Below are 60,948 nucleotides of genomic sequence, written 5' to 3'. Positions count from 1 at the left end.
GGTTCGGATAAGTGTTGAGACAACTTACTGACAATAAAACTTAGATCAGGTCTAGTACATGTCATTACATATATCAAGCTGCCTACCACTTCACGATACCTCTTTTGATCAACAGCTTCACCTTCAATGTCAAATTTTTGTTTATACGCACATGGAGTCGATCTTGCCTTGCAGTCAGACATGTCAAACCTTTGCAATATTTTCATGATGTACCTTTTCTGGTTCATCTTTATTTCACCATCTGTCTGTGTGAAATCAATTCCTAGAAAGTTCTTAAGTTTGCCAAGATCTTTCATCTTAAATTTGGCTCCCAAAATGTATTTTACATTTTGGATTGTTTGACTGTTGCTTCCTGCAATGATAAGATCAACCCATTATCAAAATAATCCTTTCACCTTTAGATGTTAGTTTACTGTAAACACAGTGGTCAGCCGGATTTCGAATAAAACCATTTTCACTTAGAAAAGCATGCAGCATTTTATTCCAATTCCGTTCTGACTGTTTCAGACCATACAGTGATTTGTTAAGTTTACAGACCAGTTTCTCCGGCTTCTCTGACTTAACCTCAAATCCTTCAGGTTGTTCCATATAAAACTCACAATATATAGGAGCATGTAAATAATGTTGTTTTAACATCCATTTGATGCAACTCTAAATCATGTTGTACTGCGATTTGCATTAAACTACGTACGGATGTCATATTTGCAGTTGGAGAAAAGGTTTCCTTATAATCAATCCCAGACACTTGACTATAGCCTTTTGCTACATACCTGGCTTTGCATGTTTTTACTGGGTTCTCTTTCACTGTGTAAACCAGGGGTGGGCAACTTTGATGATGAAGAGGGCCACTATATTTCCACACTCACTCCAGAGGGCCACATTGCATAATAGTGTCGGGCCATTCTATGTCACACAAAAGCAGCAAAAACAGCCGAGTTTTGAGCTTGTAGATCTGCTATTTTTGCTACTTTTGAATTGGAATCCTGTTTTTTTTGGGGCTATTTTTAGATTGGAATCCTGAAAAGTTACATTTTTATATAATTTCAAATGCATTTAGTTATACTTATGTTAACTTTATGAACTTAAATACAAATACATTGGATATAAAAAAGACGAAAGGAGAAAAGGGTCATGTTTGCATGTTTGGAATTGTAACAGCTGAAATTAATGTTATATCAGTATTCCGATATTAACCTGCGGGCCGCATTAAGTGAAGGTGGGGGCCGCATGTGGCCCCCGGGCCGCCAGTTGCCCATGTATGGTGTAAACCCATCTGCCCCCACTGCATGTTTACCTTCTGGCAGTGTGGTCAGGGTAAAAGATGTACTCTGGCAACTTTGGCCTTCACCTGTCTGAATGTTATCACAAATCTCAGTCTCATTTTCTTGTGACTCTTTTGGGATTACATTTGCCTTTTAAATTTTTGGTAGGTGTTTTAAAGCTCTCCTCATACTGAAATCTTCATTTCCTGCTCTGTTTGAGTCTGACTCTCAATGACACTCTTGGTGATGAATTTGACCAACCTATTTTTGAGTACTTTTCCTGTGTCAGGATATAACACCAAATAAGCAGGGCTGTTCTTATCATAGCCTACAAAAATACCCTTTTCACATCTTGAAACATCTTTCTGTCAGTGCTCCATCTGCCTGGAATGAGCTCCAGAGGTCCTTGAAAATCAAATCACTTCCATAGGTAGTTTCAGGGAAATGATTTCCAACATTTTTGTTCAGGATTGTAACTGCTTTATTTAATTGTTTGATTATGATATATCTGTTCTAGTTCTTTGACTATTTTAGTTTTTGAGTTATTTCTGTATTCTGATTCATGTATTTTATTGCTGTATGTGAATGTCTATTCCTGTTGATTACTGTGTTCTGTATCTCGGCTACATTGAAAATGAGGGCCTGCCCCTCAACTGTACTCCGAGCTGAAATAAAGGTTATGATGATGATGATGATGAATCCAACTTTTTCTAGTCTTGCATGTAAGCATAGCATGGTGACCCAAATGCCATTTCAAACAATGTTCTCCAATTTCTCTCAGCTGTCCCATTCTGATGGGGTGAATAAGGAGCTGAGGTCTCATGTCTGATGGCATTTTTACTTAGCAATGACTGAAATTGTAGTATACTCAGTACCATGATCAGATCTAATGCATTTGATTTTTCCATAAGGTGAAACGTCAGCAATGTACTTCTCTGTAGCCTTGACTGTGTCACGCTTAGATTTGAAAGAATAAACAAAAACTGCTCCTGAATAGTCATCAGTAAATGCTAATGTGTATCTCAACCCATCTATATATCTATTAACCTGACACCGTCAAATGGAAGAAGCTTGCGACACACATTTGTTTCACAGCCTACTTCCCATCTGAGACTCCGGTCGCAGAATCGATGACAGACAGTTTTTCTTTTTTTCAAGCTACTAGGCAGGTGATTGGATGATCCCGCCCCTAGCAGCCACTGATTGGTTCGAACACGCAGTGTTCGGGCATGCTTACTCCCTGCGCAATCCCAGACCTCCCTGAAATCAAATGCAAATGAGATTTCCGGAGGGAGGGGGTTTACCAGGCTATATATCTATAGGTCCAGCCAAATCTGTGTACAAGCTGTAGTCCAGCCTCAGCCCTTTCATCTGGCTCTCTGCTCCTGCTCTGAGCAAATTTACCTTTTGTGCACACTTCACATGTCAAATTAGTTGTATCAGTTTTGCCTTTAATTGCCATACCCTGTTTTTACCTATTTTTACCCTGATTACCCTCATTTTGCAATTTCAAAACATCTTCGTAGTAACAGCGACCTAGAATTTCGTGCCATGTTTTGATATCATAACACCCATGACATTCATCAACATTTCCATCATTAACTGTGTTTAAATAAAATAGTCTATCGTACACCTTAATGTCAAATGTCGTACCGTTCTTGTGAATAAGCTTGTTCTGTCCTTCTTTGAATACGACTGTGGCTCCCTTGATCGTCGCTGCCTTGACTGAGAAAATGTCTTGGGGAAAGGATGGGACGTACAGCGCCGTCGACCCGTATTGTCTTTCAGCCAAACTTTTGCAGCACCTCTCTTCAGCGCTATGCCAGAGGCCCCCACCCCATCAGCCAACTCCAGGACATGTTTTCATGGCTCGAAACTCTCGTCAAAGTCTTTGAATTTGTTCATATCAGTCACTATGTGCGATTTAGCACCGGTGTCGACCATAAGCCCTCTCTGCTTCAGTCCGCCGCCCGGGTCGCTGTCCACCTGGCATACCTTGAAGGCGAATGTGTGGTGGTGGTCCTCTTCATCCATGGCCTGTTTCACGTTGTCTCGTCGTCCTCTCCGTCTGCAGTTTGCATCTCTGTGCGTGGAACTTCTGCAAAAACTGCACCACTGTCTCTGTTGTTCCCTGTGACCAGCAGCCTTGCACTCGCGGGCCTTGTGGCCCTTCTGGCCGCAGGTATAACAGGTCAGCAGCTTCAGATCAAAGTCTTTGCCTCTTACTTTCATCACGCTGTCGTCAACTGAGCTTCCAACTTCTCAGTGCTATCGTAGCTGCTCAGCTTGGTCTTGAACTCGGCGAAGGTGATCTTCTCATCACTTTGTGTAGTGTGGATGGAAAACGGCTTAAATGACTCTGGCTAGGGTTGCCAACTCCCAGGCCCCGGCGAGGTACAGAGGAAACTTTTACAGATTTTTTTTTTGGGGGGTTAAACAACCCAAAACCCCCGAAATGCATAGGAAAATATGCATTTTGGCACAGTTAGACCTATAACACAATATAAATACAACAGGTATTACACCTGCATTAGGCCACTACATCACACTTACTGTAACATGGTAGTAACAAGTCCTATTCACACCATAATCACAAGGAAATGGAATGCTTCAACCAAACACCAGATATCTATAAGCCCATGGCATGTACTGAGAAGACAAAACCTGAATTTGATCATTTTTGTATTGGAAGTAGGCTATACATGAGAAACAGATCATCATTCAATAATGTATCTTGTCACAATGTGCAAAATAACAGCTGCAGTTTCTTCTTCAAATACATCAAATGTATTTTAACAGTTTTTAAACAATACAAAAACATTAAATGTAATAAACATCTTAATCTTTGAAATAACAAAAACATCTTAACCAAAAATCAATAAAGTGCTGCTGTGAGAGCAATATCTTTGTAAACAAAAAAAACTTAGTGCAAGAATTATCACAAATAATCACAACTGTAAACAAAATATAATGCTACAGAACTCAGACATTTTCTGATTTTTTTTGTTTTAATTAATCTGCTGCTGTGAGCTCTTCCAAAACTAAAATGCTAGCCTGGCTACAGATCCACTCACCGAGTGGACTGCCTCTGAACAAAATAAATAAATAAAATAAATCCAAAGGCACATAATATGCTTCCCTGGCAAGTTGCACCACCTGTTGGCAAACCCTAAAACTGTCTATTCTTCAAATAATATTTTAAATACATCAACTGTATTTTAACAGTTTTAAAACAATACAAAAATATAAAACATACATTTCTGTCTATATTCTTTCTCTATTATTTTCTCTAGTCTTCCTGTAACTGCTGATAACTGACTAATCATGTGATGTGACACTTAAGTTGTGTATTCTGATTCCTGCCTCCAGACTAAATTCTTCCACACATCCAAAATATAGTAATGTTAAGAGATCATAGCTTATGTTTCACCTTCCTGATAATAATACAATACATATAAACGTATTATATACTAAAGCATAATCACGAAATATATTGCATGTGTACGCGCGTAGTGCTTTCCATAGACTTTAATTCACTATAACAATAATAAAGTAATACAACTAAATAATGACCATAGCTATCCCATTAATTGTAACACTTACTGTCATAATTCATAAACAACTACATGCAAAGTATTTTTTACCTCAGTTAACTGATATTTAATAAGTAAAATAATTGAAATAGTGGCACATTCATTGGGCATGTAATAGAACACAGCAAAATGACATTAAATCATAATAAAACAAACTATAACATTATGATCAAACAGTTCAACCTCATACAATTGATATGGTTTACATGGTCATTATTTGTATAAAGTAATAATGCCAAAATAATTTACATGCCTCTAGGTAAAAAAATATGTTTTTTTTTAAATATCGTTATCAATAACTGATTGTAGTAAGGTTTTAAAAGAAGAAAACAAAAGAGCTGGGGAATGACTCCAAAAGACGAGTCCTAATGGAAACTTCTGTTGACAGTAGCAGTATACATATACATGATATTTGTGCCTCTCTATCCAACTCCCTGACAACATACAGCTATTTCATTTGATCCTCCCAGTGAGGTAAATATATTGGAACGTTTTTTTTTTTCTTTTCCCCCCCATTTGTTGTGAATGCACTTTTGTCTTTTCAGAGCACTTAACTGACTGAAACTCTTCTCAAACTGTTAATGTGACACTGTGTGGACACGCTGCTGGTGTCTCTTCAGGTAATCTGATCGACTGAAACTCTTTGTTACAATGTTTAGAGTGGAAAGGTGTTTCTCCAGTGTGGATGTGCTGGTGTACCTTAAGTTGACGCGACCCAACAAAACTCTTGTCAGACTGTTTACAGTGGAAAGGTTTTTTCCCCAGTGTGAACACGCTGGTGCCTCTTCAGGTTCCCTGAGTCATTGAAACTCTTGTCACAGTGTGCACAATGGAAAGGTTTTTCTCCAGTGTGGCTACGCAGGTGTCTATTCAGGTGACCTGAACGGCTGAAACTCTTGTCACAATGTTTACACAGGAAAGGTTTATCTCCAGTGTGAACACGCTGGTGTTTCTTTAGGTCACCTGAATAACTGAAACTCTTGTTACAATGCTTACAGTGGAAAGGTTTTTCTCCAGTGTGAACACGCTGGTGTGCATTCAGGTCACCTGACTGACTGAAACTCTTAACACACTGTGTACAGTGGAAATGTTTTTCTCCAGTGTGGACACGCTGGTGTGTCTTCAGGTTAGATGACTGTTTAAAACTCTTGTTACAATGTTTACAATGGAAAGGTTTTTCTCCAGTGTGGACACGCTGGTGTGTCTTCAGGCTAGATGAAAAGCTGAAACTCTTGTCACAGTGTGCACAATGGAAAGGTTTTTCTCCAGTGTGGCTACGCAGGTGTCTATTCAGGTGATTTGACTGAAAGAAACTCTTGTCACAATGTTTACACAGGAAAAGTTTCTCTCCAGTGTGGACACGCTGGTGTGTCTTCAGGTGACTTGAACGGCTGAAACTCTTGTTACAATGCTTACAGTGGAAAGGTTTTTCTCCAGTGTGAACACGCTGGTGTGCATTCAGGTCACCTGACTGACTGAAACTCTTAACACACTGTGTACAGTGGAAATGTTTTTCTCCAGTGTGGACACGCTGGTGTCGCTTCAGGCTAGATGAAAAGCTGAAACTCTTGTTACACAGTTTACACTGGAAAGGGGTTTCTCCAGTTTGGACACCTCCACTTGTCTCCCCCCAATCATCACTGTCTTCAGTGACTTCAGTGTCAGAATCAAGTTCAACTTCAACTTCAGAGCAGTGTGAAGAGATGTGTTCATCATCAACTTCACTTTTCCCTGCTAGTAATGTCAACATTGATCCATCAGGCTCCTCTGGTATTTGAAGTATCTCCTCCTGTTCCTCTTTAATGTGTGGAGGCTTTGGTTCCTCCTGGAGCAGACTGGGGATCCTCTTCTGCTCAGGAGAATCCTCCTCTTTACACACAACCATGTGCAGGATGGCTAGGAGCAGGAAAATAACATGATAGCGAACACTGGATTCCTAAAATGTAAATCTATTGTTCTATCTTCCATGTACATGCTATAACCTACTAAGACTGACAAAACAGTTACTAAATAAGTAAAGGTTGTTACAGGTGGTTCTGGAAACTCTAAAGCAGACTCTAAAGTGTTAGCAAGATTATAGCAAAATACATATTTTAAAAAGTAACCTGAATCAATATATTTAGTTATATTACACAACAAATGAATTACGGTGATGAAACAAATATTTATCATTAAAACGTGTTTTTTGTGTTCTTTAGCCTAAATGTTTTACTGTACCTCCATGCAGTTTATTATGTTTTACTGATAAAGTATTAAACCAATCAATCAATCAAGATGTGAGCTCTGATTTGGGAGTAAGTGAGGCTGTAGGCCAAGCTATATACAACTGGATGTGTCTGTATGTACAGTATGTATGTATGTCACCTCCAAAGTAGACCAATCATAGCTCATGCCACTAAGTGCATGACGTTATGAACCAGAAGCACCTCCAAACACAAAAGCTTGACATGTCTGGTGAAAGTTAATGGGTCGTAGTTTAAAATGTATGTACACTTATTTTCATGATCAGACCCTGTACAGTATGTCTAGAAATTAATCTGTGAATCTGTCTGTGTGTCTGGTGCTAATTTCACAAACCACTGTACCGACCAGCGCCACATTTCTTGTGCATGCTGCCAATAGGTCAAGCAAGCAAGCTTTTTTCCACATCTGATAGAATGCGCTGCAAGTCATGGTCATTATATTATTCAGTTTTATTACTAAAGTGCAGACTGTAAGCTTTCAAGTGACGTGCCATGCACTGAAATCTGGAAATAGTTGAAGAAGATATACTTATTTTAATGTTGTTAACCACTTAAAGGATGACTTCACCCATTTTCAACCTGTCTTCATATAATTGAACGTCACTAATGCTCATGATAATATGGCAACATTTTTGTCTACCGAGTCTGTGTCTCAGAGGAGGGCTGTGGACAGTTCAGAAACCTGTCTACCAGTGACATCATTGATGGGGAATCCAACCGAACGTGTGTTCCTTGCCACTGTCGCAAAATTGCTTGCTCAGGGTGGGATGTCGGGTCTCTACTCTACATGTAAAGTGTCTTGAGATAACTTGTTGTGATTTGACACTTTAATAAAATTGAATTGAATTGAATTACATCATGGCTCGGGGTAGTAATTAAGATTGGAAAAATTCTCAACAATTATAAATATATAATTGTTTTGGCATCTATTGCCACGACCACTATTCTCTGGAAGTTTGAAAAAAAAAAAGCTTAGTTAAAGGGCAAGACCACTTTGGTAGAGGTTTGGGTTGTATAGTTACCAAAGTGGTCTTGCCCTTTAACTAATGCTAATGTTGAGCAGGGTCAACTCTGTACTTGGTCCTTTCTCTTTTCCCTCTACACCAAAGCTCTTGTTGAGTGTGTAGATCAGCATTTTTTCAAATCCCCCCCGCCAGCAAAGGGATGCTAGGGTTGAAGTGGTTACACCTCAAAGCAAGAAGCTTCTAAAAAGCTTGTCAAAGATCTGTTATCTCAGACAGTGCAGACTAACAGACCCATTTCTAGACCTCTCACCCCCTACAGAGGCACACCATAAAATCAGTTTTCATAGTTTTCACCTACTACAAAACTTTTACCAGGCATGTCAGGCTTTCATGTGCTTCTGTTTCATGAAGTCAAGCACTTAGCGGCTCGAGCTGTGTGACAGACAAACCCTGTTCTAGATGCTTTGGTCTACGGCCACTCTGTAGAAAAATGATCGATTTGGTGCAGTTTTTCTTATGTATTGCACTTGTGAAAAAGAGGACGTGCATTTGGATATTGTAATGAGAATACAACATGTTAAAAAGGAATATTGAGTGATATTTAAGGATGGCTATGAATATCCGGATATTATCATTGTCATTATATTTTTTGCCAAGATTATCGTATAGTAACAATACGTACTGAGGTGTGGGTGGTCTTCAGGTTCCTCCTGTTTTATAGAAATGTCCCTGGCTGAGTCTGGAGAGTTCATCTTCACCTGCAGTCTGGACTCCACACAATGGTCTGAAATGAAGCAATTGAATAAGGACTTTAAGAACAGGAGACCTAGTGGTGTCAAGAGTAACAATAATATTTTCAGATGCTAAAGACAAAATGGCCTAAACCCAACTCTCCAACATATGAATCTTGGGTGCAAAGATTATAGGATTCATATTAGGAAACTCATTCTGTGCCAAGTAAATAAATGAATAATGGCCAGTAGTGCGATTTCTCGTTTGTCTTACCTTTTTAAGCAGTCACAGAATATTTATCTCCAGTATGATCGATCCCCCAATCGTTGCTAAACACGGAGGTTTTCAATGTGCTTCAGCAAAAAAAAATCATATGAACCGTCCATTCTCTAGTTATTGGCCGTTTAACATAGCATGTCTGGCCAAACATTCAGAGGAAAACAAGGGAGGCAAGATACAGACGTTTTACCAAATCGAATAACAAGGAAGCGAATGGTGACTAAGATTTTGCGATCACGTGATCTCCTGTTTCTTTGTGTGTCTGAGAGTGAAATGGTGGGGTGAGGTTGGGGAACAGCGCTGATAGAGTTATTTGATCTCTTATCTTAATTATCATAATGTGTCTAGGGTCCATTAACCTGGTTAAAATGTCCTATTAATTATGGTCTCATACGGGCCTGTACTTTGTCATGGTAAAAGTACTCTGTACTCTCAGTCCCTCTGTCTGCAAGCCAAGGTCAAACTCATGCTGCAAGCTTTCTCTGCTATCTATTGTTTTGGGAGCACGGTATCTGGATGTTCTCTTTTCTACAGCTGTCTTACACCCATGTCACCAAGCCATCTCTGACCAGTGACAGGTCAGAGCAAGATGTCAAACGTGTTGACCCAGACATGGGGACGCTGTTGTCCAGAGATAAACTGTCACACCATATCATCATCTACCATCATCTACCATCATCAGACGACGACGTAACCATCGCTCTCATCCAATCCGAGAAGTCCACCTTCGCCCGGAACCTCATCTATGTCACATCCTATGATGTCATATGTTTATGTTACTGGACAATGTTAAAAGCTAGTGCTTTCTCTGTTACACTACAGAGAGATGCCGACCGATGATGCGGAACCATACCTGTGATAATGTAACCTTCTATATCTCTCTGATCTGAATACAAAGATGTTTCTTTGCACCCTTGGCTGCCTGGTCTGAGTTTGGTTTTTCCTTATTTGCCTCGTTATACAAGTATGTGGTACTTTGTGTGGGTCATAAGGTGAAAACAACTCCATTAAGCGCCATCTAGCGTAAACACTGAAAACACCGTTTGCCCAAAATACATCCCCAAGTTACAACTAATGTTCACAAGTAGGGATGGGATCACATAACCAGCCTATATTTGACCTCTGTGAGGGCAGTGATCAAAGTAGGACTGCTCAATTAATCAATGTTTTTTTTTAATTTTTACTTTGGCTTCTTACAATTATGAAAAAAGCACCCATTATTTTATGGACCCGAAAAACCTAAAATGCTGTTCTAACACAGTATAGGCGAGATGTCAGCTATACTCCATATGAAATATGAAATCTAGCCTAGCTGTAGCAGCCTACAATAAGAAACATTCACCTGGATGAATAAAGAATCCATGATCACACATGCCACGGTGCACTTTGATTCCACAGAGGTTTGATGTGCTTTGTGCGTGCACTCTCTGGTCTCACTTTAACTGACGGGGGAACAACTTTGTTCCCATAGCCTATTGAGCTGCAGTAATCTGATCCCTGGTCAGTCAGTCTATCATAGCAGCACTTGATTCTTGCAACCCGAGCCCCACGGGCTTCTGCTTCTTTCACACCCACAGGCGGAATACAGAGAACAACGATTTATTGTGTATTAGCTTGTCTGGCACCTAGTTGAGAGAGCAACGTAGCACACGTAGCCAGTAACAGAACGGTCATTGCAGCGAGAGGCAAGCATGCAGCCAATACACAACGACGATTGTGCAACACAATGGGAACAGTGGGGTGCTAGACCAGCGCCAGTCGGGGAAAAATTATAAAAAATAGACCAGCGGGCGGCGAGATCGACAAGTCGAACGCTAAATAGTCGGGGGACATCCGGTGCCTATGGTACGTGCAACACAAGACAGCACGACCAATTTGTTTCATCATGTGAATATTATCATGATATATTTTGTCATGATTATTGCATAGTAAAAAATTGATATTGCGACAGCTCTAGAATAGAACAGAAACAATGAAAGAAAGAGAGAACATAAAACGTACTGAGGTGCGGGTGGTCTTCAGGTTCCTGTTTAATACCCCTGGATGAGTCTGGAGAGTTCATCTTGACCTGCAGTCTGGACTCCACACACTGGTCTGAAATGAAGGAATTGAATAAGGACGTTAGGGTTCCATGGCTCTACTTCCCCTAAAACATGATCATTGGGTATTATTATTAGTCCCGGAACAGTATTATTGAGTATATAGTCAATCCTGGGAAGAGCTGTCTCTGGTACTCGTCCAGGCTGCGTAAACACTGGAGAGTCAGCCTCTATGTATGATTTTATTTCTTGTTATGTATTTGTTGTGTGATATTTGTATGTACTCTATGGACCCCCTGTGTGTCTGGAATAAAGTTTGAATTGAAAAATTGTAGAATTGTTCAAATAATATTTTTGTGTGGACAAAACCCACCAGTTCATTAAGTATACCTGGTTGGCCCCTTAGCACAACCCACCTGACCCAGTCCTTCCCCGTCCTTCTATAGGACCTGTACAGCATGTGTTGTTTTCTTAGTAACTTGGCAACTCCCCCTTCTGTGACGCACACGGAACTGCTTCGCCCCTTCGTCACTGCGATAATTAACGATTCTGTCCCTCCCTATCGGTATATAACTCGAACGGCGCTGAGTCGGCTCTAGTGGACCTTGCAACGTTTGGCGGTGTCTCTCGTTGTTCAAGTCCACTAAAACCTATACTACTTTGATGATCTGAAAATAGCAGATCTACAAGGTATTGAATAATGATGCATCCCAATGAGACCCGTTGGGCATAATTCACTAAGCTGTTTATGGCCATATTTTTTATACGTAAAGGAATTTACACAACTTCCCATGTTAGTAGTCTGATTCATTCATCTTTTTTGACGGTGAATTGTGTTCTCAAGTTGTGTTCTCAAGTCTGCTCGGAGGCAGACTTATATAGGTCATTAGAATGCCTTATTCTTCATGAAAAATCAATTACAAGTGCCAAATCTCAATTAAAATATTTGTGTGCCCAACATTTGTCAACACTTAAAAAAGAAAATATAGGCCAGGTCTATGTCAAACGATCTATTGCCTGTATGCATATTATAGACATGACGCATATTCAACCATTTTTTATTTCATTTTCAGCATTTAGAGCTGAATTAATGTTCCCTCGGCGTGTTTGCCGTTTTTTAAAATTGTGATGTAACAAGTGCCGTTTTTTTTAATTGTGATGTAACAATAAACTTGAAGTATACATGCTATATAATTTGAAGAAATGAGGAGAAAACCTTTGTCAATTATAATAACAGCAAAAAGGTGAGTTTGGAGCTAAACTGTCAATTTGCAGCCCATGAACAAGACAGGTAAACTATTTTCAATGCCATGCATTACCTGGATGGTCATTCTAGGCCTGACACACTACAGCATGACAAATGTTTAGTTGGTAAGGATTCAATGTCTGGTTCATGAAGACATGGAGCTCTAACTTCACTTGACAATCACATTAACATCATAGATTAACATTACTGTGGACAGAGTAAAGATCCTACTGGTTTACAAGACTTGATATGACAGTCTTGGAGTTAGTTCAAAATAGTCTTTGCACTTTCGCACTTGGGGTCGGTACATCAACATAAACATTCAGATTTCAAATATAAAGTGCTTCCCAATGGCCACAGATGATACGATTATGTACGGGCCCTCAAAAAGACTCGTATCTGTCGTATTGTTCAATAAAAAGCATGTTAATCCGATCAGTGTCTGATTTTCTCATAGTTATGATGTATCAGAGTGCAATACATCTCCCAACCGATAGGGTCGCGAAGCTGAAAGCATAGGGGGCCACCTATTGGAAATGCTTTTTATTGAACAATACGGAAGATACGGGTACTTCTGAGGGACCGTACAGTATTGTAACATCCGTGGCCATGAGGTAAGAACTTTATATTTGAAACCTGAACGTTTATATAGATGTACGGGTTGTAAATGGAGAAAGTGCCAAAACCAGGTTGAAGTTCCGTCATGCGTCATGTGAACCATGTCTACTCATGTACAAGCTACGTTTGCACCTCATTGCTTTAAGTACTGGTTCTTGTGTTTTTCTGATCACATGAATTATAATCTAGTAAGTAACAGCAATTAGATTTATGTTCCATATTGAGTCAATAAATACAAATGAAACCCAACATGAATGAGTTGATCTTTACCTGCTGTGTTTCAGTGGTTGAGCTGCTAACAAACGTCCTCCTGCTGCTTAACGACGACACTGTTTAGAAACGACACGTTTAAGTTTTCTTTGTAGGTTACCTTTATATAAATCTGTGGTATTTTAAAGTGTCAACAACAGTCAGTCAACACACCATGTTGTTTTCACTACTGCATTGTGGGTATGTTCTTTTTCTGACGACCACTTTGTCTAGACGCCAGTTGGTGTATTGCTGCCCCCTGCTGTTCGTCTCGGGTACTGTCCATTGTTCATATACAGTAACGGTACTATGTGACCTTCCTGACCTGTAGACAAGATAACATCCATCTAGGAGTAAAGCAGTTCATCCAACTAATACATTTAATTTATTATTAAAAACAAATTGATAATCAATAATTTAATACATTTATCAATTAATGATCAATCCCTATTTTGGGGATGTTATTTGAAAAAAAACTTCCAGAATCCAGAGCTTAAAGAATAGTGAAAAGAGCCGATCTACAAGCTCACAACGTGTCACGATGCGATGCATTTTGAGCTTGTAGATCAGCTACTTTCACTAGTCTTGCGGGACACTGTTGAACAGCATAGTATAAAATAAGGCTAAAGTAATTGATTGATTCGTTGATATATACAAATAAAAATAAAATATATTCTTGATTTTTGGTTGAATCTGGAAAGAATAATCTTGAAGAAAATCATGGATAGTTGCAGGCCTACATCCATCACAGCTTTCATCAGTGCACATTGATGCTGCACAGGTCTGATCACGTCTCATAGAAATTCAGGATACAACATATACAAACATACCATGTTGATAAATATTTGTAAAAAAGAACATGTAAATATATCACTATTTATATGATACATTCAAACTGTATGGTATATTCAGACTGTGACACAGTAAGAACATCACAAGTTATTTTTTGAGCAGAAATATTGTTTATATGGATCATTGAATACCAAGGACCTCAATGGAAACAAGACCGCAAGGACTTTTTTGGACGGACCTTTTAGTCAAAGTATTTGAATACTTAATAATTGTGCTGGGATTTTTGTTTTTGCCTAATAAAATATTCAATCAATCAATCAATTGCATGGAGAAGAGAATGATGGAATGCATGTTCCAGACAGTTCAGAGTTTGGTTATTGTACCAGAATGTTCTGGGAAACAGGAAAAGGGTTCTTAAGATTTATTGAATGTAATGGATGAATTGCACTGGGTCAGGCTGACCTAAAATGGTCTTAACTAATAATGAGATTTCATATTATTGTGTGCCAAGATGTAAGGCCAAAACAAGTTATACAAGCAGACCCACGTAATCCTATTGTATCAGTCAGTCCTGTCTGCAGACCTGGCTCCATAGGTATATTAATACATTTATATACTTCTGAAGACGCACTTGCTCCTTCCTGTTTAGTTTAGTTTGTACTTGCTCTGTGTTCCTTTCTTCTATATACGTAACTCTTCCTGTAACTCCAGATGTTGTATAATTGTAATTGTCTGTAATCATGTAATGTGAACATGTGACACTAAAGTTGATTCTGAATTGTGCCTGGAGAATAAATTCTCCCAAACATGTTAAGACATCATAGCTGATGTTTCACCTTTCTGATAACCATAGTATACATTATAGTATAATAATGAAACATCTTGCACATGTGTGTGTGTGTGTGTGCGCGTGCGCACCGTTGCACGCATGCTAGTGCTTTGCATAGGCTTTAATTTAATATCACATAACACTCTAATAATGTAATACAACTTAATAGTGATCATAGCCATAACACTAACTGTAAAAAAAAGAATACTGTCATAATTCATAAAAATATCTAAATTTTCTCCGCAAGTTAACCAATATTTAAAGTAAAATAACTGAAATTGTGCCTCCCATTGGGTGTAATGAAACACAGCAAGAAAAAACTGTTGTACCATATACTGTATATAGTTAGCAATTTATAGTGAATAACAACAATTATTTGCAATTCACAAGGTTTTTCTTTTTCCTACAAGAACTTCTTTAATCTACTTGTCCCATCCAAATTCCTCCTGGCTCTGTCTAGGGGGGTACCGTTGCCAGTGGTGCAGCGCATACATTTCTCTCACAAAATACTTCTCAAATCCATTGCCTGTTGGTCATGTGTAAAACACTACAGAACATATGTATTATCTATATTACATCAATAATTAATTCATTATATTTAATTGTAGATTAAAATAAGGTTCCAGGTTTCAACAATGTTTAACAGTCATTTGATGCATGGACAGGTAAATGCAATATGGCAGAAACTGAACCAATCAAATCAATCAGTAGTCATTTCAGATCAGACATGACTCCACCATACTAACTTTTCCACTGGTAGAACTGGTGCAGTACTGTCCCTTTAAGTCTGAGGGCCATATCGTGCGCACCACCATGTCCCTTATGATGCCAATCTTATATTTTATTTATTATTTTATTTTTTAAATAGTGAAAATAACTAATCTACAAGCTCAAAATGCATCGATGTAGATAAGCTAATTTCATTATTTCAAAATGTTTTTTTTTTTAAGGCCGGACCACGACCATGTCACTATGACTCTGCGAGTCAAAGTGACAAATAAATAGGGCTCTGAGAGTCTGCAGTGCCTGCAAATGACATCATCTAAGACCTTACAGATAGCTACAAGCTAACAGCACATTACATTGACTCGCATTTCAGTTTGTCCATCTTTCATTTTTTGCACACGATTCCGTCAACAGTTTGTGTGTGCGTGTGTGAACTGTATCCTCGCACTCCACTACCTGATCAAACCAAAGTACAAAATGCACATGTGAGGCTTTTCAACCGAATTCAAAAACTTGATCAGAAAATCAATGTTTGTCTTGTGTGTAACAGTGATTTTCTTGTAATGACGTGACTCGTTTATACAGTTGTATCGCACCAGTCACTTTGAAGAAAAGGAATGTAATTTAACTCATTGAGTGCCAGATTCTTTTTTACGTTTTGTTCATTCGTTTTTGTTCTTTTACATACTCCTAGGTAGTACAATTGAGTGCCAGAATTGCCAGAATTATTTCTATATTATGTTGTCCCAGTGCCAGAGTTTTTTTCAAAGTAAAAAAAAAGTGCTTAGGAAGCGAGATACAGCCTTTTTCAGTTATACGTTAAACAAGGAGTGGATGGAGCTGCAAATCTTCAGACAATGATATCTTGGGTTCTGAACATGTTTAAAAAAAAAACGTTTTCAAAAACACGTCAAACACGTCATTGGCACGTTGCGCCATAGCGGTAAAAACACGTGAAACACGTTAATGGCACTCAATGATTAAGAGCATTTCATAAATGCATGAAACTCCAGTAAACACACAAGGAAACTGAAGCAGTGAAAGACCAACATAATAATCGTGCACAACTGCAATCAGGTGAAATGTTAACTTGCAAACTCATTTTGGTGGCAGTCTAGAGCCCTGTTCAGGTTATGAGATTCAGAATAGGCAGACGGTTTTCTAACATGCCCCGGACAAGTCCTTATTGTCTGACCATGGACTATATTTGCATCCACTAGCTATAAAAAATAAATGAATATGAATGGATTTAGATTGAGAAAAAAAAGAGCTGGGAAATGTTTCCAAAATACCAATCCTAACAGAGGCTTCTGTTGACAGGATAAGTATGAATATACAAAATATTTCTGCTTTTCTATCCACCTTCCTACCAACACTGGTGTTTAATTTGATGCTCCCAGTGAGCTACTTTATATTTGAAAGTTTTTGTCCCCCCATGTTGTGAATACACTGGTGCCTTTTCAAGTGATCTGAATTAGTGAAACTAATGTTACACAGTTTACAGTGGAAAGGTTTTTCTGAGTGGATACGCTGGTGTGTCCTCAGAGATCTTGAAGTAGTAAAACCCTTCTTACAATGTTTACAGTGGGCAGGTTTTTCTCCAGTGTGGATATGCTGGTGTGTCTTCAGGTGACCTGACTCACTGAAACTCTTGTCACAATGTTTACAGTGGAAAGGTTTTTCTCCAGTGTGGACACGCTGGTGTTTCTTCTGTGAACTTGAGTCACTGAAACTCTTGTCACAATATTTACACTGGAAAGGTTTTTCTCCAGTGTGGATACGCTGGTGTCTTTCCAAAGAAGCTGAATGAAAGAAACTCTTGTCACAATGTTTACAGTAGAAAGGTTTTTCTCCAGTGTGGATACGCTGGTGTGTCTTCAGATGACATGACTGAAAGAAACTCTTGTCACAATGTTTACAATGGAAAGGTTTTTCTCCAGTGTGGACACGCTGGTGTGTCTTCAGATGACTTGACTGAAAAAAACTCTTGTCACAATGTTTACAATGGAAAGGTTTTTCTCCAGTGTGGACACGCTGGTGTGCCTTCAGATGACTTGACTGAAAGAAACTCTTGTCACAATGTTTACAGTGGAAAGGTTTTTCTCCAGTGTGGACACGCTGGTGTGTCTTCAGGTCATATGCATGACTGAAACTCTTGTCACAATGTTTACAATGGAAAGGTTTTTCTCCAGTGTGGACACGCTGGTGTTTCTTTAGGTCACCTGAACAACCAAAACTCTTGTTACACAGTTTACAGAGGAAAGGTTTTTCTCCAGTGTGGACACCTCCACTTGTCTCCCCCCAATCATCACTGTCTTCAGTGACTTCAGTGTCAGATTCAAGTTCAACTTCAACTTCAGAGCAGTGTGAAGAGATGTGTTCATCATCAACTTCACTTTTCACTGCTAGTAATGTCAACATTGATCCATCAAGCTCCTCTGGTCTTTGAAGTATCTCCTCCTGTTCCTCTTTAATGTGTGGAGGCTCTGGTTCCTCCTGGAGCAGACTGGGGCTCCTCTTCTGTTCAGGAGAAACCTCCTCTTTACACACAACCATGTGCAGGATGGCTAGGAGCAGGAAAATAACATGATAGTGAACACTGGATTCCTAAAATGTATATCTATTGTTCTATCTTCCATGTACATAGCTATTACCTACTAAGACTGACAAAACAGTTACTAAATAAGTACAGGTTGTTACAGGTGGTTCTGGAAACTCTAAAGCAGACTCGAAAGTGTTAGCAAGATTATAGAAAAATACATATTTAAAAAGTAACCTGAATGTATATATTTAGTTATATTACCCAACAAATGAATTACGGTGATAGAACAAATATTTAATTTGAATGATTAAAACGTGTTTTTTTGTGTTATCCTTTTAGCCTAAATGTTTTACTGTACCTCCATTCTGTTTACCTTGTTTCACTGATAAAGTATTAAATCAATCAATATGTGATCTCTGATTTGGGAGTAAGTGAGGCTGTAGGCCAAGCTATATACAACTGGATGTGTCTGTATGTACAGTATGTATGTATGTCACCTCCAAAGTAGACCAATCATAGCTCATGCCACTAAGTGCATGACATTATGAACCAGAAGCACCTCCAAACACAAAAGCTTGACATGTCTGGTGAAAGTTATTGGGTCGTGGTTTCAAATGTATGTACACTTATTTTCATGATCAGACCCTGTACAGTATGTCTAGAAATTAGTCTGTGAATCTGTCTGTGTGTCTGGTGCTAATTTCACAAACCACTGTACCGACCAGCGCCACATTTCTTGTGCATGCTGTCAATGGGTCAAGCAAGCAAGCTTTTTTCCACATCTGATAGAATGCGCTGCAAGTCATGGTCATTATATTATTCCGTTTTACTATTAAAGTGCAGACTGTAAGCTTTCAAGTGACGTGCCATGCACTGAAATCTGGAAATAGTTGAAGATATACTTATTTTAATGTTGTTAAGCACTTAAAGGACGACGTCACCCATTTTCAACCTGTCTTCATATAATTGAACGTCACTAATGCTCATGATAATATGGCAACATTTTTGTCTACTGAGTCTGTGTATCAGAGGAGGGCTGTGGACAGTTCAGAAACCTGTCTACCAGTGAAATCATCGATGGGGAATCCAACTAATAGAAACTACAGGCTTTCTATTGCTGGAAAGTTAGCATGCTATAATGGAAGCCATTGTTCCCGCGTTAATAAAAATAAAAAATAAAAATATTGAAGAAAAACTAAAACCTTCCTAATGATGATGTCACTGGTAGATGGATTTCTGAAGTGTCCACAGCCCTCCTATGAGACACAGACTGAGTAGAAAAAAATTACACTATTTTATCAGGAGCATTAGTGAGGATCTATAATATGAAAATAGGTTGAAAATGGGTGAAGTCGTCCTTTATAGACCAGCTGAAATGGCTTTTGCAACCATATCTTAACGTAATACCCAGTGAAATAGGAGCTGGGTGTCTCTGAGCCAATCACAGATGAGTTTTCGAGCTCAATATTTATAACAGTCACACAGCGAACATATGCAAATTTACAATTTGTTGCAGTTTTTCTTTTGTATTGCATTTGTGAAAAAGAGGACGTGCTTTTGGATATTGTAATGAGAATAAAACATGTTAAAAAGGAATATTGAGTGATATTTAATGATGGCTATGAATATCCAGATATTATCATTGTCATTATATTTTTTGCCGAGATTATCGTATAGTAACAATACGTACTGGGGTGTGGGTGGTCTTCAGGTTCCTCCTGTTTAATAGAAATGTCCCTGGCTGAGTCTGGAGAGTTCATCTTCACCTGCAGTCTGGACGCCACACACTGGTCTGAAATGAAGCAATTGAATAAGGACTTTAAGAACTGGAGATCTAGTGGCGTCAAGAATAACAATATTATACAATACAACAATATTTGCAGACGCTAAAGACAAAATGGCCTAAGCCCGACTCTCCAACATATGAATCTTGGGTTTAAAGATTATAAGATTCACATTAGGGAATCATTCATGCTTAAAGGGATATTTCACTTTCAAAAAAACTTTTGGTGATTTTATCGTCTACTCAGGCTTTTGTGAGCCCCGCAGACAGTTTTTAACTTTTAAGTTGCTTGATTCAATATTTAGATATTAGATATTCATTTTATTAGACACGCCCCCTTCCTATACAAACCCATTGTAACTTCAAACTCCATTTTTAACATGGTAGATTAATCAAAAACACCCGTCCTTGGTTCTGGTGACTCATACCGCCCCCCTAATACGCGAGGGGCCCGTGTTTTTTCAATTTATTTTTTTTGGAAAATGAAAAAAAAGAAAATACAATTAAAAAATAAAATAGAATAAATGGGAAAAAAAACACGGCCCCCTCATGCATTAGGAGGGCAGGGTGAGTCACCAGAAACAAGGACGGGTTGTTTTTGATGAATCTAACATGGTTAAAATGGAGTTTGAAGTTACAATGGGTTTGTATAGGAAGGGGGCGTGTCTGATACAATGAATATCAAATATCTAAATACTGAATCGAGCAACTTAAAAACTGTCTGGGGGGCTCACAAAGGCTTGAGTAGATGATAAAATCACCAAAAGTTTTTTTGAAAGTGAAATATCCCTTTAACTTAACTCATGCTGTGCCAAGTAAATAAATAAATAATGGCCAGTAGTACGTTTTCTCGTTTGTCTTACCTTTTTAAGTAGTCACAGAATATTTATCTCCAGTATGATCGATCCCCTGATCGCTGCTAAACACGGAGGTTTTTAATGTGCTTCCGCAAAAAAGAATCTAAAATCAAAACGTCTCATTTCGACCGTCCATTCTCTAGTTATTGGCCGTTTAATATAGCATGTCTCGACAAAAATTCAGACGAGAACATGGGAGGCAAGATACAGACGTTTTCCCAAATCGAATAACAAGGAATCGAATGGTGACTGAGATTTTGCGATCACGTGATCTCCTGTTTCTTTGTGTGCCTGAGAGTGAAATGGTAGATCACAGGTTGGGGAACAGCGCCATCTAGCGTAAACACTGAAAACACTGTTTGGACATGTTACACGTCATTGGCACTCTGGGCTTCGGAAAAAATGGACGTGTTACACGTCAATAGCACTGAATGAGTTAAGACTACACATGGAAATGTGTCAAAAGATGGACTCCTGCGATGCACCATGATATATTTTGTCATGATTATTGCATAGGAAAGAAATTATATTGCGACAGCTCTACAATAGAACAGAAACAATTTAAGAAAGAGAGAGAACATTAAACATACTGAGGTGCGGGTGGTCTTTAGGTTCCTGTTTAATAGAAATGTCCCTGGCTGAGTCTGGAGAGTTCATCTTCACCTGCAGTCTGGACTCCACACACTGGTCTGAAATGAAGGAATTGAATAAGGACTTTAGTGTTCCATGGTTCTACTTCCCCTAAAACATGATCATTGGGTATCAATATAATATAAGGAGAAAGAATGTTTTTCCAAAACTTGTACAGTAAACTGTGGAGTGTCGCTAGGCAACCGCCTGTCAGGTAAGCACCTCAACAGGGAGAGTCAGTGGGGCAGAGGCGGTGCGGGGCCAAGCAGGCCACGCCCCCAGCTGGGCTGCGTCATCGAGGGACACTACCTGCCAATCCACCAATGGAATCAACCTGATTTGAGCGCTCCAGCAGAACAAAAGCACCGTCTCTGCCCCAGTGTGGCCTGACTCTCCATGTTGACCAGACAGGTGCACAGGCGGTAAGCGAACCTCCCCACTTATTCTCCTCCTCATTTTTTGGTGTGATAAATTGGAGTCTAATTATAGTGTTTCTGTTCTAGGCAACATAGGACCAGACACTGACTTATGGAATATGTTCATGGACTGGAACCCCACACAGTGGGCGTGAAGGAGAAACGTATGGGGAAGGGGAAGAAGTTAAATTTGTTTATTTAAAATGTCTTCACCTCCATGGCAGCAGGGGTTTCCCCCCTTCCACTGTGCCATTTATTGAAATAAAACGCCCTGTGAGGCCTTCGCAAATACTGTCTCTGAGTGTTGGTCTAGTTGAGTCCTCACAAAACGTTAAAATTATATTTGTATGTGGACACACTGACTAGTTAATTAAGTATACCTGGTTGGCACCTTAGCACCACCCACCTGACCCAGTCCCTCCCCCTCCCGCGTGTCGTTTTCCTACCTGATCGCAGTAACTTGGCAACGCCCCCTTCTGTGACGCACGTGGAACTGCTTCGCCCCTAGTCACTGCGTATCATGGGTGGGGGGGGTAAATTACGATTCTGTCCCTGACTAGAGTCGGCTCTAGTGGACGTAGAGCCACTAGAAACAGCGCACCTATGTGTCGTTGTAACATTTTTTTTTGCCTAACTACTTCCTAACTTCATATTAGGGGCTGTAGTCTGTTCTCACCAAGTGAGCCGAGTGGTCCGCTCCGCGGGGAGCGACAAAAACTATGACTAAACCTAACCTTAATCCTAATAAAATAATTTGCGACACATTTTAGATTAGATAAATAAACAAACAACAGCGGGAGAGGGATTCAATCCAGAGGTGCTGCCGCAGTGGTGTAATCTAGTTTTTTTCGGAGGGTATACGATAATTATTCCCTGCACGACATGCGCGATACGCTATCGCGTTTTCAATGGATGAAATGGTTATTAGACTGTATACGCTTTCCCCCCAAAAAATCTGCACTGTATACGGCCTATACACCGTACCACGGTAGAACACATCACTGGGTGCTGGGATTGTAAATCCAATGTTTAACGTTGCACGCCACGGAACCATGATTCCTGGTGGTTCCTACTGCATCACATAGGATAGGAAAACGACACACGCTGACCACCCACTTATCCTAGTCCCCACCCTCCCTCCTCATGAAAGGACAGCCCATGGCTCTGTACAGTTGTTTACATAGGGTCTAGATTAGAACAGTGGTTCTAAAACTGAGGTACGGGGACCCCCAGGGGTCCTTGAGGGGGTTCCAGGGGGAGCCCCAGCAAAATGTACAGCATCAAAATCAGTGCAACCAGTTTAAACCTATAATACGTAGGTGATCTGAAAATAGCAGATCTACAAGGTATTGAATAATGATGCATCCCGATGAGACATATTGGGCACTATTCACTAAGCTGTTTACGCCCATATTTTTTACGTAAATGAATTTACACAACTTCCCATGTAAATAGTCAGATTCATTCATCTTTTGTGACGGTGAATTTTGCAGGAGGCACGCTCTTTCTCACTAAGACTCTAAATTGATTAAATACATCTACGAGAGTCTTTATCTAAGGCTACTATGGAGCTGTTGTTTGTGTTTATGATCACTTCATAACAACCTAACAGCTAAGACTAATAGATTTATGTTCGAACTTAAATTAGTTAATAAAGACAAATAGATTAAACAAAACGTGATCCGTTCATCTTAAATGTTATAAACAGATGAAACCCAACATGAATGAGTTGATCTTTACCTCAGTCATCAGTGGTTGAGCTGCTAACAAACGTCCTCCTGCTGCTTAAAGACGACACGTTTTACTTTTCCTTGTATTTTACTTTTATATAAATATATGGTATTTTAAAGTGTCAACAACAGTCAGTCAACCTATGCAGTCAACACACCATGTTGTTTTCACTACTGCATTGTGGGTATGTACTTCTTCTGACGAACACTTTGTCTAGACGCCAGTTGGTGTATGTCATATATTGTGATTACCATTATTGACATCTGTTGTGCTGTGATCACCATGATTGACACCTGTGGTGTAAATGCAAGCCAAGGCATCTCAGCCAGTACAGACCTGACCTGAGGTGAATAAAGACCATTACATTGGGAACCACGCTCTGTCTTATTTGTTGTATACAGTAGTGTTGGAAGTAGCCTACTAACCATCAAGGAGATACAACAAAGTGGCGACGAGGATTTGTTGATACCTGCGTGTGTCTTGCACTCGGTTTGACGGGAGATAAGAAAAAGAAAAGAAAAAAAAAGCCGGAAGGACAAGTGGCTGTGGGAAGCATACTAGTGCTGTTGTGAGTACAATCAAACGGAGTGGATAAAATGACGGCGTTGATTGGAAGCATTGGTCCTTTTGATGAAGGTACTGAACAGTGGAGCTCTTATACAGAACGTTTTGAGTATTTTGCGGAGGCAAACAGCGTTGAAGATGCTAAGCTGGTGCCGACGTTTTTAACTGTACTCGGACCAAAATCATTCAATTTGTTACGTTGTCTTGTTCAGCCTGACAAGCCTGGATCCAAAAGTTATGACGTGATAAAGGCCACCTTAGCAGCCCATTATTCCCCAAAGCCCTTGGTGATTGCTGAACGTTTTCGTTTCCATAAAAGAAATCAAGAGGAGGGGGAGTCTGTCACAATGTTTGTTGCTGCGCTAAAAAGACTATCTGAACACTGTGAATTCAATGCGGTGCTTAATGACACCATCAGAGACAGGCTTGTGTGTGGGCTGAGGAGTGAAGCTACACAAAAGCGCTTGTTAACTGAAAATGGTCTTACACTGGAGAAGGCTATTGAAATTAGTGTATCCATGGAATTAGCTGCCAAGGAGGCTCACCAGCTCAGCGGTGCTGGTGGAACACTGCACAAGGTCTCCACAGAAGACAAAGGGGCTCAGAGCAGATGCTATCGGTGTGACAGAGTGGGTCACCTTGCCACTGAGTGTTGGAGTAAGGACGTCAATTGCCGAAAATGTGGAAAAAAAGGGCACATTGAACGTGCTTGTAAGAGCAAGGGAGCTGACAAGACCCCCAAAAACAATGAGAGGCCAAAGCACAGGTTCAAAAAGGGACAGTCTGTGCATAATGTGCAACACAGCCACGCCACAGCTGAGAGCAGTGGCTCATCTGATGAGGCAAGCGTGTATGTGCTGTCAGTTACTGGGGGCCCAGATGGATACTGGGTTTCTCCACTGCTGGATGGGCGACCAGTGCGCATGGAAATCGACACAGGTTCAGCAGTCTCCCTGGTGTCTTATGCAGTTTACAAAAAGAACCTGCGGCACCTCTCACTGCAGCCTTCCAGTCTCATCCTAAAAACCTACACAGGTGAGCCAGTGCCGACAAAGGGGTGCATTGATGTCACAGTTCAGGTGCATGGCCAAACGGCTAAGTTACCATTGTACGTGGTCAAGGGGGATTTTCCATCGCTGCTAGGCCGCTCGTGGCTGGAAGATATAATCCTGGACTGGCGGGCAATCCGTATGCTGCGCAAAGAAGATGTAGGGTTGGCAACTATTCTACACAAACATGCTGCAGTGTTCAATGATGATTTGGGGAGCATGAAGGAGATAACAGTCAAACTGAACATTAAGCCTGACAGCAGACCAAGATTCCTCAAAGCCAGACCAGTTCCCTATGCAATAAGGCCAAAAGTTGAAGCAGAGTTGGAATCCTTGATCAAGAGCGGGGTGCTGGTGCATGTCAGCCAGAGTGACTGGGCCACTCCAATTGTGCCGGTCATGAAGAAAAATGGCTCTGTGAGGATCTGTGGTGATTTCAAGGTCACTGTCAATCCGGTACTGGAGGTTGAACAATATCCACTGCCTCACATTGATGATCTGTTCACTGGCCTGGCTGGGGGACAAAAATTCAGTAAAATTGACCTCAACCAAGCATACCTCCAAATGCATGTCGAGGAGAAGTCGAGAGAGCTGCTCACAATAAACACTCTCAAGGGCCTCTACAGGTACTGCAGATTGCCATTTGGCATAACATCGGCCCCAGCTATCTTCCAGCATGCAATGGACCAAATACTGAGTGGATTGGCTGGGGTCCAATGCTATTTGGATGACATACTTGTCACCGGAAAGACAGAGGAAGAGCACTTGAAGAACCTGGATGCTACTCTGCAGAGACTGGAAGAGTATGGACTCAGAGTCCGCAGATCCAAGTGTGACTTTTTCCAGCCTGCAGTCGAGTATTTGGGATTTGTGATTGACTCTGAGGGCTTGCACAAGGCTCCGTCCAAAGTAAAAGCTGTTGTGGATGCACCGGCTCCTCAGAATGTGAGTCAGTTACGTTCCTATCTTGGTCTCTTGAATTATTATGGCAGATTCGTGTCGAACATGTCTTCTCTGCTTAAGCCCCTTCATGAGCTGTTGTGCCACGGCAAAGTCTGGAAATGGACAGCCCTGTGTGATGATGCATTCAAGCAGACAAAAACTGCATTATTGGAGTCCGACGCCCTGACACATTTTGACCCCACACTGCCCTTACAACTTGCATGTGATGCTTCCCCCTATGGGGTGGGGGCTGTTGTTTCTCACATCATGCCAAATGGTGAGGAGCGCCCGGTGGCGTTTGCATCACGCACGCTCAGCAAAGCAGAGAGAAACTATGCGCAAATTGAGCGAGAAGCGCTGGGAATAGTTTTTGGTGTACGGAAGTTTCACCAATACCTCTTTGGTAGAAAGTTCATTCTTCTCACAGACCACCGGCCCCTGACAACAATCTTTGGACCCCATACAGGCATTCCGTCCCTCGCTGCTAGTCGGATGCAGAGATGGGCCTTGTTGCTGTCTGCTCACTCCTATGACATTAAGTACCGGAGGTCTGAGTCACATGCAAATGCGGATGGCCTCTCAAGGCTACCCCTACCTGTGGATCATGGAGTGCAGCCCCGGGGCGACATCTTCTACTTCAGGGACGTGGAGGAAGCTCCTATCACTGCTGCCCAGGTCAAACGTCACACACAGACAGACCCCGTGCTGTCACAGCTGTTGGATGGGGTGCTCCACGGAGGGCATGGAGACATGCCAGAGCTAAAACCTTACCTCACCAAACTGGGTGAGCTCTCTGTGCAGGCTGGATGTCTCCTATGGGGACGCAGGGTGATTATTCCACCTGTGTTGCGGAAACGACTACTACAGCAGCTGCATGTGGGTCACTGCGGTATGGTCCGCATGAAAGAACTTGCCAGGAGCTATTTCTGGTGGCCTGGACTTGATGGGCAAATTGAAGAGAAAGTGAGAACATGTCCATCATGTCAGGAAGTGCGCTGCATGCCACAACCAGCCCCACTGCATCCCTGGGATTGGCCTGATAAACCCTGGCAGCGCATGCATGTTGACTTTGCTGGCCCATTTGAAGAGAAAATGTTTCTAGTGGCAATAGATGCTCACAGTAAGTGGCCTGAAGTTTTCATAATGAGATCGACCACGACAGAGAAAACGATTGAGAAGCTGGGGGAGGTGTTCAGTCGTTTTGGTTGTTCTCAGCAGTTGGTGAGTGACTCTGGACCCCAGTTCATATCGCAGGAATTCAAGAGGTTCCTGGAAGTTAATGGAGTGCAACACATTCGCTCTGCCCCATATCACCCCTCTACTAATGGACTGGCGGAGAGATTTGTCCAGACCATGAAACATGCTTTGAAGGCTTCCCGGGGACAAGGCTCCCTACACCAAAGGTTGAACAGTTTCTTGCTGTCTTACAGAAATGTCCCACACGCAACCACAAAAGTTGCTCCTGCAGTGCTTCTTTTTAACAGACAGCTCCGCACTAGCCTTGATCTTCTGAAACCACCCAAAACCAAAGAAATTGTGTTGCTACAACAACAAGCCCAGGTTGAGAGACGCCGGCAAAGAGCGAAGGACAGGAGTTTCCAACCGGGTGATCATGTCCTGGCACGTAACTATAGACCCGGGCCAAAATGGATTCCTGCCACAGTCCTCTCCCAGACAGGCCCAGTGTCTTATACAGTCAAGATCGCTGATGACATTGTCTGGAGGAGGCATACTGACCAACTGCTTGCTGGATCTACGGCACCTGTGGACCCTACACCGGTGATCGTCGCTGAGCAATCACAGCAGTTCAACCCAGCTCGACCCTCACTCACTCAGGATGTGCCGTGTGCGATGCAGCCTGTTTCTTCTGACCCCACCTCTCCAGATGTTCCTGAGCCTGACCTATCACCACCTTCCACGCTGACACCTGTTCCTGTGCCGGCCAGGGAGGAACCGCCGGGTGGCGGTACCACTCCCCGGTATCCTCTGCGGGACCGGCACCCACCCAAGCGCCTGGACTTGTAGTTAGTGACTGACCCAGAAGTTTGGGGCATAATAATCCCCAGGGTCATGTCAGGGTCTGAGCAGTTGACCTCTACCCTTAAAAAAAAAAAAAAAGTCTTAAGTATTGTTGTTGTACTGATTTTTGCTTACAGTTTGAGATGTGATTATTGTACTGGCCTGTTTTTGTGACCTTCCAGACCTGTAGACAAGAGAACATCCATCTAGGAGTAAAGCAGTTCATCCCATAGATATATATAAAGGCTAGATGGCTCAAGGGGGCGGCGCAAGCGTAGCTCAACCGCGGCCATCTTGAAACAGTCATTCATAACATTATGTGTAGAAAAGTCATCCTAGACAGCAACCCTCCCTCTGCCTTATTACCATGGATTGACTCCACCCCTCTCACCTGCTCTCACTCACTCCTCAATCAGTGGCCTGCTCTATATAAACTGCCTTTCAGTTCAGTTTGACAGCAGCAGCAGCAAGACCTCACATGAGAGCCCTAATGTCCTGAGAGCCCTATTGTCCTGGGAGCCTCAGCCAACCTATGGTTATGCGTCACTGAAGTGAGTTGAATTCATGGTTCTCATATGTTGCATATTATTGGTTTGATGAATGTAATGAATGTTACAGATCACCTGTTTGCCTTGAAACCCTATAGAGAGATTGTGTGTAATGTACAGTGCACACAAGGTACTTGTAGTAATCAAGGAAATGCAGTAACCTAAAGAGCATATTGTGCAAGTTTGTTTAGTACTCTAATTTAAGTGGTAGGCCTACCCATCCCCCCTTAGAGTGCTAATTATTGTCTTAGGTACCTAATTGTTTATTGTCTATGTTTATTGTCTATTGTTAAATGTGATGTCATTCATGTTGGTTTGTATTTAATTATGTGTTTCTGTCTTTTTATAGTAAAAAACCATAACTGAAGCCTCATCACCTCCTTGCCCGAACATATGCTCATGTGTGCAATGGAAAATAAATGGCTTAAATGGAAATCAGTTGTCTAACATTCTTGCCGATGTTCCATGGTGAAGTTCAAATAACCTGTGAACCAGAACTCTATCTTATATTATGTCTATGGTGCATATACTTTGAAATAACCATAGCGTGCTCAATTTTCATCCAAACGGTTTGGTGTGTTGTAAACACCAAAGATGTAGTTATGATACTGCAAATTTATAATTATAATCATGTTTTTGAAAATCGGATGAAAATTGAGCATGCTATGGTTATTTTAAAGTATATGCACCATAGACATAATGTTATGAATGACTGTTTCAAGATGGCCGCCATGTGGCAACGTCGTACTCCATTGGCCAGCAGCGTGGGTGAGTCATCTAGCCTTTATATATATCTATGGTTCATCCCATAGATATATATAAAGGCTAGATGGCTCAAGAGGGCGTCGCAAGCGTAGCTCAACGGCGGCCATCTTGCAACAGTCATTCATAATATTATGTCTATGGTGCATGTACTTTGAAATAACCATAGCGTGCTCAATTTTCATCCGATTTTCAAACAGTTTGGTGTTTTGTAAACACCAAAGATGTAGTTATGATACTGCATACTTATAATCATAATCATGTTTGTTTTTTTAATAACATTAAATATTCAGTATCATAAATACATCTTTGGTGTTTACAACACACCAAACCGTTTGAAAATCGGATGAAAATATTGAAAATAGCAGATCTACAAGCTCACGACACGTCACATGTTTTGAGCTTGTAGATCAGCTATTTTCACAAGTCTTACAAAACACTGTTGTGCGACATAATATAACATAGGGCTGATGTCCTCAATTTGTTGAAAAAAATAAACATAACGAAAAAACTATTACAATTATTTGATTAATCAGAAAAGTAATCTATAGATGAATTGCTTAGAAAGTCATGGATATTTGCATCCATCACAGCTTTCATCAGTGCACATTGATGCTGCACAGGTCTGATCACGTCTCATAGAAATGCAGGATACAACATACACTAACATATACCATGTTACAGGATGCAACATATACCTTGTATTAAACATGTTATTACCCATATCATTTTCAAACTATGTAACTATATCAATATGTCTATGAAAAATTCAGACTGTATGGTATATTCAGACTGTGACACAGTAGGATTATCACAATTATTTCAAAGCAATGAGTTTGGCTATTGTACCAGAATGTTCTGGGAAACAGGAAACAGTTCAGTAAGATAGATTGATTGTAATGGATGAATTGGACTGGGTCAGGCTGACCTAAAATGGTGTAACTAATCATGAGATTTCGTTGTATCGTGTGCCAAGATCTAGGGCCACAAGAAGGTATAAAAACACACCCACAATTCTATTTCATCAGTCCTGTCTGCAGGTATGGCTCTGTTATATTAACAAATGTTTCATAGGTTCACAAAACATCTACTGATGCACAAACTTGGACACATCATCAGTGTCGTTTCCTGAGTCACTGGGTGTTTCGGGTCTTGCAACAAGCACCCTCCTCCAGAAGTCCCAACCAAGGCTGATCAGACACCGGCCTTGTCCAAGTGGCATGCTACTGCCCCCACTGTCTCTTGGGGGCTTAGGGTAGCAGGTGAGCTGTGCAGGTGTTGGCCACACTCAGAGGCTCTGGGCACTGGGTTGCCTCCGGGCTTGACCAGAAGTGCGTCTGACCAGAAGTGACTTCTGTGCGTTGTGTCGTCGTTGCCGCTTTCAAACATCTCATTCTGCCTTGATGGATTTTTAAACCCTCTTGAATGTTGCAGGTTTTACCTCAGTATGTAGCTTGCTTTGGGTTCTTTCTAAATAAATATGAAATTAGCCCCATATATACCATCCCAGTCGTTATATTTGGGCTAATTTGACCGCTCTCACCCATCTCTCCCCCAGGGAAGAGCAGTTGACACCTCGAGACCCCCCGCAGACCGCGCAGCCATGCGCTCTGTCTATGTTGCCATGTCTGCTTATTATAAGCGACTTTGGGCTTGTTTTTCACGTCTTTCTATTATTATTATAATTACATATATAATTACATTATAATGGTAATAATTTTCTACTCCACTAGAGCTCAGAGGCAAATCTTGTACTTTTACACTACAATTATTTGAAAACTAAATATCTTTTCATACTTGTTTAGATTAGAGCTTCATGCATGTCCTTTTGTAAATGATTTTTTAATAGGTAAATATTTATATAGAAAGGTCTAACCAGGGACTGGGGTTGCAAATTAGCCTCGGCTATAAACCCCATTTACAATGCAATGGTTTCATGTTTTTATAACTTGACTCATTGTTTTTGTATTGTCCTTGTCAAATAAACATAGATAATAATAATAAAAAGACTCACACATCAAATCACAAATCATGATGACATATAGGAGACAGACAGAAATACACTGCTTCATGCCTCACTGTTTTCTCAGGGCACAACGCATGCAGTAACATTTTCATAGACCTGACTGATTATGTCTCTCGCAAAACTTGCAACCCACTTCACTGCAAAGCGGCGGAAAGAGATCAGATCTACAGAATGTCACGAAGCAACTGTTTTATGCTTGAAGATCAGATATTTTGCGCAGGATTGAGCACATGTGTGAAGCTTTTATAATGCTCTGCCAACAGATCTGATCTACAAGCATAGGGCTCGTTAGGCAGCGACTGTTTTATGTTGATATAGATAGATAGATATATTTAGCGCAGGAGTAGAGCAGGAATGAGCACATTTGTGGAACATATGTTCACTTGTTGCGCTGACAAGGAGGAGGAGAGGAGATGTTTTTGTCAGCAACGTGGACAGCTGATAGAATGAGATAGAATAATAATAATATTGGTTTGTCAAGAGATATCCATGCGTTTTGGACAATGGATATAGTCACGTAATTACACAGTGGCTTCAGCGTTCATATAGGCTAACCATGTTTCCCTCAAGAGTTTAATGTAATGTAGATCGCACTGTTTTATACGCTTTTTTAAATAAAGATTGTACATACAGAATCTGCAGTTACCATTACAAGTTAGCCTATTTTATAATGTTTCTGCCTGCCTACAACAACATATGTGAGTGAGCTCACTGACTGAGCAGAGTGCAATTGAATTGTTAATAGCTATTTAAAAGACAATGGAACCCCCACTGTGTGGGGGAGAAGGTGTCAGCTCGTCTGGAGCACAGAATGGAGACGGTGACCAATATAATAGCTGGAAAAACTTTATTTTTGACCCCCAAATCAGGCAGTGTATGGGATGAGGAAACCCCAGTCAAGGAAGTGTTAATTATTTTGAGTTTTCATGAACTGTGTATATACTGCCAACAAAAACTGCCCAAAAGAATTAAGGGATAAATGTGTTCCCTTAATTATTTTGAACAGTGTAGTAATGTTAAGAGATCACAGCTTGTATTTCACTTTCTTGATAATAATCCATTAGGCTATTATAGCATAGTAATAAAACATCTTGCACATCTGTGTGTGCTATAGGGCTTTGCACAGGCTTTAATTTACTATCACATCACACATCATGTAATACGACTTAATAGTGATCATAGTCATTACATTAGGTGTAATTATTAGTCATAAATCATAAAAAATACATCCCTCAGTTTACCAGCATATAATTAAAATAATTGAAATGGTTTGTTTGTTTGATTGATTGATTGACATACTTAACAGACCTTAACGTCCACTCCATAGTATATCATGTACACTACAGTATACATCTGCTGCTATGCTCACACACCTTTATATCTTACCCCAGGTACTATGTGTAAATATGTAGATCATTTGTTTGTCTTTGATTGATCTCTCTCCCCCTGCCGGCCCCCTTCTTCTTCTTCCTTTCATTTTATCTATGGAAATAAATTGCACAAAAACTAATGTCACCCACTTTTTTATTTCTGTAGTGTAAACCTGTTATGTGACAATAAAGCTGATTCTGATTCAGATTCACGTCACAATTTAATAATGTAATACAACTTAATAACTTCATAGCTATTTCATTAATTGTAACAATTACTGTCATAATTCATAAAACATACATGTAGAAAGGTAATTGAAATGGTGCCCCATTCATTGCACATGCACACAGCACAATGACATCAAATCATGATATAAAAACTCAAATTCTGGAAAAACAGTCCAAGATTATATGATCAATATGGTTTACATGGTCATTTATATTATAAATAAATAACACCACAATCATTTGGAATAACTTTAAGTAAAAGAAGAAAGAAAAAAAGTTACTGTTAACACTAAACTTTTGTAGATTGTAGTAATGTTTTAAAATAAGAAAAACAAAAGAGATGGAGAATGACTCCACAAGATGAGTCCTAATGGAAACTTCTACTGACAGGAGCATTATAAATCTCCATGATAGTTTTGCTTGTCTATCCAACTCCCTGACAACATACAGCTGTTTAATTTGATCCTCCCAGTGAGCTGATTTATAGTGCAACGTTTTTTTTCTCTCCCTTAGTGAGAATGCATAGATATCTTTTCAGAGCACTTACCTGACTGAAACTCTTCTCAAACTGTTAACACTGTGACAAGAGTTTTCTCCAGTGTGGACACACTGGTGTGTCTTCAGTTGCCGTGATTCAAGGAAACTCTTGTCACAATGTTTACAGTGGAAAGGTTTTTCTCCAGAGTGGATGCGCTGGTGTCTCTTCATGTCATTTATGTGTCTGAAACTCTTGTCGCATTGTTTACATTAGAAAGGTTTTTCTCCAGTGTGGATACGCTGGTGTGTCTTCAGATGACATGACTGAAAGAAAGTCTTGTAACAATGTTTACAATGGAAAGGTTTTTCTCCAGTGTGGATACGCTGGTGTTTCTTCAGATTACCTGAATCAGTGAAACTCTTGTCACAATGTTTACAGTAGAAAGGTTTTTCTCCAGTGTGAATACGCTCGTGTGTCTTCAGATGACTTGACTGAAAGAAACTCTTGTCACAATGTTTACAGTGGAAAGGTTTTTCTCCAGAGTGGATACGCTGGTGTTTCTTTAGGTCATCTGACCGACTGAAACTCTTGTCACAATGTTTACAATGGAAAGGTTTTTCTCCAGTGTGGACACGCTGGTGGGTCTTCAGATGACTTGACTGAAAGAAACTCTTGTCACAATGTTTACAGTGGAAAGGTTTTTCTCCAGTGTGGATACGCTGGTGTTTCTTTAGGTCACCTGACCCACTGAAACTCTTGTCACAATGTTTACAGTGGAAAGGTTTTTCTCCAGTGTGGATACGCTGGTGTCTCTTCAGATGACTTGACTGAATGAAACTCTTGTCACAATGTTTACAGTAGAAAGGTTTTTCTCCAGTGTGGATACGCTGGTGTGTCTTCAGATGACATGACTGAAAAAAACTCTTGTCACAATGTTTACAATGGAAAGGTTTTTCTCCAGCGTGGACACGCTGGTGTGTCTTCAGATGACTTGACTGAAAGAAACTCTTGTCACAATGTTTACAGTGGAAAGGTTTTTCTCCAGTGTGGACACGCTGGTGTGTCTTCAGGTCACCTGAACAACCAAAACTCTTGTTACACAGTTTACAGAGGAAAGGTTTTTCTCCAGTGACTTCAGTGTCAGATTCAAGTTCAACTTCAACTTCAGAGCAGTGTGAAGAGATGTGTTCATCATCAACTTCACTTTTCACTGCTAGTAATGTCAACATTGATCCATCAGGCTCCTCTGGTCTTTGAAGTATCTCCTCCTGTTCCTCTTTAATGTGTGGAGGCTCTGGTTCCTCCTGGAGCAGAGTGGGGCTCCTCTTCTGTTCAGGAGAAACCTCCTCTTTACACACAACCATGTGCAGGATGGCTAGGAGCAGGAAAATAACATGATAGTGAACACTTGATTCCTAAAATGTATATCTATTGTTCTATCTTCCATGTACATAGCTATTACCTACTAAGACTGACAAAACAGTTACTAAATAAGTACAGGTTGTTACAGGTGGTTCTGGAAACTCTAAAGCAGGCTCGAAAGTGTTAGCAAGATTATAGAAAAATCACACCAAGTGTGAAGAGAGTGGTGCCTGTCATGAGTTCATTTCATTAAGCTATTATTAACCTAAGACTGCTTTAAAATAACTTTATATTGGCAGAAACGTCTTTTAAATATTTTAACTCACTTAAGTTACTTTTAAGTACTTAAAGTACGTTTACTCAAATTGTAGATCGGTCGTTCTTTTTTTTAACTGACTTTTACGTGTTTTTACTAATTGTAACATATTTTAAGTATTTTTACTCATGGAAAGTATTTTTGCTCATTTTAAGTATTTTTACTTAGTTTAGGAACTTTAAAGTATTTCTACTCATATTTAAGTATTATTACAAATTGTAAGTATCTTTACTCATTTTAAGTATTTTTACTCAAAAGTGTGTGTGTGTGTGTGTGTGTGTGTGTGTGTGTGTGTGTGTGTGTGTGTGTGTGTGTGTGTGTTGCACTCCTGTTTGTGTATAATTAGCGTAACTGGTTGCATCTTTGTGTTGCAATCAGCCGCAGCTGTTGAGGCCGTGCTCAAACGGACGGACGGACAGACCCACACACAAAGTCAGTCCTTGGAGTGGCTAGCACCACTCAAAAATACATAAAAAGTAACCTGAATCAATATATTTAGTTATGTTACCCAACAAATGAATTACGGTGATGGAACAAATATTTAATTTGAATTATTAAAACGTGTTTGTTGTGTTATCCTTTTAGCCTAAATGTTTTACTGTACCTCCATGCTGTTTACCTTGTTTGACTGATAAAGTATTAAATCAATCAATCAATCAATATGTGATCTCTGATTTGGGAGTAAGTGAGGCTGTAGGCCAGGCTATATACAACTGGATGTGTCTGTATGTACAGTATGTATGTATGTCACCTCCAAAGTAGACCAATCATAGCTCATGCCACTGAGAGCATGACGTTATGAACCAGAAGCACCTCCAAACACAAAAGCTTGACATGTCTGGTGAAAGCTAATGGGTCGTAGTTTAGAATGTATGTACACTTATTCTCATGATCAGACCCTGTACAGTATGTCTAGATATTAGTCTGTGAATCTGTCTGTGTGTCTGGTGCTAATTTCACAAACCACTGTACCGACCAGCGCCTCATTTCTTGTGCATGCTGTCAATAGGTCAAGTAAGCAAGCTTTTTTACACATCTGATAGAATGCGCTGCAAGTCATTATATTATTCCGTTTTATTATTAAAGTGCAGACTGTAAGCTTTCAAGTGATGTGTCATGCACTGAAATCTGGAAATAGTTGAAGAAGATATACTTATTTTAATGTTGTTAACCACTTAAAGGACGACTTCACCCATTTTCAACCTTCTTCATATAATTGGACCTCACTAATGCTCATGATAATATGGCAACATTTTTGTTAACTCAGTCTGTGTCTCAGAGGAGGGCTGTGGACAGTTCAGAAACCTGTCTACCAGTGATATCATTGATGGGGAATCCAACTAATAGAAAGTACAGGCTTTCTATTGCTGGAAAGTTAGCATGCTATAATGGAAGCCATTGTTCCCGCGTTAATAAAAAAACTATATATATATATATATTGAAAAACTATATATATATATAAGAAAAACTAAGAAACCTTCCTAATGATGATGTCACTGGTAGATGGATTTCTGAAGTGTTCACAGTCCTCCTATGAGACACAGACTGAGTAGAAAAAAATTACACCATTTTATCAGGAGCATTACTGAGGATCTAATATATGAAGATAGGTTGAAAATGGGTGAAGTCGTCCTTTATAGACCAGCTGAAATGGCTTTTTGCAACCATATCTTAACGTAATACCCAGTGAAACAGGAGCTGGGTGTCTCTGAGCCAATCACAGATGAGTTTTCCATCTCAATATTTATAACAGTCACACAGCGAACATATGTGATTTAAAGTATGTGATCTATGCTTTGGTCTATGGCCACTCTGTATTTGTTGCAGTTTTTCTTTTGTATTGCACTAGAAGCTCGGCCACTTGGCAGCGCATATAAGTGGCGTAGCGTCATGAGGGCCAGTGGGGCCGTGGCTCGGTCAGTGAAGACCCTGTAGCGCGTCTGATATGTGGCATAGAAGGGCGGATTTTAAATCTCCAGAGGAAACATCCGTGGTCTACCATTGGTTCAGCAATGTGTGCGGTCGCCCTGCGGCCCCTCCTCCTCCACCAATGTGCAGTATTGAGAGCCCTGACGTCACAACATTTGGAGCGATGGCCACTGCACTCTGGTTGGTTAGGGTACACCTAGGGCCCAGGTAGAACCCACTTAAAGCCTGCATGGGCAAACCCAGTTAGGAAAAGAAGAAGGAAGTCCGCACACTGTTCTCAAGCTCCAAGAAACTCACTTTTTATTTTTGCAACGTTTCGACCTTCTAGGTCTTCATCAGGCAAATATTATAATGACAGACAAAAGCATCATATATATACACAAACATTGACTAATGATGATGTACAACACCTGGGAGTCAGGAGGAGCACATTGGAATTTAATAGGGAGCGTTTAAGCTTCCTCGATGTACAAGTTTACAAAAGGGACAATACTTGTTTCGCAAGCCCACAGACCGTAATTACCTCCTAAGAGGTGATAGTTTTCACCCACAGCCTTTGGTTAAAAGCGGGTTCGCAGAATCTGTAGTGAGAATGCTTCATACAAAAAACAGGCCACAGACCTTTCTAACAGGTTCCTCAGTAGAGGTTATAAAAAAGAGTGGGTGGATGCTGCTAGTGGGCGGTTTGACCAGGTAACACAAAGTGATTGCCTGCGCCCCAAAAATAAGAATACCTGTAACAACCCTCCTATGTGTTGTACGAAGTACTCTCCACTGGGCTCACAGTTTAGAGGTGCCATTCAAAAACACTGGCACATTATCCAGTCTGATCCAAGGTTAAAAAAAAGACTTTTCCAGAAAACCAGAGACTAAATGCTCTCCCAACTTGAGGGACAGCCTGGTTAAATCAGATCTGGGTACTCAGAGTGTTTCCAATTTCCCAGTAGTACCAGATGGTAACTATAGGTGTGGTAACTGTATGCAATGTACATACACAAAAAAAAATCAAGTTTTTTAGTCATCCTCACACCGGCCGGGATATATCCATACGTGGTGCGATTACATGTAGCACAACGCATGTGGTTGCGAACACGGAAGGAGGCGCGGCTTCGCCGCGGCTCCGCCCAAGTGCAGCTTACTATGCAACCTTGCTCGGCTTGTGTGTCTCTCTGCGTCTCTGCGTCTCTGTGTGCACGCTCTCATTGGCTCGCGCCACCATGTGACTCACGTGCGTGCACTGCCTGTGTGTAGCCACCAGAGTGCGCCAACAAACAAACATAACAATTTAAAAAGACAAAAACTGTACCACCCACTTCTGTACAATTGTTCATTCCTTTTGATTCTTCTTATTGTTATTTTCGAGCTGCGTTCGCTTCCCGCGTTCGCGCGTCATACTTGTATATCTTATCCGGTGCCCCTGTGGGTTGGCATATGTAGGCAAGACATCCCGGGCTCTGCGCACCAGGATTACTGAACACAGGAGTAGTATAAGAACAGGTGATGAACATAATCCTGTTGCTGCTCATTTTAAAAAGGCTGGTCATAATCTTAATAATTTGCGATATGTTGGTGTTGAGAAGGTTGAAAAGCCACCCAGAGGTGGAGATCTCGAAAGGTTACTTCTCCAACGTGAGACCTATTGGATTTATCTCCTCAATACCATGTCTCCTGATGGTCTAAATGAGGAATTTGATATTAAGCCTTTCCTCTAGTTTGTTGTTTAGCTTATACATTATATCACCATTTATGACTTTTAACTGTTCTTATTGTAGGTTTTTCAGAAATGTATTTACTGGCTATTAGTGTCTAATATGTTTAACAAAATGTGAAAAGTAAATTTTCTGCCCATGCATTGAACACCCCCCAGAGGGGTGTAGACAGTTTTTTTTTGTCCCTGGGATTGGAGTAGGGTGTTTTTTGCTCCTCCTGACTCCCAGGTGTTGTACATCATCATTAGTCAATGTTTGTGTATATATATGATGCTTTTGTCTGTCATTATAATATTTGCCTGATGAAGACCTAAAAGGTCAAAACGTTGCAAAAATAAAAAGTGAGTTTCTTGGAGCTTGAGAACAGTGTGCGGACTTCCTTCTTCTTTTTCTTGATTCTTCCTTGATGTCCAGCACCTGGCCTAAATACAGGCGTGGGATGTGCACACAACCTTCTCTTTGAACAAACCCAGTTAGGACCTGCCACGGTCCCACATAAAAGTGGCTAGTTGGGGCCCACCTAAGGGCCTGGTAGAAGCTACTTATAGCCCGCATGGGCATCGCAGTTAAGATCCACCTTGGCCCCACATAGAATTGCCTAGGTGGGGCCCACCTAAGGCCCGTTTCGGTGGTCACAAACGGTGCTAGGGTGACCACCTCATTTGGTAGCATGCAGGGGCCTTAAGTAGCAGTAATGTAACACAAGCTTAACACAGTAGAACCGAAATGAGCAGAAATGACTACATTTCCCATGATGCCCTCTGAATGGTGCAGCACGCGTCGCTGCCAATACGTTACATTGTGTAATAAAAACCCACAAAATATACTAAAATGAAACTCTTCAACTGGCTAATTAGGTAGCATTGATGACATTTACAAGACTAACGTTCATATAGGTTGTTGGTAAGATGTGTAACATAGCCGTTTGAGGCACGACAACAGCGTTAGCATTAGCCGCATGCTAACGCTACTCGTTCGTTAGCTTAGCTACACGCTAATGGCTCATTATAGGCAGCTCTTGGCTAATAGGCATTTAACCCAACTAACGGCAACACAGTAATGGACATAAAAATTGACATACATGCTTTAGAGACTATTAGCAGGCTGCATTAACAACCAGCAGCAACAGAATCCAAGTAGCAGGCCACGTTATCAGCTAATGCTGTGTACGATGAGGGTTGGCAGGTCTGTTTGTCGTATAAGCGATTTAGGGCTTATGTGGGCGCACCATGGACTAACTGAGCAGGAATATTAACATTCAGCACACTAACGTTCATTGTTGACAAAGTGATTACACAGCCGTGTCAGCCATGACAACCACGTTAGCTATATGCTAACGTTGAAAGTGCGTTATCGTTAGCCGCATGCTAAAGGCTCATGTTAAGCACCCATGGGCAGTAATCATTCAAATACAACGAACGCTATCACAGTAGTGGACATACACATTGGTTACATTAGTAGCAGGCTGCAGTGACGTCAAAGTGTTGACAATATGAATGACAGGGCGATTTATTAGAGAAATGAGGGTGATTGTGCTGTCCAGCTCAGTTCGCCCAACTATCACAGAGTCCTGTTGTTGCTGCGTCTGACTGTGATGGCGACAGCAAACTCTCTGCTATGCTGCTGTCTGGAAACTGGCCTCAGGAAGACACGACCAATGAGAGTGAGCGCTTTCGTTGTTGCTAAGATACGGTGTATGGCACATAGCGGCTGTGCCCCATAGCTTGTAGATCTCTGTCACATGATTGGCGTAGCCTGCGTTGCCAGGTCTGCCTTTTGTATAAGCGATTCTGGTCTTATTTGGGCGCGTATTTGGGCTCGTTTGCATAGACCACGGCAGCGCTCGTTTCTTTCCCGTTTGACGGATGTGGCAACGGGGCAAAAGGTTCTCAGTGTGGCGCAGATGATGATGATGATAGGCTGGTGTAACGAACCATCCGGAAGTAAATGGCGAGATGAAATATATAGCACTTTATGATTATTAAAGAAGGAGACACATGTGAAGGTGGAAAATGAAATGTAGGAGAACATATAGTTTTGCATGAGTGAATTTTTGTAGCAAGTTGGGAGAGAATTGGGCCTCTCCTGTGGGCAGGGGGCTGAATAGAAAAATCGGGGTTTCAAAAGGGGACGGCTCTCTGATTGAGGTGTGAGATTTGTGAAAAAGAGGACGTGCTTTTAGATATTGTAATGAGAATAAAACATGTTAAAAAGGAATATTGAGTGATATTTAATGATGGCTATGAATATCCAGATATTATCATTGCCATTATATTTTTTGCCGAGATTATCGTATAGTGACAATACTTACTGAGGTGTGGGTGGTCTTCAGGTTCCTCCTGTTTAATAGAAATGTCCCTGGCTGAGTCTGGAGAGTTCATCTTCACCTGCAGTCTGGAATCCACACACTGGTCTGAAATGAAGCAATTGAATAAGGACTTTAATAACTGGAGATCTAGTGGTGTCAAGAATAACAATAATATTTGCAGACGCTAAAGGCAAAATGGCCTAAGCCCAACTCTCCAACATATGAATCTTGGGTGCAAAGATTATAGGATTCACATTAGGGAATCATTCATGCTTAACTTAACTCATGCTGTGCCAAGTAAATAAATAAATAATGGCCAGTAGTGCGTTTTGTCGTTTGTCTTACCTTTTTAATTAGTCACAGAATATTTATCTCCAGTATGATCGATCCCCTGATCGTTGCTAAACACAGAGGTTTTTAATGTGCTTCCGCAAAAAAAATCAAAAATCAAAACGTCTCATTTCGACCGTCCATTCTCTAGTTATTGGCTGTTCAATATAGCATGTCTGGCCAAAAATTCAGATGAGAACAAGGGAGGCAAGATACAGACGTTTTCCCAAATCGAATAACAAGGAATCGAATGGTGACTCAGATTTTGCGATCACGTGATTTCCTGTTTCTTTGTGTGCCTGAGAGTGAAATGGTAGATCACAGGTTGGGTAACAGCGCCATCTAGCATAAACACTGAAAACACTGTTTGGACATGTTACACGTCATTGGCACTCTGGGCTTCGGAAAAAATGGACGATTATGATTATTGCATAGGAAAGAAATTATATTGCGACAGCTCTACAATAGAACAGAAACAATTTAAGAAAGAGAGAGAACATTAAACATACTGAGGTGTGGGTGGTCTTCAGGTTCCTGTTTAATAGAAATGTCCCTGGCTGAGTCTGGAGAGTTCATCTTCACCTGCAGTCTGGACTCCACACACTGGGCTGAAATGAAGGAATTGAATAAGGACTTTAATGTTCCATGGTTCTACTTCCCCTAAAACATGATCATTGGGTATCAATATAATATAAGGAGAAAGAATGTTTTTCCAAAACTTGTACAGTAAACTGTAGAGTGTTGCTAGGCAACCGCCTGTCAGGTAAGCACCTCAACAGGGAGATTCAGTGGGGCAGAGGCGGTGCGGGGCCAAGCAGGCCACGCCCCCAGCTGGGCTGTGTCATTGAGGGACACTACCTGCCAATCCACCAATGGAATCAACGTGATTTGAGCGCACCTGCGTTGCCCAGCTGGGGAGCGCACCAGTAGAACAAAAGCACCGTCTCTGCCCCAGTGTGGCCTGACTCTCCACGTTGACCAGACAGGTGCACAGGTGGTAAGCGAACCTCCCCACTTATTCTCCTCCTCATTATTTGGTGTGATAACTTGGAGTCTAATTATAGTGTTTCTGTTCTAGGCAACATAGGACCAGACACTGACTTATGGAAATGTTCATGGACTGGAACCCCACGCAGTGGGCGTGAAGGAGAAACGTATGGGGAAGGGGAAGAAGTTGTGTTTGTTTATTTAAAATGTCTTCACCTCCATGGCAGCAGAGGTTTCCCCCTTCCACTAAGGCTTTATTGAAATAAAACGCCCTGTGAGGCCTTCGCAAATACTGTCTCCGAGTGTTGGTCTGGTTCAGTCCTCACAAAACGTTAAAATTATATTTGTATGTGGACACACCCACTAGTTCATTAAGTATACCTGGTTGGCACCTTAGCACCACCCACCTGACCCAGTCCCTCCCCCTCCCGTGTGTCGTTTTCCTACCTGATCGCAGTAACTTGTGAACGCTCCCTTCTGTGACGCACGCGGAACTGCTTCGCCCCTAGTCACTGCGTCTCGTTCCAAAAGGATAGCACTGGCCGGCTTTCCTCTGTGGTGGAAAATAGCACTGGCACTGCAGGGGGGGGGGGTAAATTACGATTCTGTCCCTATCGGTACATGACTCGAACAGGGCTGAGTCGGCTCTAGTGGACGTAGAGCCACTAGAGAAGGCTAAACCTAAGAAGGCTAAACCTAACCTTAATCCTATTAAAATAATTTGCGACATTTTAGATTAGATAAATAAACAACAGCGGGAGAGGGATTCAATACAGAGACGCTGGGATTGTAAATCCAATGTTTAACGTTGCACTTCACGGAACCATGATTCCTGGTGGTTCCTAATGCATCACAGAAGGGGGCGTTGCCACGATTGGATAGGAGAACGACACACGCTGACCACCCACTTATCCTAGTCCCCACCCTCCCTCCTCATGAAAGGACCGCCCATGGCTCTGTACAGTTGTTTACATAGGGTCTAGATTAGAACAGTGGCTCTAAAACTGAGGTACGGGACCCCCAGGGGTCCTTGAGGGGGTTCCAGGGGAGCCCCAGCAAAATGTACAGCATCAAAATCAGTGCAACCAGTTTAAACCTATAATACGTAGGTGATCTGAAAATAGCAGATCTACAAGGTATTGAATAATGATGCATCCCGATGAGACATATTGGGCACTATTCACTAAACTGTTTACGCCCATATTTTTTACGTAAATGAATTTACACAACTTCCCATGTAAATAGTCAGATTCATTCATCTTTTTTGACGGTGAATTTTGCAGGAGGCACGCTCTTTCTATTTCTCACATCTGCTCGGAGGCAGACTTACATAGGACCAAAGCTTGCGTATGTCATTAGAATGCCTTATTCTTCATGAAAAATCTATTACAATAGTGCCAGTTTTGTTCCCTTCTTTTCAGTATTTAGAGCTGAATCAATGTTCCCTTTGCGTGTTTGCCGTTTTTGTAAAATTGTGATTTTACAATAAACTTATGAAGTATATACACGCTATAATTTGAAGAAATTAGGAGAAAACCTTTGTCAATTAAAGGTGAGTTTGGAGCTAAACTGTCAATTTGCAGCCCATGAAAGACAGGGAAACTATCACATTAACATTACTGTGGACAGAGTAAAGACCCTACTGGTTTACAAGATACGTTTACACCTCATTGCTTATTATGGATATTAACCACAGTAATGCTTAGGGTTGTAGTACTCGAGACCGGTCTCGGTCTCGAGACCGGTCTCGAGACCGCTTTTTTATTTACTCGTCTTGTCTCGGTCTCGCCCATAATTTCACTCGGTATTGTCTCGGTCTCGCCCATAATTTCACTCGGTCTTGACTCGGACTCGGACTAAGGGACTTGGGACTCTGCCCCCACCGAGTCCACTCGAGTCCAAGACCAAGTCACTACAATGCAATGAAATAATTTTATTATACCCATATTATGAGGAGCCTATTCACATTAAAGGGGAACTTCGCCGATTTTGCTGCCCATAGCGTCAAATTACGTTTTCCGCAGCTCTCACCTTATGTCCGCACTACATGACTGCAGGTGACTACAGGTGTAGTTCAGATCCAAAGCAACCCCCATAGCTCAAAGGACCGGCCCCGAAGGTGTCACCGTAACATTGTTCAACCTTCTTTCCCCACTCGACCACTCCCATTAGCTACCTCACATGTACTAACCTCGCATCACCAGTCTTTCCACCTCGGAGGAAACATGTACTATCATGGCGTCTGCAAACATATCAGAGTTATACTTTAGTACCCGGACCCACACGCAGCTATGCGGACAGTGTGGAGCAACAAACCCGTCGGGGATTTTTCCTAGTGGAACTGACAGAATGTACACGGACCGTGGACGGTGGACGCTTGTCTCTCGAGTAAGTAAACATGCTGTAAAGTTGCCACATCACTATAATCTCATGTTGTATCCCTCGGGTAGACTAAACTAGCTTGTGGAGCCGTGGCGTGAACGGAACGTTTGTTATTGTTGAGTTTGCCTGTAGCCACGGAACTGTCTTTTTTTTGGGGAACATGACTGTCATGGCGGAACTTCAACCTGGTTTTGGCACTTTCTCCATTCACAACCCTTTCATCTACATAAACGTTCATATTTCAAATATAAAGTTCTTACCCCGTGGCCACAGATGTTACAATTGGAATCGGATGGGTCTAAGTACCCGTATCTTCCGTATTTTTCAATTAAAAAAACATTTAAATCCGAATGGTGGCCATTTTCTCTTAGATGTATAATGTATCAGAGTGCAATATACATCCCAACCGATAGGGTCGCGTAATTGAAAGCATAAGGAGAAAATGGCCACCGATTGGATTAAAATGCTTTTTATTAAACAATACGGAAGATACTGGTACTTAGACCCACCTGATTCAAATTGTAACATCCGTGGCATGAGGTCAGCACTTTATATTTGAAATATGAACGTTTATGTAGATGGGGGTACACCCCTCCATTCCTAAACCCCCCCACTCCTACACCCCCCCATTCCGAAAACCCCCCCCCCCCCCACTCCTACACCCCCCCCATTCCGAAGTTTTTTTTTTTATTAAAAAAATAATTTGTGGACTGAAGTTGGTTTGCTTCCACAATCCATAATGATGCAGAGATATAAATCTTATCTATCTAACTTTTTTTTTTGTGGGGGTAATTAATTAGGCTATCTGCACTTCCACCATGGACAGCTAAAACAACTCACTCACATGATTCACTTGAGCTGAGCCCTGATTCAATCAGATCTACATCCTCTTCTTGCATGAAATTCTTGGACGTCGGCCAGCCAGAGGCGGGCCCCGGACTCGGATGCAAGTCAAAAAATATTAAAAAAAAAAAATAATAATAATATTTTTTTATTTTGTAGGCCTATTCAAAAAAAAAAATTACCCTTTTCAATTGAAACGTTTGAAACATAGGAAAGGCCGCCACTCTATCTATCAGTCATGAATTAATTTTCTCCCCCATACCGACCCGCCGACGTAGTCGATCCTTCATGGCACCAACGTCAATTTCCGATCCATCGACCATATCTACAGTCTTCTGGCGCGGCTGTTCTAAATCTATCTAGATATCTATCAATCTATCTATCTATCAAACTATCTATCTCCAGCAATGTACAGCTCAGCAACATGTTGTTCAACAAATACCAGATCTACAAGCTCACAACAACTGTTATTGTGAGCTTGTAGATCTGCTATTTTCAAATAATGTATGCGTATGTATAAAATATGTCTGAATTGGTTAGTGATTCATATATATCTGCGATGTGTAGGATTATTATAATTATTATTATCATATTACAATTAAAGTAAGCGCATCGGGAGTGTGATTGAGTGCGCTTCCACGGCCTGGGTCTGTCTGTCTGTCTGTCTGTCTGTCTGTCTATCTATGTATGTATCTTGTAGATCGATCTGTCTACAAGCTCGGTTATTGTGAGCTTGTAGATCTACTATTTTCAAATAGCGTATGCATAAAATAGGTCTGAAGTGGTTAGTGTATGGTTCAGACAGACAGACACACAGACAGACAGACAGACTGGTTCAGTCCATTAATGTTGTATTCAGAATAATAAAACTAATATTATTATTACCCTTATTATTATTACCTTTATTATTATTATTATTATTATTATTACCCATATTATTATTATTACTACAACTACTATTACGCTATTGTTATTATCATTATTATGCTATTATTATTATTATTATTATTATTACTACTACTACTACTACTATTATTATTATTATTATTATTATTACATTAATGTTGATGTTCTGTCACAGCTCACTTTTGCGCACACTTTGATTGATGGGTCAGTAATCACGTAGGCCTACTCAGAGACGCTCACATGTTCAGGTTTCTCAGATGTTTTCTCGCTAATTAACCCACTTGTCACATCAGTGGTGGAAAAATTACTCAAATGTTTTACTAAAGTAAAAGTACCAATACTGCAATGTAGAAATAGGCCTACTCTGTAACATGTAAAAGTCAAGAATTCAAATTTGAGTAAAAGTATCCTACAAAGCCCAAGTATTGGTATCAAAATGTTCTTAAAATACCAAAAGTAAAAGTACTCGTTATGCACAAGGTCCCATTTCACAAGTTTTCAAATGTATAAAAATCCTTTGAATAGCAGATCTACAAGCTCACACAATACAATTATTTATTTGATTTATTTGACGCAGAGAGAGAGAGAGAGAGAGAGAGAGAGAGAGAGAGAGAGAGAGAGAGAGAGAGAGAGAGAGAGAGAGAACGAGATTTGTGAAGCTGTTGCATTTGACCAATGAAATGAATGAACCTCTGGATACCTCCGTTTGAAGATCGCACAAGAAAGAACAGCTAAACTGTTGATAAATAGATAGATAGATAGATTGTAGGCTGTGTGGAAATAACTGCAGTGTGTATTTATGTAGTAACGGTAACAGCCAGAATAGGGGGACACCAAAACATTCTGGGCACTAGGGCTAACTGGGCACCTTGGACGAGTGGGCATTAGGGACATGTGGACACTTGGAAGAGTGGGCACTTAGGGTGGATAAGAGTGGGCGGTAGGGAAATCTGGGAACCATGAAGACTGGGCACCGGGAAAAATGGTGTTAATAATCAATGTTAATAAAGAATACAATCTCACAGGCAATGCACATAGTGCCCACTCTCCCTGGTGCCAAGATGTCCCTAGTGCCCACATATGCTGAATCCAATTAATACATCAGCAGAGATGAGAATTACGTATCTTCCCGTCCGACAGACAGACAGACAGACAGACAGACAGATAGACAGACAGACCCAGGCCGTGCATGGAAGCGCACTCAATCCCACTAACCGATGCGCTTACTTTAGTTGTAATATAATAATTATAATAATCCTACACTTCGCAGATATAAATTATTATATTATTAATCACTAACCATTTCAGACATATTTTATACAAACGCTATTTGAAAATAGCAGATCTACAAGCTCACAATAACAGTTGTTGTGAGCTTGTAGATCTGCTATTTGTTGAACAACATGTTGCTGAGCGGTACATTGCTGGAGATAGATAGTTTGACCCATATGCACCCCACCCCCCCCCCCCCCCCCCCCGCCCCCGCAAAAAAAAAAAAAAAAGTTAGATAGGATTTATATCTATTTTTCGGAATGGCAGGGTTTATTCCAAGTTTTCAAAACCCCCCCACTCCTGCACCTCCCCATTCCGAATTTTTTTTTCGGAATGGGGGGGTGTAGGAGTGGGGGGGGGGGGTTTTCGGAATGGGGGGGTGTAGGAGTGGGGGGGTTTAGGAATGGAGGGGTGTACCCATGTAGGGGTAAGGTCTGTACATGTAGAAATTGCTCGACACTTTGTGAGCTTGTAGGTATGCTATTTTTGGTGCGCATGCAACTAAGAATAAATTAGGTATCACGTCGGATGATATCCATGTAAACTAAATCTAATCTAATGTGTTCTTTCCAATGACAGGACAGAAAGTTGTCATCAGCCTGCAAAAATGAAGGAACTGCAGATGAAGACCTGGGACACTACAGCCATATTTTTTTTTCTAAATAAAACGGTTACATTTACACACTGCTTGCTCTACTCATTGGTATATTCTACATTGTGTAAGCATTTATAATGACAAAATGTATTTACACCCAATTCTATAAGGGTTCTTTTGAACTGTTTCATGATAGGAGATGGTTTTTCATTTGGCAGAATGGTACATAATTACATGACTGTAAGCATTACAGATATAATAGTGAAAAACTCTTGTACATTCTGTTAGTATTTACTTCTACATGTAATCATAATTTTTCTGGGGACCCCAGCACATTGGATTCAACTTTACTAGTCTTAGATACAATAGGCTATAGTAAAATCTAATATTATCCATATACACCAATTGAAAGCATGAAACGGTCTCATTTGAAAAAAGAGAAAAAAAACGATTAGGCTGTGTATGACAAGAGTATTTGAACATTAGCATGTCATTCTAAAGTAATGCCCATGTTTTCTATAAGTTTAGTCCAAAGAATATAACTGGAAACGACAGTGAAACATTATGCTCTCAGAGATAAGGAGTCACACATGACATGAGTATGAAACGTTTTGTTTTATTATTATATTGTTGTTGACTATGCTGCATCTCCATGGATGTCCCGACTCCCAAGTAGAAGATGGACGTCACGTCACCAGCACCGGACTGTTTACATGGTGGGATGGAATGTAGGAAAAAAAATTGATGCACACGCGTGCGCGCACACAGACACACACGTTTAGTGTTACTATGCTAATTTATACATGATATATTTAGTTTACTATAATAATATACAATCAAATCAATACAGAACACAATACAACAGCAGCCAAGACTATAGTTTCACCTTGCTGGCGCAACAAAGACACGGTGATGATGATACTGACATCCTGGTATATAGCAATGGGTAGGCCTGCTGGTCCAACTGTACTGGTTCAACAGAGGCAGATTTCACGTGGTCCAAGAAAGAACATGGCTTCGATGTCGTGTTTTGTGATCCAAAGGTAGACAAAAAAGTCGGAAAAGTTGTAACATTCATCATTCTAAAGCATTCAGTGTTGCCAGATCTTGTGAGAGAAATAAGCAACCAGGTATATGAAAACAAGCCCAAAAGAAAAAACCTGTGCCAAGAGCACTTGAAACCTAGACATGGGTTATTTGAAAATTGCCGATCTACAAGCTCACAACGCGTAACGATGTGACGCAGTGTGAGCTTGTATAGATCTGCTATTTTCCAAAAAATCTTGAGGGGAAAAAAGTGCAAAATGTGGAATATTTTTTAAACATTTTAACAACATATTTTTGGTAGGGTCTCCCTGGCAAATATGTTGGCGCGCAGTGCACAGATGAGGGTCTGTGGAAAAGTACATGAACATGTTTGAGAACCACTGGTTTAAACAACAATCAAAACATTTGGAAACGAGCCCAAATATCAACTACATTTTAGAAACCAGCCGCTTATAATAAGCAGACATGGCAACACTGGCCAATGTGGTGTATGTGTTTGTTGATGTTGTTGTAGTGAGAACTGGGAGGGGAAAGTTACAATGTAGACCACGCCCCCACGCAGCCTCCTCCCCTCAAGGAAGGGCAGTGCCCCAAAGCATTGTGGTCATTGTAGTAATGCAGCCAAACCCTAGCCTGGTAAACCCTCCCTCCGGAAATCTAATTTCTATTTGATTCCAGGAGTGAGTCTGGCCTGATCGCCCATTCTGCAATATTGGCTGCAGGCTGAGTTGGGCGGAAGTAATACCGTTGACTGACAACCCCTTCAGCCAATGATATTTTTTCCCCTTCAGCCAATCAGCAGTTCACCAGTCTAATGTGACGTCAACGGGACTTTTGAGACAGCCAAGCCCAAAATGGGTTGCCTTATTCGGGTACATGGGTGTCACTGCCCACCCCTACCGGTTCTCTAAATTTTTATTTTTAAATAGGCTTTGTCATGATTAATTGACCACATATATGAAGTTAAACAACTAAATTCTATCCAAACGATATCTTATAAGTAAATTCCGTGCCTCAAAATAGAAGTTAGAGAGCTTTTTGAAGTCAAAAAATCGCGGAGATTATAGCGGACAGCAAAAGATGGCTGCCGTTCGTGTTTTGGGCTCACTCGAACTCGCCACCTGATTGGCCAACTGTCGCTGTCAATCACAGAACGATGTGCGACGACGCTGATAGGCTCGGTTAGCTGGTAATTCCACTAGAAACCCCCACAATGGGCTATCAGGCCAGACTCACTCCTGGAATCAAATAGAAATTAGATTTCCGGAGGGAGGGTTTACCAGGCTAGCCAAACCCCAGTCATCCAGTCAAAGTCAAGACTTCTATATTTTTCTGGCCATAGGGTGCAAATTTGAAATTTTGCTACTGTTATCTACTATATTATAATAGATCATTAATATATATATGATTAACATTGAGTGACCGCAAGTTCTTCCAGGGGTGTAATGCTCCTTTAACATTCTAAGAGAGCTGTCTGGCGCTTATGGACAGCTGTCTTGGAGCGCATCATCTCGTGGTTGACAGCGCAGCAGCAGCAGAACACACTCTGCCATGTCCCTCTAGTTTATATTATTTTTAAATTATTTCCATTTAACAGCGCAAGCTTTCCAGGTGTTTTATTTATTTATTTATTGTGTGTTCACTGTGTAGCCTGTGGTTGTTTTAATAAACGAGATTCTCTAAAGATGGTTAGAGAGGGCTTTCAGTAAGGTTTCCTTGCGCACATTATTGATTGCCAGTGGCTGACAGAGCGTGTGCGCATCTAATCACAAAACCCGACGCTTGATCAACAGAAAAATATAGATTAATACATTTGACAAAATACAGCAAAATCCCAAAATTATTAGAGTCTTAATATCCAGTAAGCAATAGAAATGAACTGCAAACAAATTCAAAGTTATAGGCTATCAATATCACACAAAAGTAGAGAGAAGCTGTGATCTCACCTCACAAACAAATGGACAAGAAATAAATAATCCTTTTGCAAACAACATCCATGTTCTGTTTGTTTTGTCAACAATGATCTAAATGGAACGTTTATTTCAGCTATGTGACAGTTTGACATAGTTTGAGACATTTTTGCTGTGCAGTACAGTCCTCGTTTAAGTTCATTGCCTTCACCTGTTGTTCTGCTGTGCGCAACAGGGCATATGTCCGCCAGGCCAGGTTTACCTACCCAGGCCATGAAATTCATAGGCAGTCATAGTAGCCAATTAGAATGAAATATGCTAATACTGATGAAAACTGGTGAAAATAGCTATATCTACAAGCTTCAATTATTAATAATTAAGAAATATTATATTTTAAATAGTGCAAAATCAACTAAAGTCATTGCTAGTGCAAGTTCAATCACATTTAATTTGAATGAAAATAATTTGTGGGAAAATACATAAAATCTGTGAATCTAAGGGCTGAATGTGACAAATATTGAGACCAATATAACTTAGTACAAATATTGGTCATTTGCCAATATGGGTTATATTACACAGATAGTTATACTATTCTTGTACTATATTAAAATAAAATCATCCTTAACATTAAATTAAATTCATTATGTCAGTGGCATTTGGCCTTTGTGCCCTAAAAAATGACAAAAGGCCAAGTGGCCTTGCCCCTGGCCTAAAATGATGCATTGTGAGCTTGTAGATCTGCTTTTTTTTAATATATATATATATATAACTACTTTAGCCTGTTATTATGACGTTTACATATTTTAAAACTGAAGATGCAAACGCATATTGAATGACAGTGTGTTTAAATCGAATGTCTCACCAGTGTTTGAAACACTGATTCATTGCTGGGGTGTGAGACTTAGTCATTGATTGGTCAATAACTTTACCATTCACATGTAATTCAGTCATTAAAGTAGCACATATCGATGTGCAATGTAATGATGGCTCCTTGTCATTAAAGGGGAGTAGTTTTCATTGTTCTGTCTGTAAGGAACATTAATGTGTAATGATGATAATGGCTCATTGGTCAATTTGGTCATTGTTGTTTGGTCTAGGTTTACCATTGAGATGTAATTAATTCAGTAAAAATAACTAAATAGCTAATTGCTCTGCCATTCATTAAAAGATGCAAAGATTTTTTTAAATGTCAAAATAAAACTAAAAAAAAACTAGAAAAAGCACAGGTCTCCGCCAGGTCAGGTAGGTTATTGTGGCTTCCTGGTGGCACTATAACAGGCCAATGTGAAAAGGGCGGCATTTCTTCCTCTCTAGTGGGAATGTGTGTCACGGAAATCGCACGCTGCGTTCATGATTTGAGGCATTTTGTTCCAAATTGACCTATCCTGCAAACTTTGGAAGCTAATGTTAGCAAATTAGGATGCAATATGAAATATCGGACACATCCGTCTTGATCACATGACTATAGAGATACTGTGTACTGATTTGTGTGATTTTTGGACAGAATCTGAAGGAGTAATAGCAACAAATTTGTTTTACAAAAGTCAGCCTCCTGGTGGCGCTCTAACAGGCAGATGTGAAAAATGCAGGGCAAAGGTTTTTCCTTGGCCTCTAGGGAGTGTGCAAAGTTTCCTGTGGCCTGTCATAGCGCCACCATGAGGCTGATTTGAACATTTTCTAAAAAAAAAAAAAAAAATCTGGTCTCGGTCTCGACTCTGTCTCGCCTCCGGTCGGTCTCGGCCTCGACTCGGTCTCGCCTCCCGTCGGTCTCGGTCTTGACTCGGACTCGACCCCCTCCCTGGCCTCTCGGACTCGGTCTTGACTCGGACTCGCCCCCCCTCGGACTTGGTCTTGACTTGGACTCGCTTTAGGTGGTCTCGACTACAACCCTAGTAATGCTATAAAACATTGATGTAACTATAGGGTTACAATGATAATAGTGACGTCAACAACAACATGCTACAAAACAACGTATATCAATGTCTTGCTGCTGGAGCTATAGCCTTATATAAAGACTCTCGTAGATGTATTTTATCGATTTTGACATTTGACACGAGAATCTTACTTAGATTACCCTGGAATTTAAGCTCCAAAGCCCGTATTTCTCCAAACATGTACAAATGCAAATTATAAGGTGTTTACCCGGTTGCCCCAAATATTAACTCGGTGTTCGGCCTGTTTGTGAAATGTATTAGTCCATATTCTTTAACAAATACGTGTTTTAATCCCGTTTGTGGACGATCAACATTTTTTCTCCTCGTTTACTTTTTCTTCACATCGAGTGTAATTCCGGCTTTCACCAGATGCGCCCCCTCACTAACGCCCATTGATAACCTCGATCCGACAGAATCGTCCACAAACGGGATTAAAACACTTCTTTGTTAAAGAATATGGACTAAAACATTGCACATACACGACGGACACCAAGTTAACATTTGGGGCAAGCGTTTGGAGAAGTTAACATTTGTACATGTTTGGAGAAGTACGGGCTTTACTGGTGACATTCCAGGACAATCGTGGGGGGGGGGTCACTAAGACTACTAAAGAAAGTCTAAATCGATCAAATACATCTAAGAGTCTTTATCTAAGGCTACTATGGAGCTGTTGCTTGTGTTTATGATCACTTCATAACAACCTAACAGCTAAGACTAATAGATTTATGTTCCAACTTAAATTAGTTAATAAAGACAAATAGATTAAACAAAACGTGATCCGTTCTTCTTAAATGTTATAAACAGATGAAACCCAACATGAATGAGTTGATCTTTACCTGCTGTGTTTCAGTGGTTGAGCTGCTAACAAACGTCCTCCTGCTGCTTAACGACGACACGTTTTACTTTTCTTTGTATTTTACTTTTATATAAATCTAGGGTATTTTAAAGTGTCAACAACCATAGATATATGTCTATGTCAACAACAGTCAGTCAACACCATATGTATTTTAAAGTGTCAACAACAGTCAGTCGACACACCATGTTGTTTTCACTACTGCATTGTGGGTGACGTTCTTCTTCTGACGAACACGTTGTCTAGACACCAGTTGGTGTATTTCTGCCCCCTACTGTTGGTCTCGGGTACTGTCCATTGTTATAGACAGTAACAGTACTATGTGACGTTCCAGACCTGTAGACAAGAGAACATCCATCTAGGAGTAAAGCAGTTCAGCAAACTAAGCAAATTAAATGATTATAGGAAAAAAAAGTGTTAATCATTAATTTAATAAATTAACCAATTAATAATCAATAGGTCATTCATTACAGGCAAAATCTTCCCACAAAATGTAAAATCTCAAAATATTGAAAATAGCAGATCTACAAACTTACGACACGTCACATGTTTTGAGCTTGTAGATCAGCTATTTTCATAAGTCTTACACAACACTGTTGTGCAACATAATATAACATAGGGCTGATGTCCTCAATCAATTTGTTGAAAAAAATAAACATAAAGAAAAAACTATTACAATTATTTGATTAATCAGAAAAGTAATCTATAGATGAATTGCTTAGAAAGTCATGGATAGTTGCAGCCCTACATCCATCACAGCTTTCATCAGTGCACATTGATGCTGCACAGGTCTGATCACGTCTCATAGAAATGCAGAATACAACATAAACTAACATATACCATGTTACAGGTTGCAACACATACCTTGTATTAAACATGTTATTACACATATCATATCATCAAATTACAATATGAAACTATATCAATATGTCTATAATAAATTCAGACTGTATGGTATATTCAGACTGTGACACAGTAAGATTATCACAAGTTATTTCAAAGCAATGTATGTTCCAAATAGCTATGAGTTTGGTTATTGTACCAGAATGTTCTGGGAAACAGGAAACAGTTCAGTATTAAAGATAGATTGATTGTAATGGATGAATTGCAATGGGTTAGGCTGACCTAAAATGTAACTAATCATGAAATTTCATATTGTGTGCCAAGATCTAGGGCCACAAGAAGGTATAAAAACACACCCACAATCCTATTTCATCAGTCCTGTCCACAGATATGGCTCTGTTGGTTTATGTTATATAGGTTCACAAAACATCCACTGATGCACAAACTTGGACACATCATCAGCGTTGCTTCCTGAGTCACTGGGTGTTTCGGTTCTTGCAACAAGCACCCTCCTCCAGGTGTCTCGACCGAGGCTGATCAGACCCCAGCCTGTTAGGCTGGACCGGTGCTGAGAAGCCAAACGTGCCGGGGACCCAAATGCAAAGACACAGAAATAGGGTTAAAAGGACATTTATTCAACACAAGTTACGTCTGGGGAAGTCAGTTGAGATCCTGATGAGGGTGAGAGGTTTCGTAGATCCAGGGAGAGGGGTGGAAGGAGTGGTGGTGGAGCTGGGAGACACTGGGTTTGAGGAGGAGGGAGCCTGGAACAAAACAGAGAACAAAGTTAGCATGAAACACACAGATCTACAATATTCAAGCACGCTAGAAACACAGTATACAGCAGCCGGTTACACTGACCACAGTAGATAATATTCAAGCGTCGGGCGTCGGTTCTCAGCAGCTTATATTGGCCAGCTCCTGTTGATGATGATGTGGAGCAGCTGGGCTGATTGGGACCAGCTACACCTGAGCTGGCTGCTGGCTGAGGGAGACGCCCGGCCCTTGCCCTTATAAGGCGTGCAGGGGAGGGACCAGGAACGTGTGGCACAACACAGCCTGTGTCCAAGTGGCATGCTACTGCCCCCACTGTCTCTTGGGGGCTTAGGGTAGAAGGTGAGCTGTTGGCAGCAGGTGTTGGCGACACTAGGAGGCTCTGGGCACTGTGGGTTGCCTCCGGGCCTGGCTCCACCTGCGTCTGACCAGAAGTGACTTCTGTGCGTTGTGTCGTCGTTGCCGCTTTCAAACATCTCATTCTGCCTTGATGGATTTTTAAACCCTCTTGAATCTTACAGGTTTTACCTCAGTATGTAGCTTGCTTTGGGTTCTTCCTCTCAGAATAAGTGGTTAGGGCTGCCAACCCTCTCCACCCCGGGTTGCCGTCTCTCCGGTCGTCCTCTGTCTCTCCAGATGTCAACACACTCTTTGTGGTCGTCATCCACTGGTCACTGGTAATCCCAGAGTATTTCAGTTCACAAAACATCTACTGATGCACAAACGTGGACACATAATCACTGTTGTTTCCTGGAGTCACTGGTCAACAGTATACTTCTAGAATTGTTTAGTCTTTTTTTTCCCTTATGTGTTCCTTTCTTCTATATTCTCTCTATTTTAACTCTTCCTGTAACTGTAGATGTTGAGAGCTTGTACAAAGAATGATCTCACCCACTCTTTTACACCTGTAATCATGTGAAACTAAAGTTGATTCTGAATTGTACCTGCAGACTAAATTCTTCCACACATCCCAAATATACTGCTCAAAGAAATGTAGGGTACACTTTGAACCCTTAATTATTTTGAGTTTTCATGAACTGTGTACATACTGCTAACAAAAACTGCTGAAAAGAATTAAGGGATAAATGTATTCCCTTAATTATTTTGAGCAGTGTAGTAATGTTAAGAGATCATAGCTTCTATTTCACCTTCCTGATAATAATCCACTAGGCTTATAGCATAGTAATAAAACATCTTGCACATCTGTGTGTGCTATAGGGCTTTGCACAGGCTTTAATTTGCTATCACATCACACTCTTAATCATGTAATATGACTTAATAGTGATCATAGTCATTACATTAGGCTTAATTATTAGTCATAAATCATAAAAAAAATACATCCCTCAGTTAACCAGCATATAATTAAAATAATTGAAATGGTTTGATTGATTGATATACTTGACAGACCTTAATGTCCACTCCATAGTATATCATGTATAGTATACATCTGCTGCTATGCTCACACACCTTTATGTCTTACCCCAGTTACTATGTGTAAATATGTAGATGATTTGTTTGTGCCTTTGATTGATCTCCCCCTTCTTCTTCTTCTACCCTTACATTTTTGGAAATACAAACGATAGAACTTGCACAAAAACTAATTTCATTTTATTTCTGTGGTGTAAACCGGTTATGTGACTATAAAGCTGATTCTGACTCAGATTCACATCACAATTTAATAATGTAATACAGTTTAATAATGATCATAGCTATTTCATTAAAATTACTGTCATAATTCATACATGCTAAGTATTTTAGCCTCAGTTAACTGATATTAAATAAGAAAGGTAATTGTAATGGTGCCCCATTCATTGAGCATGTAAAAGCACACAGCACAATGACATCAAATCATGATATAAAACTCAAATTCTGGAGAAACAGTCATACCTTATACAATCAATATGGTTTACATGGTCATTTATAATATAAATAAATAACACCACAATAATTTGGAATACCTTTAAGTAAAAGAACAAAGAAAAACAGGCTCCAAAAACAAGGCTCCAAACATCCCAAAACAAACCCATCTAACCCCTGCTCATTTTGCTAGGATTGGATGGCTTCGGGTTGAGGACAGAGTACAGCAACTTACAATGGGCCTGGTACACCACAACATTGGGATCCCCCTGTATTTGTCAAAATACTTCCAAAACGTTAAAGAAGTCCACAATCATAACACCAGAGGCAGCTCCACGAATCATGTTCAACCCAGATTTGGCTCAACAAAGGGAATGAACTCGTTCTCATGCTATTCAGCAAAAATGTGGAATGCCCTACCAAAAGGAGTAAAGGAGTGTAAAACCCTACTCACTTTCAAAACTGCCCCCCATTGAGACCTGAGGCCGATTCTAAAAACGCCTTCTAAAACCTAACCTAAGTTTTCTGAAAACGTTCAAATTCTTACTAAAAAAATGAATACAAAATGATGTTGGTATATGTATAGCAACAACTAATGAGACACAGAGGTGGCTCCCGGATTCAGAGGTATAACAACGTATAGGTGGCAGCAGGTCTAAATGGGTTAAGGTACACCTTCAGGAGGCTGCAATTCGAAAATGGCCCCTGTCAAAGTCTTAACCTACCCCCTCCCCAACACTCCCCGATGTTTTCTTCTCTTGTACATATTTTTCATACCAGCAACCTGTAAGCTGATTGTATGACGTTCTGTATAGTAGTGTGTATATCTGTCTGTCTCTTATATGCATGGGGATCTCATTTTAAACAAGCTTAGTGCTTTATGAGTCTTCCAGTTTAGTAGACCTTGTATTAAGAATTTGTACTTCCATATGCTGTTGTTCTCATGTCTTACTAAAGAAAGTACATCAATCAATCAATCAATCAACCGTTAACACTATACTGATTGTATTAATGTTTAAAATAAGATCCAGAAGAGTCCTAATGGAAACTTCTATTGACAGGAGCATTATAAATCTCCATGATATTTTTGCTTGTCTATCCAACTCCCTGACAAACAACATGCAGCTGTTTAATTTGATCCTCCCAGTGAGCTGATTTATAGTGGAAAGTGTTTTTCCTCCCCCTTGGTGTGAATGCACCGATATCTTTTTAGAGCACTTAAGTGACTGAAACTCTTCTCACACTGTTAACACTGTGACAAGAGTTTATTCCAGCGTGGACACGCTGGTGTGTGTTCAGTTGGCGTGACTGACGGAAACTCTTGTCACAATGTTGACAGTGGAAAGATTTTTCTCCAGAGTGGATGCGCTGGTGTCTCTTCATGTCATTTAACTGACTGAAACTGTTGTGACAATGTTTACAATGGAAAGTGTTTATCTAGTGTGGATACACTGGTGTGTCTCAAGAGTACTTGACCAGCTGAAACTCTTGTCGCATTGTTTACAGTGGAAAGGTTTTTCTCCAGTGTGGACACGCTGGTGTGTCTTCAGATAACTTGACTGACTGAAACTCTTGTCACAATGTTTACAATGGAAAGGTTTTTCTCCAGTGTGGACACGCTGGTGTTTCTTTAGGTCACCTGAACAACCGGAACTCTTGTTACACAGTTTACAGAGGAAAGGTTTTTCTCCAGTGTGGACACGCTGGTGTCGCTTCAGGTTAGATGAAAAGCTGAAACTCTTGTTACACAGTTTACAGAGGAAAGGTTTTACTCCAGTGAGGACACCTCCACTTGTCTCCCCCCAATCATCGCTGTCTTCAGTGACTTCAGTGTCAGATTCAAGTTCAACTTCAACTTCAGAGCAGTGTGAAGAGATGTGTTCATCATCAACTTCACTTTTCACTGCTAGTAATGTCAACATTGATCCATCAGGCTCCTCTGGTCTTTGAAGTATCTCCTCCTGTTCCTCTTTAATGTGTGGAGGCTCTGGTTCCTCCTTGAGCAGAGTGGGGCTCCTCTTCTGCTCAGGAGAATCCTCCTCTTTACACACAACCATGTGCAGGATGTCTAGGAGCAGAGACATAACATGATAGTGAACACGGGATTCCTAAAATGTAAATCTATTGTTCTATCTTCCATGTACATAGCTATTACCTACTAAGACTGACAAAACAGTTACTAAATAAGTACAGGTTATTACAGGTGGTTCTGGAAACTCTAAAGCAGACTCGAAAGTGTTAGCAAGATAATAGCAAAACTAGACCCGGTGAAGTGCGCAGGCAAAAGTAGTTGCAAACGTGGGGTTATTGCACGTCCTACATACATACATATACATATACATATATATATACATATATACATATACATACATACATGCACGCACACACACACACACACACACACACACACACACATATATATATATATATATATATATATATTCTGTCATTCATTGTACTTATATTATAATGAATTGATTACTACAGCAAAAATTATTATACAACACTGTTATTACAACTTGTACAACTATTATTTCAACTTAACAACAACACTATAATTATGTGCATGCAGATATGCACTTAAAGGGTGCACATTCAACAGTGGAGAATGCATGGGCGTCCTTAACAAATAAACGCTCTCCACCATTCGGTGCGATCCGGGGCGACCGTGTTTAGGGGCGAGACAATTAGGCGCAGATTGCTCACCCCAGACCGTTCGGTGCAAGCCGGGGCGACCGTGTTTAGGGGCGAGATTGTTAAACGGCCGCATCGTTAGCTTGTACAGATTTTCGGAGACTCGACATGGTGCAATGGCTAAATGAGATTAACTTTTGTGTCTCTGGTGGAGAGATTTACTTAAACCGTTTAAGTAACACAATGCACTGCAATCCTTTCGTGCAAAGGTGGTAGCACGTCGCGTTTAAGTTAAACGCGACGTGCTACCACCTTTGCACGAAAGGATTGCAGTGCATTTCATGCACACTCTCTCTCTCTCACACACACACACACACAGCTCTCTCTCACTCCCCCTCTCTTACTCTCTCTCTCTCTATCTCTCTCTCCCTCCCCCCCTCTCTCTCTCTCTCCAGCCAGCATAAGCATGGCGAGATTGTCTGATTGAGACTGTCTTTGACATAAAAATGCAAATAAACAGCTGAGATTGTAACTTGGGCGAAGCACGTTCAACACACACACGCGAGCGACCCGTTGCGAGCGCTCACACACACAGTACGTACATTCTCATGCGGCCAGACACAGACACACGCGACCCGT

The 60,948-nt window shown here is 40.6% G+C and overlaps 2 protein-coding genes across 4 annotated transcripts in view; both read right to left on the bottom strand.

The window, feature by feature from the left end:
• Positions 1–3,981: 3,981 nt before the first annotated feature.
• LOC308102632 (uncharacterized protein) lies at positions 3,982–42,503 on the bottom strand (the record flags this gene model as incomplete). Its single annotated transcript, XM_080452433.1, has 5 exons — positions 3,982–6,751; positions 8,746–8,847; positions 21,346–21,444; positions 41,982–42,080; positions 42,371–42,503. 5 exons carry the CDS (start codon positions 42,501–42,503, stop codon positions 5,595–5,597), a joined length of 1,590 nt encoding a protein of 529 aa, XP_080308559.1. The 3' UTR covers positions 3,982–5,594.
• Positions 42,504–58,501: 15,998 nt separating this feature from the next.
• Positions 58,502–60,948, bottom strand: part of LOC308103664 (uncharacterized protein) — a 23,073-nt gene continuing 20,626 nt past the window's right edge. For all 3 annotated transcript variants that reach the window (XM_080453769.1, XM_080453770.1, XM_080453771.1), the window contains one exon: positions 58,502–59,743. In XM_080453769.1, the coding sequence (XP_080309895.1) occupies positions 59,109–59,743 (635 nt within the window). In that variant the 3' untranslated portion in view covers positions 58,502–59,108. The remainder of the gene's footprint in view (positions 59,744–60,948) is intronic.

The sequence above is a fragment of the Gymnoscopelus braueri genome (genome assembly GCF_963280865.1).
Source record: "Gymnoscopelus braueri genome assembly, chromosome: 16".
Classification (NCBI taxonomy): domain Eukaryota; kingdom Metazoa; phylum Chordata; class Actinopteri; order Myctophiformes; family Myctophidae; genus Gymnoscopelus; species Gymnoscopelus braueri.
The sequence above is the reverse complement of the archived record's forward strand: the minus strand, read 5'-3'. Positions and strand labels throughout refer to the sequence as shown.